Source organism: Megalopta genalis, chromosome 4, assembly GCF_051020955.1.
Source record: "Megalopta genalis isolate 19385.01 chromosome 4, iyMegGena1_principal, whole genome shotgun sequence".
NCBI lineage: Eukaryota > Metazoa > Arthropoda > Insecta > Hymenoptera > Halictidae > Megalopta > Megalopta genalis.
The window spans coordinates 44,760-116,848 of NC_135016.1; the positions used below are offsets into that span (position 1 = coordinate 44,760).

Sequence of the window (72,089 nt, forward strand, 5' to 3'; positions counted from 1 at the left end):
CTGAAATATAGCATCGATAACAATATAAAATAGCGGTCTCTAGGCATAATCTCTCCAAAAATACCACTACGCAGGTGTTTGTCTACACTCCAGTATTTCCCTAAGGACAACTTCTTGTTGCGTGTCATTGGAAATGACACAGCAAAAAGCAGTATATTTCGGATAGTGTTGTTGCTTCACCATCTTTCATATTATTGTTATTTTTTTTACCAATGGTCATTTGTTTCATTTACAATAAATTGCATGAATTCGTCTGAAGCAAAGAGTTCAAAGTAATCAATTATTTTTTCTGGAGTAAATGGATGTAACTTAGGGATGAATGTATTTGACGTCCACGAATCGCAATAATCGTTAGTGTCTCTCTCATTGCTCTCTACTTCTGAGTCTGAGGTATTACATATATACCTTCTTTTCTTGTGCAGAGTGAAATTATCTTCGTTATCACTCTCGGAATCATTTTCGGAATCAGTTAATCCATTCAAAAATAGAATTCTTTTTCAACTCCGTCCTGACATTTTAAGAAGGGTGCAAATAAAAATTAAAAAACAAATTTTACGCAAACCTACAACTAAAACTTTTTAGATAAACGTTTATAACCTCAGAATTTACCTCAACTGTAAAAGTAGACAATAATCTTTTCAACCAATATGTTGTCCGACTTATATCGGTTCAAGAGAGATTTTATATTATAATCCTTGTTTTCTATTATAGTTTTGTGCCTTACAAATACTTCGCCATCCAATAGAAAAAATTGAAGACACTTATTTCGTATGCCGAATATGTTTTTAGCAGGATTTAGTTAAGTACGAGTCATTAGATTCAAAATATACTCTACCGATACGGTAGATTCTGTTTTACCAACGGAGTCAGCGTAGGTGGTCACGCGGCATTGACTATAGTCAGCACCCGTACACACAGCACGTCTCGCGGACACCGATTATAGTCTGCATCCGTACACACAGCACTTCCGTCTATAGTCGGTGTCCGTAGCGAAAGGGTTAAAAGAACCTTGTGGAGTGGGGGAAACCGAATCCTCCTCCCGACAGTGAGCAACATTTATTGAAGGAGACACATTATATACAAAATATAGTTAAACTACTACTATACAACTTAAACTATAATATTACATGAAATGTACTCAGTCCAAGCATTAGCTTCAACATTATAGTGGTACTCTGGACGCAAACGTGACTTCTTCTCGCGAAAAAGTCCTCATGGTAGGACTAGATTCCCTGGAATGGCCCTGTTACGTCCCGCGGTGCGTTTCCCGAAAATGAAACTATTCTCGCGGCTACCGCGGATCTAAACGTTATACGCAACTTTAGCGATCGGTACTTGGTACGACGGAGCTCTGATGCTGGAATATCGTCGACGTTGTGAACCACCGATTCCACGTGGATGGAGATCAAGGCGGACCAAGCGTTTTCCTTGCCTTTGCTGGGAACAGCACGTTGAAGGTATGCCTCGATGATGGCCTAGCTGGACTCGTGGTGCAGGTTGCGCGGAACGTACGGGCGCTGACCCACTTCGCGGTTCAGTTTCTTTAATTGATCACTGCGACTGGACCATTTCGGCATACGGAAGCTACTCCCTCAAACGTGACGTTAATGCAATTGAACAAGTAATTCAATGTAGTCGACCATCTGCATGAGCGGTGCATCCGGGTTGAGCGTTCAACACACCCTTGCAGAAAGTGTTCGTTATTACGAGAATGCGCCTTCGTGCCAAGCATTCGGGGTGAGCTTCCAAAACACACGAATGCGCATTCGGTTAGAAAGAGAAAAGGGTAGATTCACGAAGAATCCGATATATTTTCACTTCCAATGCAGGGAAGAATTTAGGGCGCGAGGATAGATGGGCGGCTGCACAAGAAAAGTAGCCCTGGTCCAGTCAATCGGCTTGGAACGACCACACGCTTCGGCAAGTGGGTTCTGCTGGGCGAGGACGCGGGCTGGGTTAGGGAACCGACCCAGCCAGCAGACTATATCCGGTGCGTAGCCCTAACTCAGCCAATGGCGGGTTCCAAATTGTGCGGGTCGGTGGTGAACGGGGAGCGCACTGGATGAAAGACCAAGACGTAATATGGGTCTTAATACAAAAAGCAAAAATCAAACTGTTAAGCGTTCAAAGCCGACGGGTCCAGCTCCTACTCGGAGTGAAGCCGTCGCCACAGACGCGGGGACTGCAACCGCAGCTGTCAGTCCCCCCGCGTGTGCGAGAAAGACAAGGTCCGGGAAGGTGATAAAAATCGCCAGTCCTCGTGTGACCTTGCAAAGATGTGTGACACCCACGCGAGCGGTCTCGGTGAAAACCGAGCCCACGGTAGAAGGTACGCCGGACACCGGTAACGTGGTGGAGATACGTTTTACAGGAACGGGGGTGTTGCCTTACCGGCCGGGCTGCGAGGATGGCAACCACTCTAAAAAATCCCTAGCCCCAAGCAGTGTTGCGCGGTGATGAGGGTGTAGCTGGAGTAAGCGCCAGCTATGGTTGGTGGGTGCACCAATCGTTAGCGGACAACCGCGGGGTACCTGGCGACCCCCCGGGTGTATTAGCCTTCCCCGAGTATGGCGGCTCTGCCCGGGGTGACCTTCTTTTCCAACCTTACTCGTGGGACTACTATGGATATGTCACAAATAAAACAAACCGGGGAGGGGGGTAACGAGGTGAGGGAGGAGGCGCGCCTACCAACCGTGCGCCTCGAAAAGTGCATGGTGCCGGTGTTGCGGAGTGTATCCGCATCACGCGGTCTAAAAAGGTCTGCAGCGGGCCTCGGCGACTGTGGCGGGGGGGGGGGGGAGGAATCCGATTACTCGGTTTCCTCAAACCACTCGTCGCAGAGCGTCCCGGGCACCAGCTCTGGCAGAAAGAGGGGTCGACCGCCAACAACTGGCAAGTACGTTGGCCTCTTTGAGTTCAAGTGGATGATTACAGAGGCCAAAAACAAACTGGCCAGGACCTCCCGTCCGGAGGACGACGAGGAGGGGGAACTGGCGGCGGTGTTTGATTCGGCGGACACGAAGCCGAGAACATATAAGTCGAGTGTCCCGCTCCCCGACGAGGCCGAGGTAGCGGAGACATTCCGTAACCGCCCGACGCGGGACGTGGAGGCCGCGGTACTGAAGAGTCTGGCCGAGGTAGCCAGAATCTCGGAGGTCTCAAAGGGGTTAAGGGGCAGTCAGGCCCGTGCCCTGAGGAAGGCAACAATTAACGGCAGGTTGGGGGTCTCGGAGTTGGCCGTTAGGTCATCCTCCGAGGCCACCCGCCTGCTAGAGGCGGAGAATGCCCTCCTACAGTTAGTGTTGCCGTCTAAACTGTGGTCTCTGAGAGACGGGCCGTACCTAAGTCCTTGGTGGACCATACCGGCCGCTCTTGCAACTTATGCCTGATGTTCGGGCTCTACCCTCGTTCACTATCGTATCAGGGGAAGACAGCGTGCTACTCCCACTGCCACCTCGAGTCCAACCCAATCCAGGCACTCTTACGGAGTAGTGTTAAAGTCTTTTATCTCCGCAAGAGGGGCTTCAGCCTGGCCCGAGGGGACGAACCCCGAGGGGTTCGCCCAGCATGCCGTACATCGACGGAGCTGGACGAGTCCACGCTCCGTATGCAGTTTCGTTCTATGTTCGTTTCTTAGTCTTACTCACGGATCGTGCGAATTTCCGGAACTCCTTAAACAGCTGCTCTGACACCAGGCTGGCTTTGTCGATTGGCCACTGAAATCCTTCTCGAATCGCCGCCTGGCGTAGGTGTTCCCTGTCCTCTACGTAACGCTGACAGTCGTAGAGGACGTGGTTTGGAGTTTCCTCCTCCCCACATTCGCACAACTCGTCGTCGACCAGGGCGAACGTCTTGAGCTTCGCACGGAAGTCTCCGTGTCCGCTCAAGAACTGCGCTACATCATGGTCGACTCTGATCCAGCTCGCTGAGAGTCGGTCTGATACCTCGCCGAAGTATTGGAAGGTTTCCCTACCCTTCGTCGAGGACGACCATCTCTGCTGCCACATCTCTAAAGTCGCCTCCCTCAGCCTTCTGCGAACTTGGGCTTCGGTGACGACTTCGTCAGCCAATTCGGCCTGACTCACTTGATAGGTTCCATGTTGGAACCCGAGTTTCTTCCTGGCTTTGTACACGCAGCTGAACTCCGCTATCGCCAAGTCCACAGGTATCTCCCCGGCGATCACGGGGATCGCATCAGTGGAGACTGTCCTGTAGGCTTTAACGCAGCCAAGCAGAACATACCTCTGCGCCCTGGTGAGCACTTTACTCGTCCCAGAGGTAAGGCGGTCTGCCCAGCCCGCGGCAGCATACGTGACGATTGGGACAAACAAGCCGCGGTACAAAGTACGCATCGTCCGATATCCCAATCCCCAGTTCGACTTAGCAATCCTTGCTAGCGCATTAAACGTTCGCAAGGACTTAGCATTCAAATACTCGACGTGGGAATGGATACCCAGTCCAGAGTCAAAATGCACGCCAAGGTAACGCACAAAGTCCTTGACGGCAATATTCCGACCTCCTACTTTTATCACAGGTGGCCTCTCTCTGTCGAGAGAGCCTTTCAAGAATATCATCTCGGTCTTGGTTGCAGACAGCGACAATTTCTGCTGGTCGCACCAGCGAGAAATGGTGTCCACAACCAATTGGCCATTGCTTTCTAGACCCTTCCTGCTGTTCGCAAAGATCAAGACAAGAAGGTCGTCTGCATAGGCGATGGGCTCGCAAGCGAGCCCGGCGTTCGATAAGAGCTGTAGAACCTCGTCGAAGACTAAGTTCCAACAGCTCGGACCAAGAATTGATCCCTGTGGGCAGCCCTTAGTGACTTTCTTCCGCACTGCACCGCGATCAGACACCATAGTCACCACGCGGCCGTCGAAGTAGTCGACCACCAATCTAAATAGGTTTTTTGGGCAGCCTCGCTTCCTCAACGCGTTGAGTATGCTTGGCCACCAGACATTATCAAAGGCCGCAGCAATGTCGAAGAGCAGACCCACGACGTACTTTTCCTCTCGACCGGACGCAAGCTCCCTCATCTTTACCACGGCATCAGTCGTGGATCGATGCGGCCTGAATCCGTATTGCCGATCGGAGGCGTAGTCGGGGTGCAAAAACGAACTAGCTAATCGCGTAGCGATTAGCTTCTCCAAGACTTTGCCTACGACCGAAAGCAAGCATATTGGTCTGTAGGACTTTATCTCCGTTTCAGGTTTCTCGGGTCCTTTAAGGATGGTAATGATGGACCCGACTTTCCATTCCACGGGAAAGACTCCGTGTGCCAGGCATCCGTTGTAGAGTCGGAGGAGCTCGCGTGAGATCGTATTAAACGAACGTTTTAGAATCTCCGGCTCGATCCGATCTAGGCCTGGACACTTGCCGCTCTTCAGTCGGTTGACCGCCGATCTGAGCTCCGAGAGGGTGAAGGGACTGGCGTCCTCACTCTCCGGCTCGATGGCAGCTTCCCTCCTGACTCGCGCATGATCCGGGGAGTCATACGCGGGGCTATCGTCCGGAATTAACCCCTCCAGCAGCGCGGAAGCGGTGGAGTCCCAGTCTGTAGTGTAACCCTGGGCAGTGTTAAGATTTATATTTGAGATGACCGTGCTGGCTGTCATCTTCTGCCTCGTGATCTTATAAATGAGGCCCCAGGGTTCCTTGTTTCCCTGCTCGGTCACGAATGCACGCCAGCTGTGCGACCGAGCAGCTTTGATGGCGGCTTTGTAAGCCTTTCTCTGTTTGAGATACTCGGTCCTCTTGGCCGCTCTCTGCTCCTCTGAACATGCTGCGTTCTGCGAGGCTCGTCTAAGTTTATAGACTCGCCTCTTTTGCCTCGTCAGGTCGGCCGTCCACCATGGGACGGATTTTGAATGCCACTGCTTGGTTGGCATCGAGGAGTCGCACGCTTGGACGATCATTCTTTCGATCTCCTGTGCTAGATGTTCGACTTCCCCCTTATTGTTCAATGGATTGGGGGATATACTCCTCTTACTTTCCTGCAGCGCCTTGTCGAACTCGGGCCATTTTGCGCTTCGGAGTCGGAACCTTGGTAATAATCCGTTCCGGTTGGTGCTGCTGTTGCTACTAATTTCGGCAGCACCGTCCTCGGCGCAAAAACTCAAAGAAAACTCTATGACTCGGTGGTCGCTGGTCGTCAGGTCCTCGCGGACCTTCCAACCTCGCACCTTGTCGCAAATATCAGGTGTCGATAGTGTGACGTCGATGTATTACTGTCCACTAGGGCTGGAAAACGTCGGAGCGTTTCCAGCCTCGTTCAAGACAACCAAGCCATGGCTCACGATAAACTCTTCGAGTTTACGGCCTCTCACGTCCGTCTCCGCGCTGCCCCACTGGGCTGATTTTGTGTTAACGTCGGCAGAGATAATGACTCGGTTATGCTTAAGTGCGGAAAGAGCTCTCTCCAACCGCGCCAGACCTGATTCAACGTCATCGGACCATTGAAAGTACTGGCTGATCAGGAAGAAGCTCCCAAACGAACCCGAGATGCTGACACAGGACAAATGCGTGTCGCACAAGTTAGAGACTTTGACCACGGTTAGATCCGGGTTTCTGACCGCTATTGCAGCCATCACCGGATCGCCTGCCGTGATCAGCCTCGTTCTCAAGCCTAGCCCGGGCACAGTACCCCGCCAGCTATATGGCTCTTGTGCAAGCAACACATCTACCCCTCGCCTATGCATCTCAGTCCGGACTTCGTCGGTCACGTTTCGGGCCCGCTGCATGTTATGCTGCATGACCCGTATGACTCTCGAGCGTCGCCGGTCGTTTGTACTATCCATTCGAGATTCAAATTATTCATGTCTTATACGAGACATCTCCAAAACCAGCGCTTCCTGATAGGAGGCGCAGGCCGGGTCTCGCGACTTATGCTCAGATGGTCGCCCTCTGTCTTTACAGTTGGAGCAAACCGGAGGCTTGCTCTTCCTGTTACAGAGCGCATACCCGTGCCCTTTTTCGGCACAATGTCCGCAGACATCCTCTTTGAATTTGCAGCGCTTCGCCGTGTGCCCGAAACGCTGGCACTTATAGCATCGGGTGACCTGTATGAAGTCCCGCACACGACAGGAACTCCACCCGAGGTACACCCGGTCCCCTCTCTGCGCCAGCCGCCGACGAATCTGCGGACTGACGGCCACTACCCAGTTGGCTGTCTCCGGGGTCTTGCCAGCCATGCGACTGACCCGAACACCCGAAGGCACATCCTTCTGGGACGCCTCAGAGAGGTTTTGCCTCCAAAGACTGGAGGCAATTTCCTCCTTGCCCATCCCTTTCGGAATATCATAAATCAGGACCTCGGGGTCCCGTTTGCTAGGCAAGGAGACGGACAGTCCCGCACTCGCCAGCTTCTTATTCCCTACGAAGGCTTTTAGGTCTTCCTTGCGATCGGTTTCGACGACGATGCCACCGGAGTGGATGCGTCGAACCGATCTGACCCGGATCGTCTCCTTCGCAGGTTTTACGATCGACAGAACAGCTCTCTTAGTAGCAATGCCCTCCTACAGTTAGTGTCGTCGTTGTGAGTCTTAAGATGGGCTATGCCTGGGTCCTATGTGGACTATACTAGCCGCTCTCTCGACGCGTGCCGATGGTCTGGCTCTACCCTCGTTCGTTATCGTGACAGGGGAAGACAACGTGCGACTCCCGCTGCCACCTCGAGTCCAACCCAATCCAGGCACTCTTGACGGAGTAGTGTTAAAGTCAATTTATCTCCGCAAGAGGGGCTTCAGCCTGGCCCGAGGGGGCGAACCCCGAGGGGTCCGCCCAGCATGCCGTTCGAATGGCGGAGTGGACAAGTCCACGTCTGCCCGTCACTCAAGTCGGACACGGGACGACTCCAAAGCTAGTGCCGCCTGATAGGAAGCGCAAGCTGGGTCCCGCGACTTGTGTGCACTAGCCCACCCTCTGTCCTTGCAATTAGAGCAGACCGGAGGTTCACTCTTCTTGCTACAGAGCGTGAAGGTATGCCCCTTTTGGGAGCAGTGACCGCACACATCCTCCTTGAATTTACAACGCTTCGAGGTATGCCCGAAGCGTTGACAACGGTAGCACCGAAGCACCTGGACGAAATCCCGTACACGACAGGAGTTCCATCCAAGGTAAACTCGGCTACCCCTCTGCTTCAGCCGCTGAAGATTCTGCGGACTGACGGCAACGACCCAGTTGGCTGTCTCCGGGGTCTTGCCAGCCATCCCCCCCGTGTCCGCTACCTTGTCGTGGTGGGGGGGCTTCGTGCCCCAATGATCCTAAAGGCTGTGCCGGCGGGGATTTTATTCCCTGGCAGGTTCTACCTAGCCGGAGTGGCTTGAGGTGAGGGGCCAACTAAAGTCGGACACATACCGTAAACCTGTGGTCATGTTTTACAGGAACGGGGGTCTTGCCTTAACCGGCCGGACCGCGAGGATGACAACCTCTCTAAAAAATCCCTAGCCCCAAGCAGTGTTGCGCGGTGAAGAGGGCGTAGCTGGAGTTAGCGCCAGCTATGGTTGGTGGGTGCACCAATCGTTAGCGGACAACCCCGGGGTACCTGGCGACCCCCCGGGCGTATTAGCCTTCCCCGGGTATGGCGGCTCTACCCGGGGTGACCGCCTTTCCGACCACACTCGTGGGATGAACTATGGATTCTTCTTTTACAAAAACAACCGGGGAGGGGGGCAACGAGCGAGAGGGAGAGGCGTGCGAGCCAATCGTGCGCCTAGAACGATATGTAGAGCCGGTGTCGCGGAGGCATTCTGCCACACGCGGCGCAAAGAGGCCTGCGGAGGGCCTTGGCGACTGCGACGGGGGGGAGGAGTCGGACTTCTCCGTCTCCTCCCACCACTCGTCGCAGAGCGTCCCGGGCACCTTCACGAGGAAACGGGGCCGGCCACCGACGACCGGGCAATACGTTGGCCTCCAAGAGGCCAAACGTAGACAGGCTGAGGCTGAGAGAAGCCTCATAGCGGGCATTTTCGACCCGGTTGCCCCGGGGCCGAGGCCTGAGAGGACAAGCGACCCGCTTCCGGATGAAGTGGAGGTCGCTGCTGATTTCCGAGGCCGCCCGACGCGGGACGTTGCGGCGGCAGTTATGGAGTGCCTGGGCGATGTGGCCAGAATCTCCAATGCTGCGACGGGCCTGAAGGCCAGTGCGGTGCGGTCCCTCCGGACGGCGGCCCTGAGCAGCCGGGTGGGCGTTGCGGAGCTGGCAGTTCGGTCGGCTCCCAGCGCCACCCGGCTGTTGGAAGCCGAGAATGCTCAACTAAGAGAGCAGTTGGCGGAGTTGCGGGCGGAAGTCGCCCGACTCCGTCAAGCGGTGGAGGCGGGGCCGGCTGTTGCCGGGATGGCTCCGCCGCTGCCCCCTGATGGGGGCAAGGGGTTGCTGCCGGTTATCGGCGCTCGGGGGCCCCAGTCCCCTGGGCGAGGAGGGTCCTCGCCCCCACCCGCGGCTGTGCCAGCCGACTTGCTGGCACAGATCGGCTCCCTTATCGATGCCAAATTGGCATCGTTCAGAAGGGAGCTGGTCCCGCGGGTGCGAGGCCCGCGATCGGCGGCACCCGTGCCGCCCGCCCCACCCCTGCCGATGGACAGGAGGGGGGGGAAAGAAAAAGGGTGGCAGTGGGGGAGGGACTGTGGTCGCTAAGGCGACACAAATGCAGCCCGCCCCCACTGTTGCGCTGCCCTCCATCACACCTCCAACTGAGGTATGGTCAAAGGTAGTTGGCCGGAAGGCCAAAAAAGAAGGCAGATAAACCTGCGGCAGCTGCCAAGGCTGCTTTGACCCAGAAGGCGGCGAAGCGGGTGGCACCGGCTGCTCCCAAAAGGGCTCCCCTGCCGCCACGTCCGCCCCGCACGGCTGCCGTTACTCTAACGGTACCGGCCGGCGGGGCGATGAGTTACGCCGAGGCGATGGCCACTGCCAGGTCCAAAATAGACCTGGCAGAACTTGGCATCGCCTCGCTGAAGCCCAGGAGAGCGGTGACGGGGGCAATAATTTTAGAGGTCCCCTGAGCTGATGGAGCAGCCAAGGCCACTGCCCTGGCCTCTAAGATGGCTGACGCGCTGGCAGGGACCGGCGTGAAGGTCGCGCGCCCAATCAAAAAGGCCGACCTTAGGGTGCGCGGCCTGGTCGACTCGACCACGCCGGTGGAGGTCGCCGCAGCTGTCGCCCGTGTGGGAGGGTGCGACCGGGGGGATGTGAGGACTGGCGAAATCCGGTCTTCCCCCTCTGGTTTGGGCACCCTCTGGGTCCAGTACCCTGCTGCGGCCGCGCGCAAAGTTGCGGTCGCTGGCAAGCTGACAGTGGGCTGGACCCAGGCGACGGTGGAGGCCCTCAGCGCCCGCCCCTTGCAGTGCTACCGCTGCTTTGGCTTAGGCCACACAAGGCAGCGGTACACTGCGGCCGAGGATCGGTCCGGCTGCTGTTTTGGGTGCGGCAGTCAGGACCACAAGGTGGCTGGCTGCACTGAACAGCCAAAGTGCCCGCTTTGCGCGGGTGCTGGCAAGCCGGCCGGCCACCGCCTCGGCAGCCGGGCGTGCCCTGCCAGCGCGAGACGCGGCAGAGGAGGCAGGGGGAAGAGAACCACGACGGCCAAGGCGGCAGCCGCCGTGGCAGCTCCTAATAATAAAAAGGATTTGGCACCTAAGGATGCCACCATCGCGCCCGCGGGGGCGGTTGGGGCTGATAAAACCCCAGACGCCACCGCTCCCGCGGCGGCGATGGAGATAGAGGCACCGGAGTAATGGGGCCTACTGGCCCTATTATTCAGGCCAACCTGAACCACTCGGTTAGGGCACAAGACCTCTTTGTGCAATTCCTGGCCGAGCGGGGTGCCGGGATGGCCGTAGCGGCGGAGCCGTACCGGGTTCCCGACCATCCACATTGGATGGGGGACTTGGACGGCTCCGCCGTTATAATATGGGCAGGCCGGCCGGGGTCCCCGGCGTGCTCCGTTATCGAGCGCGGCCGGGGATACCTGGCCGTTGACTGGGGCGGCACCGTGGTTGTGGCGATCTACGCACCTCCGAGGTGGTCCCTCGAGGAGTTTGAACAGTACCTGGACGTGGTGGGGAGATGCGTCTCTCGCTGCCAGCCACGTCCGGTGCTGGTCCTGGGGGACTTCAACGCCAAGTCTTCAGCTTGGCGTTCCCCCAGGACGGACCCGAGGGGCCGGGAGGTGCTTGATTGGGCGGCGGGACTCGGGCTCTGTCTCCTAAACACGGGCTCGGTCCATACGTGCGTGCGGTATAACGGGGGGTCCATCGTTGACCTGTCATGGGCAACGCCCCCGGCCGTGCGCCGTATTACGGGGTGGAGGGTGGCGGAGGAGGTCGAGACGCTGTCCGACCACAGGTACATTGTTCTCGGCCTCTCCGCCGCCCCATCGACGCCCCGACGTCGCCCCGCTGATGAGGGATCGCCTCAGCCGCGGTGGGCGCTGAAGCGCCTCGACCAGGACGCTCTGATGGCGGCAGCCCACGTCGTGGCCTGGCCGGCGACTCCGGCCGGGCCAGTCGACGGGACAAGGGAGGCCCATTGGTTCCGGGGCGCAATGACGTCGATTTGCGACGTCGCCATGCCCCGGGCCAGGGTCTTCCCGAGGAAGGCGGTGTACTGGTGGTCGCGCGCGATAGCGGATTTACGCACAGAGTGCGTCCGCGCGCGACGCCAGTACGCCCGCGCCCGTCGACGTCGACGTTCCGACGTGGAGCTGGCTATCCAGCTGTATGGGCGATACAGGGAGAAGGTGGTCGCCCTGCAGCTGGCAATCAGGCAGGCGAACAGCCAGGCCTGGCGCGACTTTCTCGGGTCTCTGAACCGAGATCCGTGGGGGCGCCCATACAAAATGGCGATGGGACGTTTGCGTTCCTGGGCGCCCCCTCTGACGGAAAGCCTGGATCCGGGGATGCTCGGACGGGTCGTGGTCGCGTTATTCCCCGTCAGCGGGGAGGCGTCCCGGCCCGTCCCTCAGCTAGAGGGACATGAGTGGTCCCCGGATCTGGAGGTCGCGCCGGAGGAAATGGCCGGGGTAGTCAAATGGCTTCGGGGCAAGAATACTGCCCCGGGGCCGGACGGTATCCCCGGCCGGGTCTGGTTGCTTGCCATGAGCGTCCTGGGCGGGAGGCTCAGAAGCCTCTTCTCCGGGCTCCTGAGGTCCGGGGTGTTCCCGGACCTCTGGAGGAGAAGTCGGATGGTCCTCTTAAGGAAGGATGGGAGGCCTGCGGATTCTCCCTCCGCGTACCGGCCCATTTGCCTCCTGGACGAGGTGGGCAAGATCTTTGAAAAGATCATTGCTGCCCGCCTCACCAGGCACCTGTCCCGCGTCGGCCCCGATCTGGCGGACTGCCAGTTCGGCTTCCGGGAGGGGCGATCGACGGTCGACGCAATCGACCGTCTAAAGTCCCTCTCGGACAATGCCGTGGCACGGGGCGGGGTGTGCTTGGCGGTGTCGATCGACATCGTCAACGCGTTTAACACCCTGCCCTGGTCCGCCATTAGGGAGGCCCTGGTTGAACACCAGGTGCCTCCCTATCTGAGGCGGGTGATCGGGGCCTACCTGCGGGACAGGTGGGTGGAATACCCGGGCCGGTACGGGACGATACGGAGGGAAGTGGACTGCGGGGTCCCACAGGGGTCCGTGTTAGGACCACTCCTGTGGGACCTGGGATATAACGCAGTCCTGGAGAAGGCCTCCCTGCCCGACGGTGCCACCCTTGTCTGCTATGCGGACGACACGTTGGTGGTCACCGTCGGGGACACCTTCGAGAGGACCAACCGACGAGCGGAGGTTGCGGTGGCAGCCGTCGTCGCGAAGATCCACGATCTGGGGCTGAAGATGGCCCCGGAGAAGGCCGAGGCCGTCTGGTTTGGACGGCCTCGGTCGCGGCCACCGGCCGGATCGTGGATCTGGGTTGGAGGAGCCTGCGTCGAGGTGAAGTCCGAGATCAAATATCTCGGACTGATCCTCGACAGCCACTGGAGATTCGGGGCGCATTTCGGCCGCCTCGTCCCCCGGGTTGAGAGGGCGGCGGCCTCGCTCGGCCGCCTGTTGCCCAATCTCGGGGGACCGGATAACATGGTGCGTCGCCTATACCTAGGCGTGGTGCGGTCCATGGCCTTGTACGGCGCCCCGATCTGGGCGCCGTCCGCGAGGGCAAGCCGGCGCATCACTTTGTTGTTGCGCCGGCTTCAGAGGCAAATGGCCCTTCGCCTCATACGGGGTTACCGCACCACGTCTACCGTGGCGGCGCTTGCTCTGGCGGGAGAAATTCCCTTCGAGCTGCAGGCGGCGATGCGCGCCTATGTTTATAGGCGCATATGCGTCGCTGGCCGGGCTCGGGGGGACCCGCCGGAGCAGGAGGCGGTCCAGTGCTTCGAGCTCAAGGCTCGGGGACTTGCGCTCGCCAGATGGCATGCGGAGCTTTGTTCCCATGCCGGCGAGCGCGTCCCTGAGGCTCTCCTGCCGCACTTCACCTCGTGGCGGGAGAGGCGGTTTGGCAGGCTCACCTACCGTGCGACGCAGGTGTTCACCGGGCATGGCTGCTTCGGTGTGTACCTGTGTCGCATCGGTCGGGAAGCGACGACGGTGTGCCACCACTGTGGCGCGGAGGAGGACTCGGCGCAGCATACACTGGAGGTATGCCCCGCCTTTTCAGTGCTGCGACGAGTCCTAAGACGGGAACATGGTCGCGACCTCGCTCTCTCCAGCTTAGTTGGGGCCATGCTGGAGAGCCCAAGAAAATGGGCGGCGGCCATCACCTTCTGCGAAGAGGTGATGCTGCAGAAGGAGGCTGCCGAGCGGGGTCGCCGTGAGCGTGGGGTGCGGCGTGTGCGCCCACGCCTAGAGCCCCCCCCCCGAGCAGATGAGAATAGGTGGGCGGCGGGTGTACCAGATTACTGGTTTAATTGCCCGCCGCCCGCCCCCCCCCCAACTGAAGCTGTCCTCCCCATATTGGGAGGACGAGGCGGTGTGGGGTGCGGTCCCCCGCACCGCCGAAGCAAGATGATTCATGGGGGGAGTACAAATCTCCCCCCCGGGACGCGGCCGGCCACCGCCATTCCATCCTGGTGGCCGGCCAGGCGAGGGGGAGCCGCGGTTGTGTTCTGTACGAGTTCCCGTGGCTCCCCCGCTACTCGCCAGCGCCCTAGGCCGCCGTGGGGGGTTTTAGCGGGTCAAAACCCGCACTACCCCCGTCCCGGCCCCCTCCCCCCCGGGCGGGGCGGGGGTGTCTGGCCAGCAGATTTCTCGGACTTTACTCGGATCGCCTCCTTCGCTGGTTTAATGAGGGACAGAACAGTAACCTTCGTAACTTCGCTGCTCTGTCCTTTTTCCTTCGGCGGGAAGATTTTTACCACATGCTGCGATTGTGGCCGTCTCCCCGCTTCCGGAGAAGCTCCTTTGCAGTCGACTTTGTTCACATGGGCGTAAGTCGACTGCGCGGCGTTGCAGGCCGTCTTCGGGAGAGTTCCCTTGGACGGCCCAGGTCGCATCGCACTCATTACGGCAGGACGCGCTTTTAGGTCCGCCCTGACCGCGGCGAGTTGCCCTTCGACGAAGCTATTCCGTTGAATAAGCTCCTGAACCAACTCGTTGAGTGCCTCAACCTCGGCGAGTATCTTTGACCCGGACTCCTTATTGACTTTCGACTCAGGACGAAAGCAAAAGGTCCGTATTTCGGACACTCGCCTAAAGGCTTCGTCTCTTACGAGATCGAGAGGCCGTACCTTTTGCCCGGAGAACGTCCCCTTCGGTCTCCTGGCCCGGTTTACTGCGGCCTTGCCGGTGGGTGCGCCCGGCTTGGCTCGCTTCGACTTTTTGGTGACGGTTTGCCAACCGTCACCTTTAGGGTCCTCGACACGCTCGGGTGCCGACTGCACCTTCACGAGTGACGTGTCTCCGACTCGTTCGATTACTACCACGTTACCGGTGTCCGGCGTACCTTCTACCGTGGGCTCGGTTTTCACCGAGACCGCTCGCGTGGGAGTCACACATCTTTGCAAGATCACACGAGGACTGGCGATATTAATCACCTTCCCGGATCTTGTCTTTCTCACAGACGCGGGGGGACTGACAGCTGCATTTGCAGTTCCCGCGTCTGCGGCGACGGCTTCACTCCGAGTAGGAGCTGGACCCGTCGTCTTTGAACGCTTGGTTGTTTTTGTTTGTTTTTCATTTTCGTTAAGACCCATAATATGTCTTGGTCTTTCATCCAGTGCGCTCCCCGTCCACCACCGACCCGCACAATTTGGAACCCGCCAAAGGCTGAGTTAGGGCTACGCACCGGATCTAGTCTGCTGGCTGGGTCGGTTTCCTTACCCAGCCCGCGTCCTCGCCCAGCAGAACGCACTTGCCGAAGCGTGTGGTCGTTCCAAGCCGATTGACTGGACCAGGGCTGCTTTTCTCGTCCTGCCGCCCATCTAGCCGAAGCAGAGGCCAAAGGTACGTGTTGGGGACGTCTCACCCGCAGGAGAGGGCCCCCTCAGATCCCAGGATCCTCTTTTCCGACGACAAGGGTCGCCACGCACGGCAAACACGTGGGAGACAGCAGTCGGAGAGGCTGCCTCTTCCTCTCCACCACACTTCGTTCAGTTCGCTGCGTATTTAAGAACACGAGCTATCCAGCGGTACCTTTTTCGTGGAGGCTCAAGTGTGGCTAGGGCACGTTTGCCCCTTGCGGCCTGGGTTGCCCAGGGGATTGATTGCATCCCATGTATTCCTGAGCCCAGCGGAGTGTTGTCTAGTGGCGTGTTCCGCCCACGAAAAACGGTCTGAAAAACCGTTTAACGTAAACTGGGGAACTGATGCCACGAGTGACAACAGTTCCCCAGTCGGAAGTCATACAGCACATACAGTGCTGTACAAAGAACACGCCACAGCCCGTATGCTAAATCAGGGCCTCGCCATTATGCGAAGTACTACATGTACGACGCACTGACGGTCTCTAATGCCTTCATCGCCGATACACCCATCGACTCGGCCGATCAACCCTCCTACGCGAGGGCTAGTTCGGGGGTTATCTCCCGCCCTGGGTGGCCACAGACCGCCACCGCCATGCCCTCCTACAGGGACAAATGAAGGAGCTACGGGCGGAAGTAGCCCGGCTACTTCAGGCGGTGGAGGGGAGGCCGGCTACTGTCGCGTTGCCCCCGCCGCTGTTCCTCAGGGAGGATGTGGTGCCGCCATCGGTCGCTGGTAACCAAGCGCCTCAATGCTTGGGACGAGGAAAATCCTTGCCCCCACTTGCGACGGTGCCAGCGGATCTGCTGGCACAGTTTGGGGCTCTAATCGATGCCAAATTGGCATCGTTTAGAAAAGAGATTGTGACGTGGGTGCAGGGCACGCGACCGGCGGCATCCATACCATCTGTCCCCCCTCCGCCTAAGGACGGGGAGGGGCGGCAGAAAAGAAAGAAAAAAAAGAAGGGGAAATCTGGGGTCGCTGGGGCAGCCCAGCCGGTGCCCTCTACCCGAGCCACCCCAAGCGCTTTGCCGCTTTCCGCCACGCCTACAAACCAGGAGGCGTGGTCGAGGGTGGTTGGCCGAAAGGCCAAAAAGGCAACTGCTGCGGTTGAATCTGCAGCGGCCGTCAGGGCCTCAATGACCGGGAAGAGGGCGGGGTGGGTGGCCCCGGCGCCCCCGAAAAAGGCTCTCCTGCCTCCGCGTCATCCCCGTACAGCCTCGGTGACCATCACGGTCCCGGCTGGCGGGGCTATGACTTATGCGCAGGCGATGGCCACCGCGAGGTCGAAGGTCGACCTTGCGGAGGTTGGCATCGCCTCGCTAAGGCCGCGGAGGGCGGTGACTGGTGCAATCATCCTGGAAGTTCCAGGCGCTGATGGTGCTGCTAAGGCCACTGCCCTCACCACGAAAGTGGCCGACGCACTAGCGGGAACCGGCGTGAAAGTCGCGCGCCCTGTCAAAAAGACCGATTTGAGGGTGCGCGGCCTGGTCGATTCGACCACGCCGGCGGAGGTTGCTGCGGCCGTCGCCCGTGTTGGAGGGTGCTCTGAGGGGGATGTGAGGACCAGCGAAATCCGGTATTCCCCCTCAGGACTGGGCACCATCTGGGTCCAGTGCCCTGCTGCGGCCGCTCGTAAAGTTGCGGTCGCAGGGGGGTTGACTGTGGGCTGGACCCTGGCGACGGTTGAGGCCCTCAGCGCCCGGCCCCTGCAGTGCTACCGCTGCCTTGGTGTTGGTCACACCAGGGAGCGGTGCACTGCCGCCGAGGACAGGACCGGCTGCTGCTATGGATGCGGCAGCCGGGACCATAAGGTGGCTAGCTGTTCAGCTGCTCCCAATTGCACGATTTGTGCGAACGCGGGCAGGCCGGCTGGCCACCGCCTCGGCAGCCGGGCGTGTCCCGCCGGTGCGAAGAGAGGCAGGGGAGGCGGCAAAAAGCCGCATAATAAATATAGTAAGACCAAGGAGAAGAAAGTCACGGTGGCCAAGGCGGCGACCACCGTAGCTAACAAAGAGAATATGGCATCACTTGATGCCACCGTCGCGCCCGCGGGGGCGGATGGAGCAAATACAGCTCCAGACGCCACCGCTCCCGCGGCCGCGATGGACATCGAAGTGGGCGTATAATGGGGCCTAGTGGCCTCATAATACAGGCCAACCTGAACCACTCGGCCAGAGCACAAGACCTACTTGTGCAATACCTGGTCGAGCGGGGTACCGGGTTGGCCGTATTGACGGAGCCATACAGGGTCCCCGACCATCCTCATTGGATGGTGGACACGAGTGGCTCCGCCGCCATATACTGGGTAGGTAGACCGGGATCCCCGGCATGCTCGGTCATCGAGCGCGGCTGGGGATTCCTGACTGTTGATTGGGGCGGCACCGCGGTTGTGGCAATCTATGCGCCCCCTAGACGGTCCCTTGAAGAGTTCGAACGGAGCCTGGACGGGGTAGGAAGATGCGTCTCCCGCTGCCTGCCCCGTCAGATGCTGGTCCTGGGGGACTTCAATGCCAAGGCTACGGCCTGGGGGTCCCCCGGGACGGACACGAGGGGCCGGGAGGTGCTAGAGTGGGCGGCGGGACTTGAGCTTCGTCTCCTAAACACGGGCTCGGTCCATACATGCGTGCGGCATAACGGGGGCTCTATTGTTGACCTCACGTGGGCAACAGCCCCGGCCGCGCGCCGTATTACGGGGTGGAGGGTGGCGGAGGAGGTCGAGACATTGTCTGACCACAGATATATTGTTCTCGGCCTCTCCGCTGCCGCATCGACACCCCGACGTCGCCCCGCCAATGAGGGTTCGCCTCAGCCGCGGTGGGCGCTGAAGCGTTTCGACCAGGACACTCTGATGGCTGCAGTCCACATCGTGGCCTGGCCAGGTACACCGGCTGGATCCGTCGACGGGACAGGGGAGGCTCGTTGGTTCCGGGGCGCCATGACGTCGATTTGCGACGTCGCCATGCCCCGGGCCAAGGTCTTCCCGAGGAAGGCGGTGTACTGGTGGTCGCGCGCCATAGCGGATTTACGCACTGAGTGCGTTCGCGCGCGCGACGCCAGTACGCCCGCGCCCGTCGACGACGAAGAGGAGACGACGTGCTGGCTGCGCAGCTATATGGGCGATACAGGGAGAAGGTGATCGCCCTGCAGCTGATCATCAGGCGGACAAAAGAGCAGGCCTAGCGCGACTTCCTCGGCTCTCTGAGTCGAGATCCGTGGGGGCGCCCATACAAGATGGCAATGGGACGATTACGTCCTTGGGCGCCCCCCGTGACGGAGAGCCTGGATCCGGGGATGCTCAGACGGGTCGTGGGCGCCTTATTCCCTACTAGTGGGGAGGCGTCCCGGCCAGAGGAAATGGCCGGGGTCGTCAAATGGCTCCTGGGCAAGAATACTGCCCCGGGGCCGGACGGTATCCCCGGTCGGGTCTGGCTGCTCGCCATGGGCGTCCTGGGCGAGTGGCTCAAGGAGCTTTTTAACAGGCTCCTGAGGTCGGGGATTTTCCCCGATCTCTGGAAGGTAGGTCGGATGGTCCGCTTAAGGAAGCCTACGGATTCTCCCTCCGCGTACAGGCCCATTTGTCTCCTGGATGAGGTGGGCAAGATCTTCGAAAAGATTATTGTTGCTCGCCTCTCCAGGCACCTGTCCCGGGACGGCCCCGATCTGGCGGACTGCCATTTCGGCTTCTGGGAGGGACGATCGACGGTCGATGCAATCGACCGTCTCAAGTCCCTCTCGGAGGATGCCGTGGCAAGGGGATGGGTGTGCATGGCGGTATCGATTGATATCGTCAATGCATTCAACACCCTGCCCTGGTCCGCCATTAGGGAGGCCCTGGTAGAACACCAGGTGCCTCCCTATTTAAGGCGGGTGATTGGGGCCTACCTGCGGGGCAGGTGGGTAGAATACCCGGGCCGGCACGGGATGATTTGGAGGGAGGTGGACCGCGGGGTCCCGCAGGGGTCCGTCTTAGGACCTCTCCTGTGGGGCCTGGGATACAACGCGGTCCTGGAGAAGGCCTCCCTGCCCGACGGTGCCACCATCGTCTGCTACGCGGACGACACGTTGGTGGTCGCCGTCGGGGACACCTTCGAGAGGACCATCCGACGAGCGGAGGATGCGGTGGCTGCCGTCGTCGCGAGGATCCACGATCTGGGGCTGACAATAGCCCCGGAGACGGCCGTCCGTGAAACCAGACGGCCTCTGTCCCGGCCACCGGCCAGATCGTGGATCCGAGTGGGAGAAGCCTGCGTCGAGGTGAAGTCCAAGATGAAGTATCTTGGACTGATCCTCGACAGCCACTGGAGCTTCGATGCGCACCTTGACCGCCTTGTCCCCCGAGTGGATGGTGTGGCGGTCTCGTTAGGCCGCCTATTACCCAACCTCGGGGGGCCAGGGGATTGGGTGCGCCGTCTGTACTTGGGCGTGGTGCGGTCCATGGCTTTGTATGGCGCTCCAATTTGGGCGCCAGCTGTGATGGCCAGCCGGCGCAGGGTTTTATTACTGCGCCGGATGCAAAGGCGGATGGCCATCCGTCATATTACAGGTTACCGCACCACGTCTACCGTGGCGGCGCTTGCTCTGGCGGGAGAAATTCCCTTCGAGCTTCAGGCGGCGATGCGCGCCTATATTTATAGGCTTATACGCGTCGCTGCCGGGGCTCGGGGGGACCAGCCGGAGCGAGAGACGGTCGAGGCGTACGAGCTCCGGGCCCGGCGACTAGCGCTTGTCAAATGGCGTGCGGAACTCTGTTCTCACGCCGGCGAGCGGGTCGCCGGGGCCCTCCTGTCACACTTTACCTCGTGGCGGGAGAGGCGGCATGGCAAGCTCACCTACCGGGCGACGCAGGTATTCACTGGGCATGGCAGCTTCGGTGTTTATCTGTGTCGCATCGGTAGGGAAGCGACGACGGTGTGCCACCACTGTGACGCAGAGGAGGACTCGGCGCAGCATACGCTGGAGGAATGCCCCACCTTTTCAGCGCTGCGCCGGGTCCTAAAACGGGAAGTCGGTCATGACCTCGCTCTCTCCAGCTTAGTTGGGGCCATGCTGGTGAGCCCTAGAAAATGGGCGGCAGCAATTTCCTTCTGCGAAGGAGGCTACCGGGCGGGGTCGTGATCGGGACCGACTAGCACGGTCGCCGTGGGGGTTTTAGCGGGTCAAATCCCGCACTACCCCCGCTCCACTCCCCCGGGCGGGGCGGGTGTGTCTGGTCAGCAGATTTACCCCTCGTAAAAAAAAAGAGATGGGACGCGAGAGCTCTCCGGAGATGACTGGTCTCGTAGGAGGCTGGAACAAGAGAGAGCGGACAGACCGCACTCCGGGGCCTTGTTGGTCAACTGAGCTCCGGGAGAGTGGTGAGGAGGCAGTAGAGTGGGGCGCTCGCTGGGCGGAAGAGTAGAAATGTCGCGGAGATGCGGGTGACGCAAGTACTGGCAGCGCGTAGCGCGGTGCTTTCTGATTGGGATGATGGGTGGAGATATGAAGGGCGCATACAGTGTCGGTAAGTGGGACATCATGAGACGAATCTAATGGTTAGCGCATGATGGTAAGGTCGGTGAGTATTAGCAATCGGTGATACAGAGTTATGTATTTACTAGTATGTGGTGTAGGCATATGTTCTGCGGGTAGGGGAATGGAGTATAGCATAGGAGAATGATGTATAGCTTATGATCTAAGTAGGAACGGAATATGTCTTATAATCTATTCGCAACACGTCGACGGACGTGACAGTCCCGCGAGGCTGTGGTGCCGCGTGCTGGAACAACCAGATTCCTTCCATAAGGAGAAATGTCGGTTTTAACAGCTCCGTCGACACGGTGCGTGAAACTCCATTGACATCGATAGTGTTCACGCGCTCTGAAATGCGCTTAACCACTTTATGCGGTCCGGAATACGGTGGTTCCAACGCTCTTCTAGTCATGTGACGTAGAACACGTGTGCACATGAATTTAGATCTTCGCAAACAAATGCAAATTTGAATTGATTGCGTACGACGGGCGCACAGTGGTACGAAAGCTGGAAATCATGGTCAAGATCCAAAAAATCGAAGTTGTCGTTGGGGAGATTTTGACTTGCGGATTGATTAGTTTAATGATGCGTCCGTGTGTTGGGAAAAACGAAATGACCCATACTTTTATACCTGAATGGCAATTACACTTCAAATTTCGAGTTTTTCGGACAGTCATTACTCGTGAGCGAGAGCGACAGTACGAAGTGAATAGTTTAAAGTGTGTATGCTTTTGTGGAACTGTTTTTTTTTCAGTTGTGTAAAATGGATATTGTTCTTGGTTGTAAGTACAACATTTTGTATCGCTAACATCTCACGAATTGTTAACTATTACATTAGTAAATAGATACATTGTAAATTCAAACTATAAGAGCAAATGGAATGCATTTACTGTAAAGTTATAGTCGATACTTTTGCGACCTATGAGGGCCTGCTTTCAAATTTACAGGAGCCATAGTTCATAGTTTCATCTAGCTGCACTTAAAAAATTGGCTGCATCACATTGCACTTTTTTCAGTTATTTTTGTGAGTCAACGTACGGGAAACTGTGTCGTGAGAGTATCTAAGACAGAATAACTTTCTAAAAATCGTGTCAAATTGCTTACATTGTTTTGAAATGTTAGACAAAACACTTTATTAGGCAATGTCGAAAATTATTTTTAAAAAAAATGAAATTTGTTACATTGAAAAAAATGTTTCAATTTTTGGTTTTCTATTTTTAGGATCTCGTGACAGTCAATACTGTCTAATTAGGAAAGAAGTGTTACTTATTATTAAAGAAAACTCAAATAATGACAATAATTCAATAATAGAATATTTGAAGCAAAAAATATTGCAGTAAGAAGGATTTGTGGTCGACATGAACGATGATGTGACACAAGCCATGAAAAAATTATGTTCTGCCTTGAGATGCAAATGGAAGAACGTACACCGGGTAGAACAAAGATTTTTCTCAAAATTTGAGAAATGGCTGGCAGAATCGGTAGTTTTTTGAGTGCCCTCCGCTTGGGTTAGCAATAAAGTCAAAAATTTAAGCGGTCGTCCTCCTTCCAACTTCGACGATTCGAGTGACCGAACGAAAAGACGGAGAACGGAAACAATTCGTTCAAACAGTAATTCCCAAATGTTGGTCCCAAAAATGAGCCTCCGAGCAGAAGGAAATTTGAGTGCGTCAAAAATCGATAAGGTGATAAGTAAAATCGTTGAAATTGAAAAAGAAAACACTCTTTCCGGTGATGCTGCATTAGCGATGATTATTCAGAATAAGCTCTCTAAGAGTCAATATTTAGGAATGCGAGCAGTAAGCCGGGAAAATAATTGTTCGCTATATATATAGCGCATATGACAAAATTTTAGAATCAAAAAATAAATGTTACCCCGAAAAGTCTGACATTTTGGTAAACGAATTTTGCACGGGAGTGAAGCTACAGGCCATACTTGATCACACTGTGCAACGAATATTGCTTGTGCAAAGCAGCGTTGTTTCTACATTAACTCCGCAACAATTACGGAATATATCTAAGTGCAGTTCATCATACATTGTACGAGGTCAATACCCTATCCTCCAGCACACATTTCTGTGTATGAAGTGGATTTTGTAACTAAATGGGCGAGTTTCTTATTTTGATAATATTCTTCATATTTCTCTAACAAACATACCCCTTACATCCTTTAACGCGATTATTATTTATTAAATTATCTTTGCGAATAGTTCGTTGAATTGTGTTCGGACACGGAATTATTTAAATTAAAATATCATTCACGTACTTTGTTAACCTTCACTGTGCACCTTGCTTAAAAATTTCATATGTTACACACGAGGTGTCATGTACACCAGAAAATTAAAGCGGCTGTTACGGTTAAATTACTTATTATTACCGATTCGAAAAATTAGTAACTATTGTTCAGACATTCTGAAATAAGGATGAATATTGTTTTTCTTTAAATTATCACTGTAACGTAGTAAAATAAAATTCGGAAGTTCACGCTCCGTGACTTGTTCATTGATTCGAACGCAGCACGGAGCCCCCCATCTTCTATCGCACTCCGCGGCCGAAGCACGTTCCGCTCGATTGATCGACCACGTTGTAATTCGCGCCCTCGCCTCTCATTGGTCAGTGTTTTTCGTTAATAACTCGTAAACAAAGTCGCAGATTACATTTTCGCAAAGGAAAGAGTTGCTTAAAATGACCTCAGCTACCCCTCATTTTCGACATATGATTATTTCATCTTCAATTCTTCCAATTGCAATGATAAATATATTAGGAGATTCCGCAAGGATTTTTCACGAAAATCTAGCAAAGTTAGAACAATGGAGGACGTTTCCAATCCGCTATTAATAAATTCTGACCCACACATCTCGACCGTCAAAAAGCTACCCAAAAAGAAAATGATGAATTTATATAAAGAGGCCATAAACTTATTAATCTTAAGAAAAAACGAGAGAACTGTATACAGGACCTTTGGCTTCGTAGCCAATCGACCTTCCCGCATAGCCACGGAACCTTCCTCATTTCCCAATCCTTTAACAACCCATCCGCCATTTTGTTTTTGGAATTTTTATGATTCGTAATCAGCGACCATGAAAACCCTTATATACAAATTTTCAAATAAATCCGTTACTATCTCTTATTTTGACCATGATGTCGAGCTTTTATACCACTGTGGGGCATAGGGCGGACAAAGCGCATGTATTTCTTGAATTGCAAGCGCTGTAGCACAACCCGAAGGTGGTTCATGTGCTTCTCTTCAGAGGTCGATGCAATCAAAATATCATTGATATATGTAAATACAAAATCCAGATCTCCAAGAACCCTGTTAAGGAAGCGCTGAACTAAGGAAGCTGAGACTGGCTGGCATTCTTAAGGCCGAGTATCATGAAAAGAAATTCGAATAGCCTAAACGACGTTATCACAGCCGTCTTCTCAACATTTTCCGGAGCCATCGGTATTTGGTTGTACGCTGTGTGTAAAGCTAACGAAAGAAAAATACGTTTCCCCGTGAAGATTTGTCGAAAAATCATGAACATGCGGCGTAGGATACCTGTCAGGAATTGTTTACTTATTTAGTCCTCTGTAATCGCCGCAAATGCGCCAGGTACTGTTCTTCTTCAGGGCCATGTGAATGGGAGTTGCCCAAGGACTTGAGGAAGGACGGTATATGCCTGCTTCGACTATTGCTTTGAATTCGCTTTTCACCGCGCGGAGCTTCTCGGATTCAAGCGACGAACCCTATTAGAAAACGGGGGACCGGGTCCAATACCGTGGGAGTATTGTTCGCATCGGCCTGCATGACGCCACATGATAAAACCAAACACACTAAATGGCCGCGAAGACTAACGCCGCTACAAAATGGCCGTTACGAAAATGGCTGATGCAATACGCGTTAGGGTGCAAAACCGGCCACGCGGACAATACCCCTGGGCAGAACTCCCGGCAGCGTGCTTACGAATACGAATGGAGAAGAAGGCGCCGGTGACGTTGGTTTCACGCAAACAGCCTCCTCGATGAAACAGCGAGAGCTCCGAGCAACAGGAACGACGTCCACGAAGACAACGGTGCACGCCATGTGCACTACCAGGGACGGCTGCCGGCCAATTCCTCGGCGAGAGAAGCTGCGTCGCGCTAAGAATACCAAGAGGGAAATGGCCACAGCTTCGGAAGACTCGATAAACGTCCACAACCAGGCTTCCAAGAGTCCTCAAGCGTTATATCTAAAATCCGCCTCAAGTCGCCACGCCGTCTGGTTGCGGACTTTCTTTCCACGCCTGTTCCTTCAGGCGTCCCTGGTTGCGTCTGATAGGGGTTGTCTCCTTTTTGGTACGGTTGCCGGTCCGGTTGTTGCCGGCTTGGTTGGTACCGGTTTTTCTTAATGCCGACTGCGTCGGCACCGATCTTGTGGACGTTCTTCGCTTCGGCAGTCTCGGCCGTGTTTTGTCACAGTCCACCTGAATCTAGGAGACGATCCTTCTTTCCCGGTCGGAGTTTAATTTGTATGTTCGCATCGGCTCTCGTTGCGGTGTTTTTGCGACCACGGAGTCGGTGGGGTATAATGACCTAGTCTTGGGCGCGTTGGTTTGCGGACGCCGTCGGCGCCCGCCACAAATGCTGACCTGACATCATTGCGGAGATGCGACGCAATCGAGTTTCCAGTCCGGTGCTCGGTATTGTGTCGCTCGCCGGCCGTAATCTTCCTGGAGGTCAGCTCTCTCTTTGTTGACAAAAAATCACTTCACCCAAAGAAAGTTACTGCTTGGTGTGGATTTTGGTCGAAAAGCGTAATTGGTCTATTCTTTTACGAAAACGAGAATGAAGATACAGTTACAGTGAATGGTACACATTATTATGAAATGATTGTTTATTATTGATGACTGAAATTAGATGGATTCGACATAAGCAATGTTTATTTTCAACATGGTGGAGCCACGCCACACACAATGTGTGAAAACATCACTTTATTGCGATCGGAATTCAATGATCAATTAATTTCAAGACATGGTGACGTGAATTTGCCACCTCGTTCGTGTGACTTGTCCCTATTGGACTTTCTTCTTATTCTTTCTTTTTAAGCGAAGTTTATGCCAACAGTTCAGCAACAATTCATGACCAAAACATAACAGTAGAAATTAAATTGGCGAATTAAACGAGCAAATATGCCAAAATGTCATCGTAAATTTTAATATTTGAACTGATGTTTATAAATGTAATTGTGGTAGTATTTGACAGATACTAAATGTATAAACCAATTTAACAAATCGTAACGTAAAATACATTTTGTACAATAAAAGAACTTACGTGACAGAATTTACGTAAACTACATGAAATTTCTCAAATGTAAATTACAGTATTTAAAGCTTACGACACGAAAGGAAGGATCATGTTAGTAAACAAAATAATAGCGCATTTACAAAATCCACATATAAATTTATTTTAGAAACACAGTTTACATTAAAATTAGTAATTAGTATAACTGCCTTTATTCGCAATGACTTCAATTATTCAGTTTGGTAATGATTTGAATAGTTTTTTTTATTGTCTCTTGGAATAAATTGTCCCATTGTTTCACGATGAATTCTTTTAATTCGCGAATATTAATATATTGTCTTGCATTCTTGTATACGGCACGTGATAATTCACCCCAACAATTCTCGATTATGTTTAAGTCTGGAGAGCGGGTAGGCCGTGGCAAAACTGCAATATTTTAATTCGTAAAATATGCTTTTACAATTTTAACTTGATACACGGCAGCATTGTCATGCTCAAAGATAAGATTTTCTTTTATGATCCTATCTGCATGTTTGTGTATTTGTTCAGATATTAAATCTATATACATTTTACTGTTCATTTTGTCATTAATGAACTTTATATCAGTTTTGCCTCTGTAACCAATTCCGACCCAAATCATTATTCCACCACCGCACATTTGTCGTCGTTGTCTCACAATTTCTTCTTTTCGAATGTCATAGTAATAATATGCAAACCCGTCATGACCATCTAGATTGAATCTTTTTCTGTCCGTAAATAAAATTCTTCTCCATTTTCTTCAGAACTCTTTTTCTTCCTATAATTTTCCGGGTCTTTTAACAAATTATGTATAACTTCCCTGCTGAAATTTGAGAAACATTCAAATTACCACCCTTGTATTCAATTATTTCTTTAGAGAAATAATATAGTGAGATTAGTCTTACTGTATCACTTAATTTATTTCCCCGACCCATATTGTCGCTTGATTGTGTATTCTGTAGCACTGATTAATACCTGATCAAAAGCTCACAAGCTCCTGACTAATGGCAACAGAATGTTCAAGTGTGCCATTATGTCGCCCCTTGTGTTTACACGTTATTTCGGCGAACTACGAATATCAGTGAGAACGATCGTATTTACTAATATGTTCCTTCCTTTCGTATCTTGAGCTTTAAATACTATAATTTACATTTGAGAAATTTCACGTAGTTTTCGAGAAATTAAATAAAGCAGGATTGTAAATCTTGAGAAAATTATAAAATTAACACATATTGTTGGTGAAAATAAAAAAGTTAGTTAATATTTAGTACAATAACCATTGAAGTCAATAACTGCTTGCATTCTTTTAGGCATATATTTCAAAATATTATTTGATGTAACAGCAGTAATGTTTTGCCATTTTTAAGGGCGTACTGTACGTACATTAATGACCAACTTGTAAGTTTCGATTAATGAATCTCTACTGCAGTCCTTCTGGAGTCAACAACTGACAGGCGTCGTATTTTCCTGTCCTGTTTAATTGAGGTTCTTTTTCGGTCGGCGGGACTTGGATTTATTGTCCTCGTTCTTGAAATCGTTTCTGAATGCAGTACACAGTTTATTTTGCGATGTTAAAATGTCGAGAAACATCAGATATGGATTCACCGTTTTGTAAAGCATTTATAACTTGTTCCTTTAGACATTTCGATAAGCTTTGTCCTCGTACCATCATCTTAAGAATAAAACAAAAAAAGGACATTGATAAATATATTAATATTAAGAAATAAAATACATGAATAAATGAAACCTCCGAATACTTTTGTCCTAGCTAATTTGAATAAAACCTACCTTATGTGCAGTATAGAGCAAATATCTACGTGTCACTCTTACGCGAGTTAGCATTCGACTAATAGTAAACAAACCATGCAGTGGCTTCCTCCTAACACTGACTAATCTGCTACTTCATCTTTTCGCACGTTTTTGTACTGGTACTATTGTATTCGATCTCCTTTTTCCTTTTTCTCGAGTAAATACTATTGGATGATCTTCATCGAACTCAGGATCTAATAAAAATCTTCGGATCTATTACCGCTAATGCGTCTAATACTAATTCCTCTTTTATTTTTATATAATTTTGTATCCATACTGTATCATATACAAATAGTAACAAAATGATTATTGATATACGAACCTAGAGCTATCATATACGCTTTTTTTATTTAGTAAACACCGACAAAAGCACAAATCTATCTGCAGACAACTTGCAAGGTATTTATTTTGACATTTCAGGTTGATCGTGCTGTCAACCATCATCAATTATTGGTTATTTCAGAGGCAATATATAATTAAGACGTATACATCATCTTGTAAAAAAAACTAAAACTATTTGGTAAAATGTGGATATATTAGCTTGTGACTTGAAAGTTACATGGGCCCATAGAGGGTTAAGGCAGTTTTGATATTTCTATTTTGTCCGGTACACGAATCTGAATATATTATTATTTTCTCAAAGTTTTTAGCATAAGTCCCTATGTACTTCATTAGGCATAATGAAATTTCTTGAGACTCGCGAGATCCTTTAGTTTTTGGTCAAACAAACATATGGCCTATATTTTCATTGAAATCGTGGCAACCGATATTATAAACATATAAATTTCGCTTATAATAAGCTACGGATGTGGTCAGTTTAGGGAAGGCTAAAGCTTTTTCTAAGTCGAAAGAAAATACGAAAATTTGTTCTGACGCTGCCGCTCGATCAGCAGCCATATGACTACGAGCTCGTTCTGCCTCTTCTAAATGAATTTTCTTTTCAATTCCTGCCATTTGAATTCACTCATCGTCTGAAGATAAAATTTTTATTTGCAAAGAATCACAAATTTGGCATGTATCCTTAGATGATGGTTTAAAATGTAAATTAAATTTTGTAGAGAACACCTTATGATAATATTTTTCTTTCACTGGTACTACATTTTCCTTTTCACATTATGTTTTCACATTATTTAAGTCAGGATTTAAATATTGTCGACTTGGATTATAAGGTCTGTTGTAATGGCTAGTGTTGGCTGGAAATGACTCTATATGTTTTATAACATTTGTGTCATCTATTATATTGCTTGCAACACAGTCTTTGTGCTGATCTACCAAAGATGTAACTTGTTCTTTGGAACTACATTTGGATATCCGACCGTCACTGACCTGATAAATGCCACTAAAATATTTTTTGCAAATGGGAATATCATGTCTGTCTTTTCGAAAATAATATATGAAAGAATGTGATCTTGGTTCTTTAGTGTTATTCGAGGGGCGCCTCCTTTTTATTCCTTCAACTTTAATACAACCTCTTAAGAAAATATTTTGGTCAAGTTGACTATGTAAAATATGAAATGCTTTCACAACAGCCTCTCATCTGGAAGAATTTTTTGGTCGCACTTCTGCCGGAATTTGCATATTATATCGACAAATATTTTGCAGGTATTAAATTTCCTCCTCTATTCCTGTATGCCAAATCTTCTGTTCTTTTAAGCTTTGGTATATTTCAGGCCCAATTATCAAGATTACGACTTCTTTTCTTTCTAATCAATGTGTTTATTGCAATATTTTTACTGTTGCAATCAGACGAATCCGAAGATAACCATAAACGTTCTCTTGAGCCAGACTTTTTGTTGGTAAATCGTATTGAAGAACTATCAGATAATTCACTATTTTGCACATCCACATTATTATTAGTTTTACTTATCTTGTTTAAAAGGGTGTAATTTTATTTTTTTTAAACCACTGATAAATCAAGTAATTGTTTATAATAATTTAAACCAAAAAAACGATCTAGAAGTGATGTAGAAAAGGCTGAAAAAATATGTAATCCTGTAAAACTGGTAAAGTACTTTGGTGGCAGCTGAAAATGACTGTGTTGTGGAGAAAGGAAGGAAGAGCGTTTCGTCTGGGACACACTAGAAGACTCATCAGTAAGGCTATACTAGCGGGCACTTTGCCCGCCTTGATATAATATTTTTTTTTTATATTTAACGTGGAGGAAATCTGCTCGCCAGCACCCTCAGCCCGCCCGGGTGGCGAACATGGGATAGTGTGGGTTTCGACCCACTAAAACCACCACCGCGACTTTCGGATGCTGCGCCGACATTTGGCGATTCAAGGGGAGAGCTATAGGAACTCTCAAAGAGCACTACCACGACTCCCTCTCGCCTGGCCGACCATCTATCCTTTGATGGTCGGCCGCGTTTCGGAGGAGAATTAACTAACTCCCCCCACTAAACCAATAATGCCACGGTGTGGGGAGGCTGCGTCCCTCCACCGCTCCGACTCTGCGGCCGCTAGCGGTATCCAGAACCTCCGACCTTGGCACCGCGGTTGTCCGGGGAGGGGGGTATTTAACTTGTCACCTCCCCTTTCACGTCAAGGGGAAAAAGATTCCCCTCCTATCACAGCAGGCGACAGGAAGTTTGCTTAACACTATGCCGTCCGCACGTCTAATCTAGATTTTTTCATGTCGCGCCGGTAGAACTGACACATCATTTCGCTTACCGCCGGCAGTTTTTCGAGGTCCTTGTTTTCTAATCTTATCGTTAGTTCCCATGTCTCAATTCTGTCCCTCTATTTTCTCGAAATTGTGAGGATATACATATGTAAATAAGTTCAAGATTTTTTTGTATTACATGTTTATCTATTTATTTATATTTTATTGGATACTTAGTATTTATCTTTTAAATGAAACGATGCAAAGCAATCTCCGAGGTGAAGCGCAACTCCACAAGATTTACACATGAAATTAGTTCTCCTATTTTTTTTGTTTTTATAACACACATGACACTTTCTGCGTTTTCGGTTGTTGGTTTCTGAAATACGTATCAGCTGGTGTTCCTTTATGTGGTCGGAAAGTCTGTTGATCGATTCACGACTGGAAGCACGCGATGTACTGGAGACCTCCAAGTTCTCTTCACCAACAGGTGAATGTTCTTTTATCCACGATTCGCATATTTTTAATAAAAAATCATGAAAGTGGAGTTTCTTGGAATCTGTATTATAATGTTGTTGCAGTACGAACGCGTTGTATAAAGCGCAATTAAAGAGGTATAACACTACTATTTTGGACCATTTTATGGTTTTCCGGTATAATAAATCAGAAATTGAACAGTTCGATATACTCCCTTCATATATTTATTGTAATCCAAAATGGATGCGGGTTTTATAATCGTACTATTAGTTTCTCTGCATTTTTTGCTGTGTCAACTAAACATGCATTGTGTATGGTAGAAATTGTTCTTATTATTTTCGTCTTCGATGCCTTCCATACTTGCACGAGTACTTCTCCTCTTCGCGTTAGTGTTTGGTTTCAAATACATTTAGTTTGCAATTTTTCAATTTTGCCGGTAATCCTCTATTCTGACGCAGCGTTCCACAGACGCGAATTTTCTTCGTAAGCATATATACCTTCTTCGTAAGCAATAGATTTATCACTGTATCCTTTATATTTTAAAACGCAAAATATATCCTGTAACGGAATCGCACAGCATCTGGACAAGTATACCGTACTTCGTAATTTTTGATGGGTTAGAAGCTTTAAAACTTAATCGGCCACGCCACGGTATCATTCCTTCATCGATTGTAATATTCTGACCAAGATTGAAGTTTTCTTGAAGCTTTTGTGTGAAATAATTATACCTTGTACTTTGAACAGTCGGTCGGCATTATCAGGTATGTTACTATTATCCGAGAAATGTAAAAACGATAATATCTGACGAAATCTATTGCGGGACATCGTTTTACCAAATATTGGTGTTTCCAATAGTGGATTTGTCGACCAATAATCGTCAATCCTTGGTTTTTTAACGATTCCCATGAGAATAATCAGTCCAAACCATTTTTTTAGTTCGACTGCCGTAGCATTGAAACATTTTGCACCTCTTTTATCGGGCTTCCGCCTGGTGGAATTTTGATCATAGTACCTGTTCGTTTCGGTACTAATAAATTCAAACATGTCGTTCACTATAAATAGTTCCACGACATTCTCGATATTGTTTGCATCTCTGAGAAGTACGTTAGGACCGGAAGATCCTTCGAAAACATTATTGTTTCTTAATGAATCAAAATCTGACCACTCTCTACTGTTATCTTCGTCTAATTCTCCTGTATCACTTGGTAACGGTAGTGTTCGCCGAATTCTCCGTCTATACATGGTGTTCCACAATTATTTTAACAGCCGAAAATGAGGGGTAGCTGAGGTCATTTGAAGTAACTTTTTCCTTTGCGAAAATGCAATCCGCGGCATTGTTTACGAGTTATTAACGATGATCACTGACCAATGAGAGGTGAAGGCGAGAATTATAACAAGGTCGATCGATCGAGTGAAACAGTGATAATTTTAGGAAAAACGCTAATTATCCTTATTTAAGAATGTTCGAAGAATATTTACTAATTTTTCGAATCCGTAATAATAAGTAATTTAATCGTAACGGTCGTTTTAATTTTCTGGTGTGCATGACACCTCGTGTGTAACATATGAAATTTTTAAGCATGGTGTACAGTGAAGGTTAACAAAGTACGTAAATGATATTTTAATTTAAATAATTAATAATCGTGTTAAAGGACGTAAGGGATATATTTGTTAGAGAAATATGAAGAATATTATCAATAAGAAACTCACCCATTTAGTTGTGAATCCACTTTATGCACGGAAATGTGTGCAGGAGGATAGTGCATTGACCTCGTACAATGTATGATGAACTGCACAGCTCATCTGTATCCGACAGCGACGAAAAAAAAGGATGTCTCCGGACAGGCAATTTCAACGTTTACTTTCACTGCATTATCACTAAACACTGATCACTTATCAATAATATTTACGGACGTACTTACCTGGGTTAATATGTATGCCACTAAAAAGAGTCGATTGCTTTATGCGACGCGATCGAAGTTCTTATCATCAAGAACACAGTAACATTACAATACTAATGTACCTGGAATTACTAGAGGGTCCTCGTAGCCAGTGTGGTGCAATAACCCCCCCCCCCGTGTCCGCTACCTTGTCGCGGTGGGGGGGCTTCGTGCCCTAATGATCCTCAAGGCTATGCCAGCGGGGAATTTATTCCCTGGCAGGTTCTACCTAGCTGGAGTGGCTTGAGGTGAGGGGCCTACTAAAGTCGGACACATACCGTAAACCTGTGGTCATGTTTTGCAGGAACGGGGGTCTTGCCTTAGCCGGCCGGGACGCGAGGATGACAACCTCTCTAAAAAATCCCTAGCCCCAAGCAGTGTTGCGCGGTGAAGAGGGCGTAGCTGGAATAAGCGCCAGCTATGGTTGGTGGGTGCACCAATCGTTAGCGGACAACCCCGGGGAACCTGGCGACCCCCCGGGCGTATTAGCCTTCCCCGGGTATGGCGGCTCTACCCGGGGTGACCTCATTTCAGACCACACTCGTGGGATCAGTTATGGATTCATTTACAAAAACAAAAACAACCGGGGATGGGGGTAACGAGCGTGAGGTGGAGGCGTGCGAACCCAACGTGCGCCTCGAGAGATATGTGGAGCCGGTGTCGCGAAGACACAGAGCAATGAAGAGGTCGGCAGAGGGCCTTGGCGACTGCGATGGGGGGGGGGAGGAGTTAGACTTTTCTGTCTCCTCCCATCACTCAGCGCAGGGCGTCCCGGGCACCTCTTCAACAAGGAAGAGAGGCCGGCCACCGTCGACTGGCGTGTACGTTGGTCTCCACGAGGCCAAGCGTAAGCAGGCTGAGGCCGAAAAAAGCCTCATCGCGGCCATCTTCGACCCAGTTGCCCCGGGGCCGAGGCCCGCGAGCTCGAGCGACCCACTTCCCGATGAGGTGGAAGTCGCTGCGGATTTCCGCGGCCGCCCGACGCGGGACGTAGCGGCGGCAGTGATGGAGTGCCTGAGCGACGTGGCCAGGATCTCCATCTCTGCAATTGGTCTAAAGGCCAGTACGGTCAGGTCCCTGCGGACGGCGGCCCTGAACAGCCGGGTGGGTGTGGCGGAGCTGGCAATTAGGTCGGCTCACAACGCTACCCGGCTGTTGGAGGCGGAAACCGTCCAATTGAAGGTCCAGATGGCGGAGTTGCGAGCTGAGGTTGCCCGACTCCGTCAAGCGGTGGAGGCGAGGCCGGCTGTTGCCGGGATGCCTCCGCCGCTGTCCCCCGGGAGGGACACGGGGCAGCTTCCCCCCGCCCGCGGCTGCGCCAGCAGACTTGCTGGCGCAGATCGGCTCCCTGATTGATGCCAAACTGGCATCATTCAGGAGGGAGCTGGTTCCGCGGGTGCGGGGCCCGCAGTCGGTGGCACCCGTGCCATCTGCCCCCCCCTCTACCGACGAACAGGAAGGGGGGAAAAAGGGTGGCGATAAGGGGGGGGCTGTGGCCGCTAAGGCGGCCCAGAGTCAGCCCGCTCAGCCGCGGGCCGCCCCTGCGGTTGCGCTGCCATCCACCACACCTCCAACTGAGGTGTGGTCCCAAGTAGTTGGCCGGAAGGGCAAAAAGACGGCTGCCGCAGGTAAATCTGCGGCAGCTGCCAAGGCCGCTCCGAACGGGAGGGCGGCCAAACGGGTGGCTCCGGCTGCCCCCAGGAGGGCTCCTCTGCCGCCGCGTCCACCCCGCACGGCTGCCGTTACAATAACGGTACCGGTCGGCGGGGCGATGAGTTATGCCGAGGCGATGACCACTGCCAGGTCCAAAATAGACCTGGAAGAAATTGGCATCGCCTCATTAAAGCCCAGGAGGGCGGTGACGGGGGGGGGGATTATTTTGGAGGTCCCCGGAGCAGATGCAGCTGCCAAGGCCACTGTCCTTGCCGCAAAGATGGCGGACGCGCTGGCGGGAACCGGTGTGAAGGTCGCGCGCCCAATAAAGAAGGCCGACCTTAGGGTGCGCGGCCTGGTCGACTCGACCACGCCGGCGGAGGTTGCCACAGCTGTCGCCCGTGTGGGAGGATGCGACCACGGGGGTGTGAGGACCGGCGATATTCGGCCTTCCCCCTCTGGTTTGGGCACACTCTGGGTCCAGTGCCCTGCTGCGGCCGCACGCAAAGTTGCGGTCGCGGGCAAAATCACGGTGGGCTGGACTCAGGCGGCGGTGGAGGCCCTCAGCGCCCGGCCCTTGCAGTGCTATCGCTGCCTTGGCCTGGGCCCCACTAGGCAGCGGTGTACTGCGGCCGAGGATCGCTCCGACTGCTGCTTTGGGTGCAGCAGTCGGGACCACAAAGTGACCGGCTGTATGGCAAAGCCAAATTGCCCGCTTTGTGCGGGCGTAGGCAAGCCAGCCGGTCACCGCCTTGGTAGCCGGGCGTGCCCTGCCAGCGCGAGACGCGGCAGAGGGAGCAGGGAAAGAAAGACCACGGTGGCTAAGGTGCCGGCCACCGTGGCCAACAAACCGAAGGAGGCACCAAAAGGTGCCATCGTCGCGCCCGCGGTGGCGGATGGGGCCAAAGAAACCCCAGACGCCACCGCTCCCGCGGCGGCGATGGATGTTGAGGCCTGCCTATAATGGGGCCCAAGGGCCCTATAATACAGGCCAAACTGAACCGCTCGGCCAGGGCACAGGATCTTCTTGTACAATTCATGGCCGAGCAGGGTGCCGGGTTGGCCGTAGCGGCGGAGCCGTACAGGATTCCCGACCATCCACATTGGATGGGGGACCTGAGCGGCTCCGCCGTTATAATATGGACAGGCCGGCCGGGGTTCCCGGCGTGCTCCGTTATCGAGCGCGGCCGGGAATACCTGGCCGTTGACTGGGGCGGCACCGCGGTTGTGGCGATCTACGCACCTCCGAGATGGTTCCTCGAGGAATTCGGACGTGGTGGGGAGATGCGTCTCCCGCTGCCAGCCACGTCCGGTGCTGGTCCTGGGGGATTTCAACGCCAAGTCTACAGCTTGGGGTTCCGATTGATTGGGCGGCGGGACACGAGCTCCGTCTTTTAAACTCGGGCTCGGTCCATACGTGCGTGCGGCACAATGGGGGGGTCCATCGTTGACCTTTCATGGGCAATGCCCCCGGCCGCGCGCTGTATTACGGGGTGGAGGGTGGCGGAGGAGGTCGAGACGCTGTCCGACCACAGGAACATTGTTCTCGGCCTCTCCACCGCCCCATCGACGCCCCGACGTCGTCCCGCTGATGAGGGATCGCCTCAGCCGCGGTGGGCGCTGAAGCGCCTCGACCAGGCCGCTCTGACGGCGGCAGCCCACGTTGTGGCCTGGCCGGCAACACCGGCCGGGCCAGTCGACGGGACAAGGGAGGCCCATTGGTTCCGGGGTGCAATGACGTCGATTTGCGACGTCGCCATGCCCCGGGCCAGGGTCTTCCCGAGGAAGGCTGTGTACTGGTGGTCGCGCGCGATAGCGGAATTGCGCACAGAGTGCGACCGCGCGCGACGCCAGTGCGCCGACGTGGAGCTGGCTATCCAGCTGTATGGGCGATACAGGGAGAAGGTGGTCACCCTGCAGCTGGCCATCAGGCAGGCGAAGAGCCAGGCCTGGCGCGACCTTCTCGGTACCTTAAACCGAGACCCATGGGGGCGCCCATACAAAATGGCGATGGGACGATTACGTCCCTGGGCGCCCCCTGTGACGGAGAGCCTGGATCCGGGGCTGCTCGGACGGGTCGTGGACGCGCTATGTCCCGTCAGCGGGGAGGCGTCCAGGCCCGTCCCTCAGCTAGAGGGACATGAGTGGTCCCCGGATCTGGAGGTCGCGCCGGAGGAAATGGCCGCGGTAGTCAAATGGCTCCGGAGCAAGAATACTACCCCGGAGCCGGACGGTATCCCCGGCCGGATTTGGTTGCTTGCCATGAGCGTCCTGGGCGAGAGGCTAAGAAGCCTCTACTCCGGGCTCCTGAGGTCCGGGGTGTTCCCGGACCTCTAGAGGAGAAGTCGGATGGTCCTCTTAAGGAAGGATGGGAGGCCTGCGGATTCTCCCTCCGCGTACCGGCACATTTGTCTCCTGGACGAGGGCAAGATCTTTGAGAAGATCATTGCCGCCCGCCTCGCTGTCACCTGTCCCGCGATGGCCACGATCTGGCGGACTGCCAGTTCGGCTTCCGGGAGGGCCGGTCGACGATCGACGCAATCGATCGTCTTAAGTCCCTCTCGGACAATGCCGTGGCACGGGGCGGGGTGTGCTTGGCGGTGTCCATTGACATCGTCAATGCCTTCAACACCCTGCCCTGGTCCGCCATTAAGGAGGCCCTGGTTGAGCATCAGGTGCCTCCCTATCTGAGGCGGGTGATCGGGGCCTACCTGCGGGACAGGTGGGTAGAATACCCGGGCCGGTACGGGATGATTCGGAGGGAGGTGGACTGCGGGGTCCCACAGGGGTCCGTGCTAGGACCACTCCTGTGGGACCTGGGGTATAACGCGGTCCTGGAGAAGGCCTCCCTACCCGACGGTGCCACCCTTTTCTGCTATGCAGACGACACGATGGTGGTCACCGTCGGGGACACCTTCGAGAGGACCATCCGACGAGCGGAGGTTGCAGTGGCAGCCGTCGTCGCGAGGATCCACGATCTGGGGCTGAAGATGGCCCCGGAGAAGGCCGAGGCCGTCTGGTTTGGACGGCCTCGGTCGCGGCCACCGGCCGGATCGTGGATCCGGGTTGGAGAAGCCTGCGTCGAGGTGAAGTCTGAGATCAAGTATCTCGGACTGATCCTCGACAGCCACTGGTTGTTCGGAGCGCATTTCGGCCGCCTCGTCCCCCGATTTGAGAGGGCGGCGGCTGCGCTAGGCCGCCTGTTGCCCAATCTCGGGGTGCCGGGCGATATGGTGCGTCGCCTATACCTGGGCGTGGTGCGGTCCATGACCTTATACGGCGCCCCGATTTGGGCGCCGTCCGTGAGGGCAAACCGGCGCAACACACTGTTGTTGCGGCGGCTTCAGAGGCAGATGGCCCTTCGCCTCATAAGAGGCTACCGCACCACGTCTACCGTGGCTGCGCTTGCTCTGGCGGGAGAAATTCCCTTCGAGCTGCAGGCGGCGATGCGCGCCTATATTTATAGGCGCATATGCATCGCTGGCCGGGCTCACGGGGAACCGCCGGAGCGGGAGGCGGTCCAGTGCTTCGAGCTCCAGGCCCGGAGACTTGCGCTCGCCAGATGGCATGCGGAGCTTCGCTCCCATGCCGTCGATCGCGTCCCTGGGGCTCTCCTGCCGCACTTCACCTCGTGGCGGGAGAGGCGGTTTGGCAGGCTCTCCTACCGTGCGACGCAGGTATTCACCAGGCATGGCTGCTTCGGTGTCTACCTGTGTCGCATCGGTCGGGAAGCGACGACGGTGTTCCAACACTGTGGCGCGGAGGAGGACTCGGCGCAGCATACACTGGAGATATGCCCCGCCTTTTCAGTGTTGCGCCGAGACCTAAGAAGAGAAGTTGGTCGCGACCTCGCTCTCTCCAGCTTAGTTGGGGCCATGCTGGAGAGCCCGAGAAAATGGGCGGCAGCCGTTGCCTTCTGCGAACAGGTAATGTTGCAGAAGGAGGCTGTCGAGCGGGGTCGTCGTGAGCGGGGGGTGCGGCGTGTGCGCCCACGCCTAGAGCCCCCCCCCCCCCCCGAGCAGCTGAGAATAGGCGGGCGGCGGGTGTACCAGATTATGCTGGTTTAATTGCCCGCCGCCCGCCAACCGAAGATGTCCTCCCTATTCCGGGAGTGGGGCGACGAACATCGTCGCCCTCGACGGCCGCCGTGCCCAGGGCGGGGGCCTGGGCACCCTCATTGAAAAGCGGCCGTCGTGATGAGGCGGTGCGGGGAGCGGTCCCCCGCACCGCCGAACCAAGATTATTCATGGGGGAGGATAAATCTCCCCCCGGGACGCGGCCGGTCATCGCCATTCCATCCTGGTGGCCGGCCAGGCGAGAGGGAGCCGTGGTTGTGTTCTTTGAGAGTTCCCGTGGCTCCCCCAGTAATCGCCAGCGCCCTAGGCCGCCGTGGGGGTTTTAGCGGGTCAAACCTCGCACTACCCCCGTCCCGGCCCCCCCCCCGGGCGGGGCGGGGGTGTCTGGCCAGCAGATTTCCCCCACGATAAAAAAAAAAATGGGTAGAAATGATGTTAAGAAAAGAAGGATTTATAATCGTCGCAGAGAATTGTTTATAAGAAATATATTACTTGATAGATGGTTTGATCTTGAATTTTGATGAAATAAGTAGAAAATAATGAATGTATTGATAGTTTTGAAATATTTTGATTGTTTTTGTTTATATAATTTTATTACAAAATATTTGGCATAAATTTAAAAAAATTAAATATCAGAGAATGTGCTGTTTTATGAATATACTATATTAATTTATATAATAGAAAAAAATTTGATTTATTTGTTACAAAGAATTATAAGAGATTATTTTAGTAGTAAAAAGGGAGGAAAAATATCATCTTTTTGTCTCAATACTACGTTAACTCTTGTACTCAAGTGCAATTATAATCAATAATAATAAATAATTATTTATTATTAATGAAGTACTCTTTATTTAAACAATATTTAGCAGTTGAGTAGTTTAATGAGGATTTATATATGAAATATAAATAAACCATGATTATATATGATTTATAAGCTTTAAAAACCACTGTATAATTAATTATACTGCGCTTTTAAAGACTTTTATTTACAATTTTAAACAAAATAGCATTTAATATTGTATGAATTATTTAAAACATAAAAAAATGAGTAGCATCTAACATGAATATGTTTTATATCGTTAAAATCAATATCCAACTCGACATTTACATTCTCTTTTAATTAATGGAAACAAAAGTTCATAGAAGTAATCTTAAAGCAAAAACAATCCAAGAAAAATAAATTAAGTGCTTCATTTTTTAATATTTATAGTGTGATATAATATAGAAGCAATTTTTAAAAAATTATTTGGATTAGAATTATATCTACAATTCGGAAAAAAAGCATCGTCTTACATGTATACTTTTTCATGTAAAAAAAATTTATTGTTAAAATTTTGAATACTTTAGTCGATATATTTCAAAACAGATTGTTTAACAGTTTAATGCCATGATAAAACATAAAAACAGACAGGTTAAGATACGTTTTTTTCAGTATAGATAAAAATGATTTACAAATTTAGTACTCTGATTAAAGGCTCAAAGATCTTTAAATAGATGCAGATTTATTATAATTGGCTTTTTCAACATTAACATCTTGTACAGGATCTTACTTTCAATTGTATGCGTCTTGTGACAGTTTATAATCTTTCTAATGAGAAACTTTATAAGAATTCTTTATTTTTTTGCTTTCCTCAATTTGGCCATCATTCAGAGCCTCAATTTTATACCGCTGTATTTTAAAATAAAATTGTTTTTATTTTCAAGTTAAATAACTCAATACAATATCATCTTCTTTTTTAAAAAATAAAAATTCCATTGAGATACTATGTTGATTTTATAAATAGAGACTGTGTAATTCGTGTGTAATTTATTTTATCAAGCAATTTTTAAAAAATCCAAAGAGGTATAGGAGCTTGTATATTGAGTATTATATGCAGAGTCCATCTTCGTAATAAAGACACGTTTAGTGCCATATTTTAATCAACATTCCTCCTTATAATACAATTTTTAATTGACCTATGAGTGTTTAATATTTTTTAAAAATGGAACATTTTTTTTGAGTAAAATTTTTAGAATTCGAAATTGATTACATAAACTATATTTATAGGGATAGTTATATAAATATTTTTTGGTTTTACAGTCTCAATACATCATATCGCATGGGTTAATTTATAGTATTATCTTATCAACCTTTTATGATATCGATTTAACTCATTAAACTTTAAACTCTATGTTGACGTATATTTTAGACTTAGATATAACAAACTATCTTCATTATAATTGTAGCGACCAGTCGGCGCACATAAAAAAGATTTATTTCTCGTGCAAACGACTAGCGTATTTATAACTCTCCTTCGAAAAGGCTATTTTTGAGTGAGCTGTTTTCTGTCCAGATGGCAATAAGTCAGTAGAGTTTTTTACCTAATTCTCGATAGTCAACGAGACCGTCATAAATAACCGGAAATTCCGAAGGGCACGCAAAACGGACCCGAACGCCGGACGTCCGAGCGCAACAGCCCTGAGGAAAACCCCGGCCGTTATATCACAAAAAACGCACCCACTCCGATCACCACGCGGTCCCAAAACACGACGCGTTCAGGGCGTAAGGGACAAGGCGGTGAGAAGGAAATGGACAACGCTGATTGAGAAAACCCATTCGCGGGTCAACCAATCAGGAGGTGTCCAGAGCCCTTGCCTGGGGCAAACATACTAGTATAAAAAGAGCGGTAGTTAGACGCTTGCCCTGATATATCTCGGACGGAAAAAAACTTGTAAGCTTGTGGTACACGCAACGCCGTTACTCTTACTACGACGATACGCTGCCCGAAGTGACTCTGCGCGATTTGTCTAATGAAGTTAGTAGTTACACCGCACGCAACAATTATTTATCCGAACACCCCCAATGACCAAACGTCGGACCATTTTGTCACGTCCCACGCGAGGAAGAACACGATATGTCGACCCGCGATAAAAGGACTAGACTCTTCATCAAATTTGATCCACGCGTTGCCTGCGTCCGCATCTGATCGGGAACTCGCGTACAATTTGAATAGGCGTGCAATATATGAAAGTTAAAGGTAATTTGGGAGGGCTTGGGCTTTTCTTGTTGCTTCAGTGGTGTTCCTTGTTCGATGCACTCCTGGCTGTCCCTGCCGGTGTTGACGTCCTTCTGGAGGTGGAGGCAGAGGCGTGTGGCTGAGTTCCAACCCGCGGCTATCAGGCGGAAGCTCCAACCGAACGCGGCGTACAGCTCGACGCCATTCAGTACCATTTTGATCGTTAAATTTATTGTGCGAAACAGGATGTATACTCCGAGAATGCCCGTGGATATTGATCCGAATTGCAGGAAACCGCTCCACAAGCGTTTACTGGTGGAAAGTGCGATTTTCTCGAGCGTTTGCTCGTCTAAGAGATTACTAATTTGGACTGTATCGCGAATGAATGAGCGGCCTGAGGCTCCTTGAGCCAAGGAATCGATAATTGAGGACCTTTCTATTGGGAACATGATGTGTTCTTTTAACTGATTTAAATCCTCCTGGGAATATATTCTCTCGTTCGCGAGGTTTGAAGGGCTCACGTACTTCCATGTGACTTGTGTAATGGGTTTTAGTGGTGGAATGCTGCGGACTTCTGTGGGTCGTGGGTTTATTTGGTACCATGACCCTTGCAGCTTGAAGAGTGCAGGGATGAGTTCACTACAGTCTCTTTGGGTACTGGTTTTAATTAAGACGTGCGTGCGTGGAGATAAGAAGTAAGATTGATTATTGTATGTTACGGGGAGGTCGTTAAAGCAATCCTCCGTCTTGCGGATGCACTTCACGATGTGAATGGCTTCTCCGGCCTGGGTGGCGATATAGCCGGCCTCTTGCGTGATCGCGTAAGCCACATCGGCTGGCGCAACTCGCGCGAGCGTTAGTGCGTTCCGAAGAACCTGTTGGTCGAGCCTGCAGCGTTGTGTAACGATATTTCGATAGAGTGATACTATCTGTGACTTTAGGTGTTTCTCTACGTACACGAACTTTGCGTTAACGTAGGTAAAAATGTCTAAGTTGCTGGTGGGAGTGGGAGATTTTGATTTGAATTTTCCTTCCTTATTTGTATCCAAAATGAACAATTTCGGGTGTTCCGTACGGATAAGTGTATACCCGCAAATATTTGTTTTGGCCGTGCTAGTGAGTGCAAACGCTATGTCTTGCGTGGCAACGGTGTACATGACGGGGGAGGAACCTGGGTTAAAGGTTCGGGTGGCTTTTCCTTCGTAAAGTACATCGTATTGATTTACTCCGCACTGATCCGAGGGAAGGCTTCGCCAGTACGTGTGGCCGTCCTCTGTACCTAAACAAAACTCTTTGTTTAAAGGACACCTTTGGCCAGATGGAAGGAGGATTTCCTGAGTGTTAATTTTGACAGGTGCACTAAAGGTTTTCAGTGTGATCTTAGCTATTGCTTGCACTACCACCTGAGACCAGGTGCCGAAAGGGTCGCTATACGTGGAACCCTGGCACGAACCATCAGGCCCCACGGTGCCAGCGAGGGTCAGGCTGCGGGTTGAGGTGGAATTTGGATGAAGGCCGGAAATTTGAATCGTAGGTGGAATTGACATAATTCCGGTGGTGAGAAGAACTTCGCACGCATCGCGGGATATATATTCCAAATATTGTTGGCGACCGTTCTGAACTATTGATACGTGTGAACTCATGCCGCAGTAAAACACTGTTCGATCAATCTCGATCCGGCACTGAGCGACGGGCGCCGCGTCAAAGTCCGCTAGCTGCAGAAGCTGGATATGTGCCTCCTCGTTGGACGGGTTGACGCTCTCCATAGCACAGGCTGGTGGGTCGACGGTGGAAAATGTGGTTACATTGGCACAGCTGCCCCCGCAATCGTAGCCGATAATGGCGGACGCAACACGTATAACCGCGACTAACGCGAAAGCTTGCGCAGCGTACATTTCTCTGGGGTTGTCTGAGCTTGACTGATCTCTAGCCTCGGCTACGGATATAAATCTCTTTGGCGGGGAGGGTCGATTGGAGGGGATTGCGGATGTGAGCGCGATATGAGCTGACGGTGGTGCGTGTTTTAATTTGTTGATATGGACGGTTTTTAACCTACCCTTTATCTTAAGTTGAACTTTGGTTTCTGATAACACCCCGACCACCTCGTATGGACCATGGTATTCGGAGTCGAATTTCCCTTTCCGGGGCTTCTTGAGAATGGATACTCGATCCCCGGTGGCGAATGTCTGCGCGTTTATCTTACGGTCGTAATACTTCTTAGAACGCGCCTTCGCTCCGTCGAGATTCTGGCGCGCCTGATAAATTGTACCCGATAACTTTTCCTGGAGGTTCTGCAGATAGTCGGAATATGATTCGTCGGAAGTCGTGAAACGCGAATCGGCCGAGGGGAGCCTGGCTAATTTACCGAAAACCAGCTCGTGGGGTGTAAATAACGTGCCCTCGTGAACGCTCGTGTTATAGCTGAGCATGGCGCAAGCGAGCCACTCATCCCAATTATTTTTGCTGATGAATTGCTTTAGATACTCGGTTAACACGTGATGCGATCTCTCCAAGGAGCCGTTACTCTGCGGTCGGAACGCATTCGTGTGAAATTTTGATATTTTAAATCTTTTGGCAATTGCTTTCATTAGCTTACTCATGAAGTTAGAGCCTTGGTCGGTGAGAATGGCCTTAGGGGCCCCGAAACGGTAAATAAGATGTTCTATAAGAGCATTGGCTGTATCGATTGCTGTGGCGTTTTTTAGTGGGACGGCGATGGAATATTTTGTTAAGAGGTCCTGTCCCGTAAGGATATATGTATGACCGGAGGGTGTGGTAGGAAGAGGACCGACGATGTCGAGGGACACTTTATCGAAAGCCTGTCCAGGTGTGTCTGTCAGCGTCATTGGCTGTCTAGTTTTTACGCGTATTAGTTTCTTAGTTTGGCATTCCAGACAATTCCTTACGTATTCTTCGACTTCGCGTTTCAAGGTAGGCCAAAAATATTTTTCCCTAATTCGGCGATATGTTTTGGTGACTCCTTTGTGTCCGGCAAAAGCCGACCTGTGATTTTCTATTATTAAGTCCTGTCGCGAAGCGTTGTCTGGTGTTATAATTTCGTTTGAACAAATGAAGATTTAAGTTTGCGTTTGACTGAATAATTCTAGAATGGTCCTTTGTATCGCGCTCCACTGAACGTGGTCAAGATCTGTCTTGGAAATGCTGAATGTGTCGAGTTGGAGTTCTGTCGTTATGTCGAGTAATGAACGTAGACATTCTATTAGATCGTCGCTGGTTGTCGCGTGGTTAAGAGTTGGTTTGAGAGGGAGTAGAATTAGTCGTTTCTGACCCAGATATGAAATTCGTCCGCGTCCTATTGTTCCGTCGTTTATTGTCGGTAGTTTGTCGGCCGCTTTTAATTCTGCGGTTCCTATGTCGAGTGGCTGTCCGTCGAGCGTAACGAAACCAACTAAATTGTCGTTTCGCATCGTTAGTCGATCTCGAGTATGTATAAGTGTCCGACGTCGCGATGAAAAGGGTGTGTTCGGATTTTCGACGATCTCCTCTTCGTCGGACGAGGTAGTTTCGGGAGGATGGGTGGTTTCCAAAGGTAACCGTGCGTCTTCGTCGGAGAAGGATATGTGTTGGTTGGGCGAAAGTGGCGATGGTATCGAAGGGGGGAGGGAGGAGGTGGATGGTTGCGTACTGTGATTTTTGATTTGGTTGGTGTCTGTTCCGTCAGTCAGGGGTTTTCGGCGTACGGCGTCGAATAGAGTGGAATCCGATGAATCGGAAGAGAGGGGATGGAGCGGGACGGGGTTGCGTGAAAGAGCGTCTGCGTTCGAATTCGATTTTCCCGTCTTGTAGATGATTTGATACTCGTACTCCGCGAGCTTGAGTCGCCACCGCAGGAGTCTGGAGGTAGGGTCTTTTACTGAATTGACCCAGACGAGAGGACGGTGGTCTGTAATTAGTTTGAAACGCCGGCCGTAGATGTAAGGACGGAAATGCTGAACACAGTAGACAATAGCCAAACACTCTTTCTCAATTGTTGAATAATTAAGCTCTGCTCCTTGAAGCAGACGCGACGCGTACGCGATCGGTTTGTCTTTACCGGGCTCACCCTGGCTCAAAACGCCCCCAATCGCGAATCCGGAAGCGTCCGTTGTGACATTGAATTCCCGGTCGAAATCCGGGTATTGTAGAAGGGGTTCGGTTGTCAAAATCTCCTTTAGGGTCGTGAATGCGAGATCTTGTGACGCGCCCAATTCGAATCTAGAGTCTCTTTTTAGCAGTGAGGTTAGCGGTTTGGAGATTTTTGAAAACTTGTCTATGAATCGTCGGTAATAGCCCGCGAGACCGAGGAATTCGCGGACGTTCTTCGCGGTTTTAGAACGTGGAAAATCCGCTACCGCCCGGGTTTTGTCCGGAGATGGTTTTACACCATCCTTGGTTATTACGTGGCCAAGGTAGGCCACTTCTTTGTGTAGGAATCCGCATTTTTCGGGTTGTAATTTTAGATTCGCGGCCCGTAATCGCTCAGCTAGTTTCCGGAATTTCGCCCGGTGTTCAGAGAGGCTTCTAGAATATATTACGATATCGTCAAGATAAACGAAGAGCTCGGAGCCCTGCAGACCCGAGAGGATCGAGTCCATTAACCGTTGGAAGGTGGCCGGTGCATTTCGGAGCCCAAACGGCATTCGATTGAACTGATAGTGTCCGTAAGGCGTCGAGAACGCGGTTTTTGCTGCATCGGCTGGGTTCATGGCGATTTGGTGAAACAGGCAGGATCGCCAAATTATGTCACGGGACGCGACACGTAAAAATAAGCTAACGCGGAACTCTAAGCTTTCACTGACTGCTTATTACTATACTGAAGAGTACACGATCGCGTGATATTCTGATAATTAGTCCTTGCGCCGAACTTTAAGTAAAGTATGCATACGCTACGGAAAGGTTTCGGGAGAATGAAGTTGGCACGATATCTGCTTATCTCGGCGCGGATGTTGGTCTGGCGTCGCGTTGAGTTTCGCCTCGGTTATCGGTTATCGGAGAACCGAACCTCGCAGATGTTATGTTTCTCATATCTTACTTTATCGAGCTCTAATTCTTTGAAGACGCTTATCGCTTCGTCATACACACGGTGAAGAGGTTTATCTCCAAGGGGCCTGAGCTGCGACCGGATTGTGGGAACGGACCCTCGGATGAGGCAGTCCCTTGTGAAATCGTCTATTTTGAGTATATCGGTGCGGCTTCTATTGCAATCGATTATTGCATCGCGCAAGTCTTTGACACGGCTAATGTAGTCTAATATATGTTCGTTCGGACGCATGATGATATTCAATTCTCCACGATAGTGGTCGACAGTGTGGCATGATCCGAAAATGTTTTTTAATCTGTCGCAAACTCCCGAAACTGTTCCTATAGGCCAATCTTCTATTGCAATATATGCGCGTCCGCGTAATTTGCTGACTACTAGCTTCGCGAGAGTACCTTCTGCGTGTGGAGGAATCAAGGTTCGGGCCCGGAGGCACGTGCGAGTGAATTGAAGGATCGGCGGTTGAGATCCGTCGAACGTGGGTATGGATTCGGCCGCGGCTTTCAAGGTTAAGCCGGAATTTTCTGATTCGAGCATATTGCCGGTATTCTGATTTGTTATTTCTGCGGTGCCCGAAGAAAGGGGGTTTGGTACAATCGAGAGCACAGTTCCTGCCGGCTGTCGGTAACATATCGGCGATAATGCGGCTGTCAGTAACATATCGGCGATAATGCGGCTGTCAGTAACATATCGGCGATAATGCGGCTGTCGGTAACATGTATAGTGTAGTTGAGTTAAGCAAGTGTGTATGGATTTAAGTGTGTAAATGGGTTATAAATATGGTGTTTCCTTATTCTACGCGATTATAGTACTTAGCCTACGCAATACGTCGGGAGTCGACCGACGTAACAATTTACTGTAATCGAATGCATGGGGGATAAGAACGATAAAAGAAGAACAAAGAAAGGCACAAATATCGTACATACAGATAAGCTCAAACACGCTCCACGTCAATGTGTAAACACAGTGACTCGTACACCCCCACCAACCCTTATCGCGAGAAATGACAAACAAACTCCCGTGTATAAAACCGCCGGAGAGCTTCGCAGCAACCACCAGTCGACGACCAACACAGCCACAATGAAGACCGCGACAGTATTCGCAATATTTTCTCTTTTCCAATCAACTAACGCGCTAATAGGGTACGATTGCAATAGCCCTACGTTAAACACGACCACAATTTCGACTATAGATACACCAAAATGTGAATACGCTCATTCAAAGCTGACTACTCCAACTAGTTGAATTCAAAGACGTCCCAGCATTCCAGTGTAAGATAGAAATCGATAGAACACGATTATTATTTGTTAAATTAGCTTTGCGAATCATTTTTTGAACTGTGTTCGGACACGGAATTATTTAAATAAAATATCATTAACGAGGTGTCATTCACACTAGAAAATTAAAACGGCCGTCACGGTTAAATTACTTATTATTTCGGGTCCGAAAAATTAGTAAATATTCTTCAGACGTTCTAAAGTAAAGGTGAACAGCGTTTTTCTTAAAAATATCACTGTTACGTAGTAAAAAAAAAATCCAGAAAGTTCTCGCTTCGTGATTTGTTCAATACTTCGAACGCGGCTCGAGTCCGTCCCGACCATCTGTCAAAGCCTCGTGCTGCGTACTCTCTCGCGGACTCTCACTCTCGCACCGTCACCTCTCATTGGCCACTGTTGTTCGTTAATAACTCGTAAACACAGCCGCGGATTGAATTTTTGCAAAGGAAAAGGTTACTTGAAATGACCTAAGCTACCCCTCATTTTCGGCTGTTAAAGTAATTGTGGAACACCCTGTATATATTTTTCGGGAAACAGCGTCGCGGGACGTAACAATTTGGTTGCAGCGGTAGGATCGCTAAACCGCTCATGATGCCCGCGAATCCTCCGGCGGTTACTACGCGCTCGCAAACATTCGACCTCAAATCCAAACAGTTAATACAAGACGAATTAATCTCGATCCAGAAGAGCCTTCCTAATAAGGAATCCCGCCTTTTAGAACAAGCCAATAGCTTAGAGAGGGAAAAGGAAAATTTTCCGTCTCAGGTATCCCGGGCTCAATCGGAAATAGATTTAGACCGCGAAGCTATCCACAACGAGAACGCCCAACTACGCGAACAGCTCGAAATTCTAAAGATCGAAGCAACGCGTGTACCAAACCCCCTTTCTTCGGGCACCGCAGAAATAACAAATCAGAATACCGGCAATATGCTCGAATCAGAAAATTCCGGCTTAACCTTGAAAGCCGCGGCCGAATCCATACCCACGTTCGACGGATCTCAACCGCCGATCCTTCAATTCACTCGCACGTGCCTCCGGGCCCGAACCTTGATTCCTCCACACGCAGAAGGTACTCTCGCGAAGCTAGTAGTCAGCAAATTACGCGGACGCGCATATATTGCAATAGAAGATTGGCCTATAGGAACAGTTTCGGGAGTTTGCGACAGATTAAAAAACATTTTCGGATCATGCCACACTGTCGACCACTATCGTGGAGAATTGAATATCATCATGCGTCCGAACGAACATATATTAGACTACATTAGCCGTGTCAAAGACTTGCGCGATGCAATAATCGATTGCAATAGAAGCCGCACCGATATACTCAAAATAGACGATTTCACAAGGGACTGCCTCATCCGAGGGTCCGTTCCCACAATCCGGTCGCAGCTCAGGCCCCTTGGAGATAAACCTCTTCACCGTGTGTATGACGAAGCGATAAGCGTCTTCAAAGAATTAGAGCTCGATAAAGTAAGATATGAGAAACATAACATCTGCGAGGTTCGGTTCTCCGATAACCGATAACCGAGGCGAAACTCAACGCGACGCCAGACCAACATCCGCGCCGAGATAAGCAGATATCGTGCCAACTTCATTCTCCCGAAACCTTTCCGTAGCGTATGCATACTTTACTTAAAGTTCGGCGCAAGGACTAATTATCAGAATATCACGCGATCGTGTACTCTTCAGTATAGTAATAAGCAGTCAGTGAAAGCTTAGAGTTCCGCGTTAGCTTATTTTTACGTGTCGCGTCCCGTGACATAATTTGGCGATCCTGCCTGTTTCACCAAATCGCCATGAACCCAGCCGATGCAGCAAAAACCGCGTTCTCGACGCCTTACGGACACTATCAGTTCAATCGAATGCCGTTTGGGCTCCGAAATGCACCGGCCACCTTCCAACGGTTAATGGACTCGATCCTCTCGGGTCTGCAGGGCTCCGAGCTCTTCGTTTATCTTGACGATATCGTAATATATTCTAGAAGCCTCTCTGAACACCGGGCGAAATTCCGGAAACTAGCTGAGCGATTACGGGCCGCGAATCTAAAATTACAACCCGAAAAATGCGGATTCCTACACAAAGAAGTGGCCTACCTTGGCCACGTAATAACCAAGGATGGTGTAAAACCATCTCCGGACAAAACCCGGGCGGTAGCGGATTTTCCACGTTCTAAAACCGCGAAGAACGTCCGCGAATTCCTCGGTCTCGCGGGCTATTACCGACGATTCATAGACAAGTTTTCAAAAATCTCCAAACCGCTAACCTCACTGCTAAAAAGAGACTCTAGATTCGAATTGGGCGCGTCACAAGATCTCGCATTCACGACCCTAAAGGAGATTTTGACAACCGAACCCCTTCTACAATACCCGGATTTCGACCGGGAATTCAATGTCACAACGGACGCTTCCGGATTCGCGATTGGGGGCGTTTTGAGCCAGGGTGAGCCCGGTAAAGACAAACCGATCGCGTACGCGTCGCGTCTGCTTCAAGGAGCAGAGCTTAATTATTCAACAATTGAGAAAGAGTGTTTGGCTATTGTCTACTGTGTTCAGCATTTCCGTCCTTACATCTACGGCCGGCGTTTCAAACTAATTACAGACCACCGTCCTCTCGTCTGGGTCAATTCAGTAAAAGACCCTACCTCCAGACTCCTGCGGTGGCGACTCAAGCTCGCGGAGTACGAGTATCAAATCATCTACAAGACGGGAAAATCGAATTCGAACGCAGACGCTCTTTCACGCAACCCCGTCCCGCTCCATCCCCTCTCTTCCGATTCATCGGATTCCACTCTATTCGACGCCGTACGCCGAAAACCCCTGACTGACGGAACAGACACCAACCAAATCAAAAATCACAGTACGCAACCATCCACCTCCTCCCTCCCCCCTTCGATACCATCGCCACTTTCGCCCAACCAACACATATCCTTCTCCGACGAAGACGCACGGTTACCTTTGGAAACCACCCATCCTCCCGAAACTACCTCGTCCGACGAAGAGGAGATCGTCGAAAATCCGAACACACCCTTTTCATCGCGACGTCGGACACTTATACATACTCGAGATCGACTAACGATGCGAAACGACAATTTAGTTGGTTTCGTTACGCTCGACGGACAGCCACTCGACATAGGAACCGCAGAATTAAAAGCGGCCGACAAACTACCGACAATAAACGACGGAACAATAGGACGCGGACGAATTTCATATCTGGGTCAGAAACGACTAATTCTACTCCCTCTCAAACCAACTCTTAACCACGCGACAACCAGCGACGATCTAATAGAATGTCTACGTTCATTACTCGACATAACGACAGAACTCCAACTCGACACATTCAGCATTTCCAAGACAGATCTTGACCACGTTCAGTGGAGCGCGATACAAAGGACCATTCTAGAATTATTCAGTCAAACGCAAACTTAAATCTTCATTTGTTCAAACGAAATTATAACACCAGACAACGCTTCGCGACAGGACTTAATAATAGAAAATCACAGGTCGGCTTTTGCCGGACACAAAGGAGTCACCAAAACATATCGCCGAATTAGGGAAAAATATTTTTGGCCTACCTTGAAACGCGAAGTCGAAGAATACGTAAGGAATTGTCTGGAATGCCAAACTAAGAAACTAATACGCGTAAAAACTAGACAGCCAATGACGCTGACAGACACACCTGGACAGGCTTTCGATAAAGTGTCCCTCGACATCGTCGGTCCTCTTCCTACCACACCCTCCGGTCATACATATATCCTTACGGGACAGGACCTCTTAACAAAATATTCCATCGCCGTCCCACTAAAAAACGCCACAGCAATCGATACAGCCAATGCTCTTATAGAACATCTTATTTACCGTTTCGGGGCCCCTAAGGCCATTCTCACCGACCAAGGCTCTAACTTCATGAGTAAGCTAATGAAAGCAATTGCCAAAAGATTTAAAATATCAAAATTTCACACGAATGCGTTCCGACCGCAGAGTAACGGCTCCTTGGAGAGATCGCATCACGTGTTAACCGAGTATCTAAAGCAATTCATCAGCAAAAATAATTGGGATGAGTGGCTCGCTTGCGCCATGCTCAGCTATAACACGAGCGTTCACGAGGGCACGTTATTTACACCCCACGAGCTGGTTTTCGGTAAATTAGCCAGGCTCCCCTCGGCCGATTCGCGTTTCACGACTTCCGACGAATCATATTCCGACTATCTGCAGAACCTCCAGGAAAAGTTATCGGGTACAATTTATCAGGCGCGCCAGAATCTCGACGGAGCGAAGGCGCGTTCTAAGAAGTATTACGACCGTAAGATAAACGCGCAGACATTCGCCACCGGGGATCGAGTATCCATTCTCAAGAAGCCCCGGAAAGGGAAATTCGACTCCGAATACCATGGTCCATACGAGGTGGTCGGGGTGTTATCAGAAACCAAAGTTCAACTTAAGATAAAGGGTAGGTTAAAAACCGTCCATATCAACAAATTAAAACACGCACCACCGTCAGCTCATATCGCGCTCACATCCGCAATCCCCTCCAATCGACCCTCCCCGCCAAAGAGATTTATATCCGTAGCCGAGGCTAGAGATCAGTCAAGCTCAGACAACCCCAGAGAAATGTACGCTGCGCAAGCTTTCGCGTTAGTCGCGGTTATACGTGTTGCGTCCGCCATTATCGGCTACGATTGCGGGGGCAGCTGTGCCAATGTAACCACATTTTCCACCGTCGACCCACCAGCCTGTGCTATGGAGAGCGTCAACCCGTCCAACGAGGAGGCACATATCCAGCTTCTGCAGCTAGCGGACTTTGACGCGGCGCCCGTCGCTCAGTGCCGGATCGAGATTGATCGAACAGTGTTTTACTGCGGCATGAGTTCACACGTATCAATAGTTCAGAACGGTCGCCAACAATATTTGGAATATATATCCCGCGATGCGTGCGAAGTTCTTCTCACCACCGGAATTATGTCAATTCCACCTACGATTCAAATTTCCGGCCTTCATCCAAATTCCACCTCAACCCGCAGCCTGACCCTCGCTGGCACCGTGGGGCCTGATGGTTCGTGCCAGGGTTCCACGTATAGCGACCCTTTCGGCACCTGGTCTCAGGTGGTAGTGCAAGCAATAGCTAAGATCACACTGAAAACCTTTAGTGCACCTGTCAAAATTAACACTCAGGAAATCCTCCTTCCATCTGGCCAAAGGTGTCCTTTAAACAAAGAGTTTTGTTTAGGTACAGAGGACGGCCACACGTACTGGCGAAGCCTTCCCTCGGATCAGTGCGGAGTAAATCAATACGATGTACTTTACGAAGGAAAAGCCACCCGAACCTTTAACCCAGGTTCCTCCCCCGTCATGTACACCGTTGCCACGCAAGACATAGCGTTTGCACTCACTAGCACGGCCAAAACAAATATTTGCGGGTATACACTTATCCGTACGGAACACCCGAAATTGTTCATTTTGGATACAAATAAGGAAGGAAAATTCAAATCAAAATCTCCCACTCCCACCAGCAACTTAGACATTTTTACCTACGTTAACGCAAAGTTCGTGTACGTAGAGAAACACCTAAAGTCACAGATAGTATCACTCTATCGAAATATCGTTACACAACGCTGCAGGCTCGACCAACAGGTTCTTCGGAACGCACTAACGCTCGCGCGAGTTGCGCCAGCCGATGTGGCTTACGCGATCACGCAAGAGGCCGGCTATATCGCCACCCAGGCCGGAGAAGCCATTCACATCGTGAAGTGCATCCGCAAGACGGAGGATTGCTTTAACGACCTCCCCGTAACATACAATAATCAATCTTACTTCTTATCTCCACGCACGCACGTCTTAATTAAAACCAGTACCCAAAGAGACTGTAGTGAACTCATCCCTGCACTCTTCAAGCTGCAAGGGTCATGGTACCAAATAAACCCACGACCCACAGAAGTCCGCAGCATTCCACCACTAAAACCCATTACACAAGTCACATGGAAGTACGTGAGCCCTTCAAACCTCGCGAACGAGAGAATATATTCCCAGGAGGATTTAAATCAGTTAAAAGAACACATCATGTTCCCAATAGAAAGGTCCTCAATTATCGATTCCTTGGCTCAAGGAGCCTCAGGCCGCTCATTCATTCGCGATACAGTCCAAATTAGTAATCTCTTAGACGAGCAAACGCTCGAGAAAATCGCACTTTCCACCAGTAAACGCTTGTGGAGCGGTTTCCTGCAATTCGGATCAATATCCACGGGCATTCTCGGAGTATACATCCTGTTTCGCACAATAAATTTAACGATCAAAATGGTACTGAATGGCGTCGAGCTGTACGCCGCGTTCGGTTGGAGCTTCCGCCTGATAGCCGCGGGTTGGAACTCAGCCACACGCCTCTGCCTCCACCTCCAGAAGGACGTCAACACCGGCAGGGACAGCCAGGAGTGCATCGAACAAGGAACACCACTGAAGCAACAAGAAAAGCCCAAGCCCTCCCAAATTACCTTTAACTTTCATATATTGCACGCCTATTCAAATTGTACGCGAGTTCCCGATCAGATGCGGACGCAGGCAACGCGTGGATCAAATTTGATGAAGAGTCTAGTCCTTTTATCGCGGGTCGACATATCGTGTTCTTCCTCGCGTGGGACGTGACAAAATGGTCCGACGTTTGGTCATTGGGGGTGTTCGGATAAATAATTGTTGCGTGCGGTGTAACTACTAACTTCATTAGACAAATCGCGCAGAGTCACTTCGGGCAGCGTATCGTCGTAGTAAGAGTAACGGCGTTGCGTGTACCACAAGCTTACAAGTTTTTTTCCGTCCGAGATATATCAGGGCAAGCGTCTAACTACCGCTCTTTTTATACTAGTATGTTTGCCCCAGGCAAGGGCTCTGGACACCTCCTGATTGGTTGACCCGCGAATGGGTTTTCCCAATCAGCGTTGTCCATTTCCTTCTCACCGCCTTGTCCCTTACGCCCTGAACGCGTCGTGTTTTGGGACCGCGTGGTGATCGGAGTGGGTGCGTTTTTTGTGATATAACGGCCGGGGTTTTCCTCAGGGCTGTTGCGCTCGGACGTCCGGCGTTCGGGTCCGTTTTGCGTGCCCTTCGGAATTTCCGGTTATTTATGACGGTCTCGTTGACTATCGAGAATTAGGTAAAAAACTCTACTGACTTATTGCCATCTGGACAGAAAACAGCTCACTCAAAAATAGCCTTTTCGAAGGAGAGTTATAAATACGCTAGTCGTTTGCACGAGAAATAAATCTTTTTTATGTGCGCCGACTGGTCGCTACAATTATAATGAAGATAGTTTGTTATATCTAAGTCTAAAATATACGTCAACATAGAGTTTAAAGTTTAATGAGTTAAATCGATATCATAAAAGGTTGATAAGATAATACTATAAATTAACCCATGCGATATGATGTATTGAGACTGTAAAACCAAAAAATATTTATATAACTATCCCTATAAATATAGTTTATGTAATCAATTTCGAATTCTAAAAATTTTACTCAAAAAAAATGTTCCATTTTTAAAAAATATTAAACACTCATAGGTCAATTAAAAATTGTATTATAAGGAGGAATGTTGATTAAAATATGGCACTAAACGTGTCTTTATTACGAAGATGGACTCTGCATATAATACTCAATATACAAGCTCCTATACCTCTTTGGATTTTTTAAAAATTGCTTGATAAAATAAATTACACACGAATTACACAGTCTCTATTTATAAAATCAACATAGTATCTCAATGGAATTTTTATTTTTTAAAAAAGAAGATGATATTGTATTGAGTTATTTAACTTGAAAATAAAAACAATTTTATTTTAAAATACAGCGGTATAAAATTGAGGCTCTGAATGATGGCCAAATTGAGGAAAGCAAAAAAATAAAGAATTCTTATAAAGTTTCTCATTAGAAAGATTATAAACTGTCACAAGACGCATACAATTGAAAGTAAGATCCTGTACAAGATGTTAATGTTGAAAAAGCCAATTATAATAAATCTGCATCTATTTAAAGATCTTTGAGCCTTTAATCAGAGTACTAAATTTGTAAATCATTTTTATCTATACTGAAAAAAACGTATCTTAACCTGTCTGTTTTTATGTTTTATCATGGCATTAAACTGTTAAACAATCTGTTTTGAAATATATCGACTAAAGTATTCAAAATTTTAACAATAAATTTTTTTTACATGAAAAAGTATACATGTAAGACGATGCTTTTTTTCCGAATTGTAGATATAATTCTAATCCAAATAATTTTTTAAAAATTGCTTCTATATTATATCACACTATAAATATTAAAAAATGAAGCACTTAATTTATTTTTCTTGGATTGTTTTTGCTTTAAGATTACTTCTATGAACTTTTGTTTCCATTAATTAAAAGAGAATGTAAATGTCGAGTTGGATATTGATTTTAACGATATAAAACATATTCATGTTAGATGCTACTCATTTTTTTATGTTTTAAATAATTCATACAATATTAAATGCTATTTTGTTTAAAATTGTAAATAAAAGTCTTTAAAAGCGCAGTATAATTAATTATACAGTGGTTTTTAAAGCTTATAAATCATATATAATCATGGTTTATTTATATTTCATATATAAATCCTCATTAAACTACTCAACTGCTAAATATTGTTTAAATAAAGAGTACTTCATTAATAATAAATAATTATTTATTATTATTGATTATAATTGCACTTGAGTACAAGAGTTAACGTAGTATTGAGACAAAAAGATGATATTTTTCCTCCCTTTTTACTACTAAAATAATCTCTTATAATTCTTTGTAACAAATAAATCAAATTTTTTTCTATTATATAAATTAATATAGTATATTCATAAAACAGCACATTCTCTGATATTTAATTTTTTTAAATTTATGCCAAATATTTTGTAATAAAATTATATAAACAAAAACAATCAAAATATTTCAAAACTATCAATACATTCATTATTTTCTACTTATTTCATCAAAATTCAAGATCAAACCATCTATCAAGTAATATATTTCTTATAAACAATTCTCTGCGACGATTATAAATCCTTCTTTTCTTAACATCATTTCTACCCATTTTTTTTTTTATCGTGGGGGAAATCTGCTGGCCAGACACCCCCGCCCCGCCCGGGGGGGGGGCCGGGACGGGGGTAGTGCGAGGTTTGACCCGCTAAAACCCCCACGGCGGCCTAGGGCGCTGGCGATTACTGGGGGAGCCACGGGAACTCTCAAAGAACACAACCACGGCTCCCTCTCGCCTGGCCGGCCACCAGGATGGAATGGCGATGACCGGCCGCGTCCCGGGGGGAGATTTATCCTCCCCCATGAATAATCTTGGTTCGGCGGTGCGGGGGACCGCTCCCCGCACCGCCTCATCACGACGGCCGCTTTTCAATGAGGGTGCCCAGGCCCCCGCCCTGGGCACGGCGGCCGTCGAGGGCGACGATGTTCGTCGCCCCACTCCCGGAATAGGGAGGACATCTTCGGTTGGCGGGCGGCGGGCAATTAAACCAGCATAATCTGGTACACCCGCCGCCCGCCTATTCTCAGCTGCTCGGGGGGGGGGGGGGGGCTCTAGGCGTGGGCGCACACGCCGCACCCCCCGCTCACGACGACCCCGCTCGACAGCCTCCTTCTGCAACATTACCTGTTCGCAGAAGGCAACGGCTGCCGCCCATTTTCTCGGGCTCTCCAGCATGGCCCCAACTAAGCTGGAGAGAGCGAGGTCGCGACCAACTTCTCTTCTTAGGTCTCGGCGCAACACTGAAAAGGCGGGGCATATCTCCAGTGTATGCTGCGCCGAGTCCTCCTCCGCGCCACAGTGTTGGAACACCGTCGTCGCTTCCCGACCGATGCGACACAGGTAGACACCGAAGCAGCCATGCCTGGTGAATACCTGCGTCGCACGGTAGGAGAGCCTGCCAAACCGCCTCTCCCGCCACGAGGTGAAGTGCGGCAGGAGAGCCCCAGGGACGCGATCGACGGCATGGGAGCGAAGCTCCGCATGCCATCTGGCGAGCGCAAGTCCCCGGGCCTGGAGCTCGAAGCACTGGACCGCCTCCCGCTCCGGCGGTTCCCCGTGAGCCCGGCCAGCGATGCATATGCGCCTATAAATATAGGCGCGCATCGCCGCCTGCAGCTCGAAGGGAATTTCTCCCGCCAGAGCAAGCGCAGCCACGGTAGACGTGGTGCGGTAGCCTCTTATGAGGCGAAGGGCCATCTGCCTCTGAAGCCGCCGCAACAACAGTGTGTTGCGCCGGTTTGCCCTCACGGACGGCGCCCAAATCGGGACGCCGTATAAGGTCATGGACCGCACCACGCCCAGGTATAGGCGACGCACCATATCGCCCGGCACCCCGAGATTGGGCAACAGGCGGCCTAGCGTAGCCGCCGCCCTCTCAAATCGGGGGACGAGGCGGCCAAAATGCGCTCCGAACAACCAGTGGCTGTCGAGGATCAGTCCGAGATACTAGATCTCAGACTTCACCTCGACGCAGGCTTCTCCAACCCGGATCCACGATCCGGCCGGTGGCCGCGACCGAGGCCGTCCAAACCAGACGGCCTCGGCCTTCTCCGGGGCCATCTTCAGCCCCAGATCGTGGATCCTCGCGACGACGGCTGCCACTGCAACCTCCGCTCGTCGGATGGTCCTCTCGAAGGTGTCCCCGACGGTGACCACCAACGTGTCGTCTGCATAGCAGAAAAGGGTGGCACCGTCGGGTAGGGAGACCTTCTCCAGGACCGCGTTATACCCCAGGTCCCACAGGAGTGGTCCTAGCACGGACCCCTGTGGGACCCCGCAGTCCACCTCCCTCCGAATCATCCCGTACCGGCCCGGGTATTCTACCCACCTGTCCCGCAGGTAGGCCCCGATCACCCGCCTCAGATAGGGAGGCACCTGATGCTCAACCAGGGCCTCCTTAATGGCGGACCAGGGCAGGGTGTTGAAGGCATTGACGATGTCAATGGACACCGCCAAGCACACCCCGCCCCGTGCCACGGCATTGTCCGAGAGGGACTTAAGACGATCGATTGCGTCGATCGTCGTCCGGCCCTCCCGGAAGCCGAACTGGCAGTCCGCCAGATCGGGGCCATCGCGGGACAGGTGACAGCGAGGCGGGCGGCAATGATCTTCTCAAAGATCTTGCCCTCGTCCAGGAGACAAATGTGCCGGTACGCGGAGGGAGAATCCGCAGGCCTCCCACCCTTCCTTAAGAGGACCATCCGACTTCTCCTCTAGAGGTCCGGGAACACCCCGGACCTCAGGAGCCCGGAGTAGAGGCTTCTTAGCCTCTCGCCCAGGACGCTCATGGCAAGCAACCAAATCCGGCCGGGGATACCGTCCGGCTCCGGGGCAGTATTCTTGCTCCGGAGCCATTTGACTACCCCGGCCATTTCCTCCGGCGCGACCTCCAGATCCGGGGACCACTCATGTCCCTCTAGCTGAGGGACGGGCCGGGACGCCTCCCCGCTGACGGGACATAGCGCGTCCACGACCCGTCCGAGCAGCCCCGGATCCAGGCTCTCCGTCACAGGGGGCGCCCAGGGACGTAATCGTCCCATCGCCATTTTGTATGGGTGCCCCCATGGGTCTCGGTTTAAGGTACCGAGAAGGTCGCGCCAGGCCTGGCTCTTCGCCTGCCTGATGGCCAGCTGCAGGGCGACCACCTTCTCCCTGTATCGCCCATACAGCTGGATAGCCAGCTCCACGTCGGCGCACTGGCGTCGCGCGCGGTCGCACTCTGTGCGCAATTCCGCTATCGCGCGCGACCACCAGTACACAGCCTTCCTCGGGAAGACCCTGGCCCGGGGCATGGCGACGTCGCAAATCGACGTCATTGCGCCCCGGAACCAATGGGCCTCCCTTGTCCCGTCGACTGGCGCGGCCGGTGTTGCCGGCCAGGCCACGACGTGGGCTGCCGCCGTCAGAGCGGCCTGGTCGAGGCGCTTCAGCTCCCACCGCGGCTGAGGCGATCCCTCATCAGCGGGGCGACGTCATCAGAGAGGCCGAGAACAATGTACCTGTCGTCGGACAGCGTCTCGACCTCTTCCGTCACCCTCCACCCCGTAATACGGCGCGCGGCCGGGGGCGTTTCCCATGACAGGTCAACGATGGACCCCCCGTTATACCGCACGCACGTATGGACCGAGCTCGTGTTTAGAAGACGGAGCTCGAGTCCCGCCGCTCAATCAAGCACCCCCCGGCCCCTCGGGTCTGTCCTGGGGGAACCCCAAGCTGAAGACTTGGAGTTGAAGTCCCCCAGGACCAGCACAGGACGTGGCTGGCAGCGGGAGACGAATCTCCCTACCACGTCCAGATACTGCTCAAATTCCTCGAGGGACCATCTCGGAGGTGCGTAGATCGCCACAACCGCGGTGCCGCCCCAGTCAACGGCCAGGTATCCCCGGCCGCGCTCGATAAAAGAGCACGCCGGGGACCCCGGCCGGCCTGCGCATATTATAACGGCGGAGCCGCTCAGGTCCCCCATCCAATGTGGATGGTCGGGAATCCTGTACGGCTCCGCCGCTACAGCCAACCCGGCACCCCGCTCGACCATGAATTGCACAAGAAGGTCCTGTGCCCTGGCCGAGCGGTTCAGGTTGGCCTGTATTATAGGGCCCTTGGGCCCTATTATGGGTAGGCCTCAAGATCCATCGCCGCCGCGGGAGCGATGGCGTCTGGGTTCTCTTTGGCCCCATCCGCCCTCGCGGGCGCGACGATGGCACCTTTTGGTGCCTCCTTCGGTTTGTTGGCCACGGTGGCCGCTGCCTTAGCCACCGTGGTCTTTCTTACCCTGCTCCCTCTGCCGCGTCTCCCGCTGGCAGGGCACGCCCGGCTACCGAGACGGTGACCGGCTGGCTTGCCTACGCCCGCACAAAGCGGGCAATTTGGCTTTGCCATACAGCCGGTCACTTTGTGGTCCCGACTGCTGCACCCAAAGCAGCAGTCGGAACGATCCTCGGCCGCAGTACACCGCTGCCTAGTGGGGCCCAGGCCAAGGCAGCGATAGCACTGCAAGGGCCGGGCGCTGAGGGCCTCCACCGTCGCCTGAGTCCAGCACACCGTGATTTTGCCCGCGACCGCAACTTTGCGTGCGACCGCAGCAGGGCATTGGATCCAGAGGGTGCCCAAACCAGAGGGGGAAGGCCGGATTTCGCCTGTCCTCACATCCCCCTGGTCGCACCCTCCCACACGGGCGACAGCTGTGGCAACCTCCGCCGGCGTGGTCGAGTTGACCAGGCCGCGCACCCAAAGGTCGGCCTTCTTTATTGGGCGCGCGACCTTCACGCCGGTTCCCGCCAGCGCGTCCGCCATCTTTGCGGCAAGGACAGTGGCCTTGGCAGCCCCATCTGCTCCGGGGACCTCCAAAATAATCCCCCCCGTCACCGCCCTCCTGGGCTTCAATGAGGCGATGCCAAATTCTGCCAGGTCTATTTTGGACCTGGCAGTGGTCATCGCCTCGGCATAACTCATCGCCCCGCCGGCCGGTACCGTTATTGTAACGGCAGCCGTGCGGGGCGGACGCGACGGCAGAGGAGCCCTCCTGGGGGCAGCCGGGGCAGTCACCCTTTTTTCCCCCGTTCCTGTTCGTCGGCAGAGGGGGGGGGGGCAGATGGCACGGGTGCCACCGACTGCGGGCCCTCCACCCGCGGAACCAGCTCCCTCCTGAATGATGCCAGTTTGGCATCAATCAGGGAGCCGATCTGCGCCAGCAAGTCTGCTAGCGCAGCCGCGGGCGGGGGGAAGGACCTTCCTCGTCCAGGGCATTTGGGCCCTCGGACATCGGCAACCGGCATCTGCCCCGTGTCCCCCCCGGGGGACAGCGGCGGAGGCATCCCGGCAACAGCCGGCCCCGCCTCCACCGCTTGACGGAGTCGGGCAACCTCAGCCCGCAACTCCGCCATCTGGTCCTTCAATTGGGCTTTTTCCGCCTCCAACAGTCGGGTAGCGTTGGGAGCTGACCTTATTGCCAGCTCCGCAACACCCACCCGGCTGTTCAGGGCCGCCGTCCGCAGGGACCTGACCGTACTGGCCTTTAGACCCATTTCAGAGATAGAGATCCTGGCCACGTCGCCCAGGCACTCTATTACTGCCGCTGCTACGTCCCGCGTCGGGCGGCCGCGGAAATCCGCAGCGACTTCCACCTCATCGGGAAGTGGGTCGCTGGAACTCACGGGCCTCGGCCCCGGGGCAACCGGGTCAAAGATGCCCGCGATGAGGCTTTTTTCGGCCTCAGCCTGCTTACGCTTGGCCACGTGGAGACGAACGTACACGCCAGTCGACGGTGGCCGGCCTCTCTTCCTTGTTGATGAGGTGCCCGGGACGCTCTGCGTCGAGTGGTGGGAGGAGACAGAGAAGTCCGACTCCTCCCCCGCATCGCAATCGCCAAGGCCCGCCGCAGGCCACTTTGTGCCGCGTGTGGCAGAATGCCCCCGCGACACCGGCTCCACATATCTCTCGAGGCGCACGATAGCCTCGCACGCCTCCCCCTCGCGCTCGTTACCCCCCTCCCCAGTTTTGTTTGTAAATGAATCCATAGCTGATCCCACGAGTGTGGTCGGAAAGGAGGTCACCCCGGGTAGAGCCGCCATACCCGGGGAAGGCTAATACGCCCGGGGGGTCGCCAGGTACCCCGGGGTTGTCCGCTAACGATTGGTGCACCCACCAACCATAGCTGGCGCTTACTCCAGCTACGCCCTCTTCACCGCGCAACACTGTTTGGGGCTAGGGATTTTTTAGAGAGGTTGTCATCCTCGCGGCCCGGCCGGCTAAGGCAAGACCCCTGTTCCTGTAAAACATGACCACAGGTTTACGGTATGTGTCCGACTTTAGTAGGCCCCTCACCTCAAGCCACTCCAGCTAGGTAGAACCTGCCAGGGAATAAATTCCCCGCTGGCACAGCCTTGAGGATCATTAGGGCACGAAGCCCCCCCCACCGCGACAAGGTAGCGGACACGGGGGGGGGATCTCTACCCGTCCCCTAAAAAAAAAAAAAAAAATAGACTACAGATACAAATTGATAGTGATAGGAGAAAATAACGTAGGAAAAACATCTCTTTTACGCAGATATAAACTAGACGAGTTTCACACAGATGTAATGAATACAATTGGTGTGGATACTGTAGTACGTAATTTAGTGGGTACGCGTTTGGAACGAGGAGTGTTAGGCTTAGGAGACCGTAGTTTTCAGACATTGTATTGAAAGAGAAACGTTGGTGAAAGCCGGGTCAGATGAAAAAAACCCTTGGCGACGGAGAGCCGGCGGATGTGATTGTCACGTTTTTGGAAAAGGCAGAGAGTGTGTCAAAGGAGTGTGTTGGGAGTGGACAGAATGTGTTCGAGAGTCGTCGAGTGAGGAGCGTTGCGAGTTGTAGAATTAAGTGAAATAGTTGTAATCCTAGTTGTAGATACAGTACACGATATTTCCTATTTCCTGTTTTCATCACGTTTAGTTCTTTCCTAATCAATACATATTCTATATTGTTTAAATATTGAACAATTTCTACAATACTATGTCCAAGAAGTTGGTTATTGATTCTAAGGTTATTATGCTAAATATGTGGGACACAGCTGGATAAGAAAGGTTCAGATCTATAACAAAAAATTATTATAGTAACATTGACGGTGTTTTGTTAGCTTTTTATCTTACTGATGAGCGCACATTTACTTGTATCGATAAATGGTACAACAGCTTACAAGAAGAATCTCCTAATACACCTCTCTTTCTTGTGGGAAACAAATCTGATCAAATACCAAATATTGATGATATACGAAATGTATATGTTGAAAAAACACATCAAATGGGAACGGAATTTCATGCCACTAGTGCAAAAGAAAATGTGGGTGTTAGTGATATTTTTGAGGATATGGCTGTAAAGTTAACTAAGAATACTCGTAAAGAGCCAGTTGAAAACGTTTCTAGTAGAGTTAGGATTAAGTCACGTAGAAAATGGTGCTGTTAATAAATTTTATTATTTCAATGAATTTTTAAATTAAATAAAAAAATTGTATCGCATTTTAATATCCAATTTGTGAAGTGGTTTACTGCTTGCATGTTAAATAAAATATTTTTAAATTTAGATCAGATTGTTTACAAGTGAAAAAAAGAGTTACCTGCATCTATTTATAATAATTGTCAAATTATATAATTTGTTATAATTTATCATAATTGAATGTTTTTTATTTTTGTTCTAGTAAACAAGCTTTTTATTACATCTAATATTTAATACGTTGTTATATAATAATTGTTAAACAATTAAATAAATACGCAAAATGCCACAATTCAATTCAAATTGCGCTATAAACGTGCGTGTTATAATGTAATTTTTATTTCTTTAATATAATAAAAAAATTTTTACATTTTTTTAGAAGATGCAAATATATTTTTTGCAAACAAAGATATAAATTATGTATTACTACACAATTTAATAATGTCAATACATGTATTCCATAATGAAACTTTTTACAAGATCTAACTTTCATACAATATGTTAAATTAATAATATGTTTTTAATATATCATTTACAGCCACTTGAGAGACACTTTATAATTTGCTTTTAATTCCATAATTGATAAATAGAGTATGATTAATAATTTACATATTTTTCTTATTTATTATAAATGTAGAAATATTTAAAGCAAATTAGCTTCATTTTTTTATCAACAAAATGAATATGTAATAAAAAAATTGCCATAGTGGAGAATTATGAATAAGTAAAAATGATGAAAATTTATAATAGATTGTCATTTAATACGATTAAATCATATTTACCTTTATTTCATTGCTATATTTAATTCTAAAATAATTATTTGATATTTGAAGCCTAAATATTTCATTCAAAAAAATTCAATATAAAAATTTTAAACAAAGGAAGCTTTTAATTTAAAGATACAAAAAACTGTTATCTGCCTAAATAAAAGCAAATTCTGTTTTAAAAAGTTTTTAAGTTTTTAAACTCCAAAAGTGATCTTAAAATTTGACGCTATCCTGTGCAAACACATTTTGGTACATACTCAAAAATATCTTTTTCATTATACTTAAACTAAAATAAATGAAAAAGGAGTAATGCCGTTATAATATTATATACCTTGGAATTTTACAACAAGAAAAAAGATACACACGTATATGTTACTTTACCTAAAAATCCTTTATTTCAGTAATATACGACCGTAATTTCATAACTTTCGCAATCTATATAGCCGTTTTTTTATAATATTGTTACGAATTACAACACTTCTCCCGCATCGCGGCATTTTATTTACAATAGAGAACACGAACTATAATACAACTGAATTAGAATATGTTAGAGATCTTTGAATTAGATGGTGTTGATCGCTCGACGGTCCGATCCCGACTCTCCGATTGTCCGTTGATAAAACACCTCTGTGGCAACCCCTCTCTTCTATTTTTCTTTAAGGAGTTGCTCACAACAGGGCAGTTTCACATTACAGCGACTTGATTTGGACAAGTCGCCGTAACATTGCCCTCCTCGCCGAATGAGCGGCCGTCCCGGCCGCGGCAAATTTCACTTGTGTTGACCAACGACAATCGAACCGTTAATCCTGCCAGCTTCAGTCATATAACCTCGAACTATCGTTCCATCGGACAACTGACAGGTAACCTCCACCGCAAGTACTTCTGTCTGAAAAGTAGGTAAACAAGGAGAGAATGTAATTAGTTACCCAGGTGGCCTTTTCCAGACAGTTTACGTCCTGACATTTGTCCTCCGTCTCAAGGGAAAACCACCAAAAAAACCTTGAGCAGAACGTCAGTACTTCTACGACGCGTACAGCTCTAATCTCTGTCGCTCACCCTTCCTCTTAATTCTTCGTTTTGAGGCTTGAGCGTTTCTTTCTTGAAGAAGTTTTGAGAACTTCTCACTTGCAGACTTCCCGGGAGTTCCCTGCTCTGATCAATCACCAAAACTCTTCCCCGGATGCACCTCCAATCACCACAGGATACTACCTGCAGTAATATGGGATCCGGTGCATCTCATTTTGTGGACCAGTCAGGAAAGGGTGTACCCTCCTGAGAACACGTCCCCACTCCCCAATGGGAGGACGTAATCTTCCAGAGGATACAACTTCCTTCCCCCATCGAACCGTTACTTCCACAAATGGAAAGAGCTCAGCGTGTCAGTACACAGATCACTCCCTCGTCTTCTGCGAAGAAACGTCCTCTTCTTGGGTGAGAGACAGTCAAAGGCTTCTGTGTACAGCGTCGTAGCGAGCCAAGCGGTTAACGTGTATGATCTTCGGTTTCGACTTCGGAGAACGAGTTACACGATAAATAATGTCGTTCAGGCGGTCCTGTACCACATAAGGACCTTCCCACGCGGACTGCAACTTGGGACATTTTCCTTTCGTCCTTCGTGGTTGGAACAGCCATACTTTCTCGCCTGTAGCAAACGTAATTGAATTAGCGTAAACATCATACCAAGATTTCATTTTGTCTCCGCTAATTCTCAGTCTCTGGCGAATAAATTCATGAATTTTAGCCAGTCTGATACGCGTTTGCTGAACAAACTCGTCCTCCTCATATCTTGATTCAGGCGGGAGTCCTCTCTGGAGATCCATTGGAAGTCGAAGCTCTCTACCAGTGAGAATCATCGATGCAGTGTTCTTCATTGTCTCGTGTCTGCTTGAACGATAGGATAGTAAAAATAATGGTATCCAATCGTCCCAATCCCGTTGATGATCCGCTACAAACATTGACAAATACTGCAGCAGAGTCCGAATCAACCTCTCCACGAGCCCATCAGATTGTGGATGCAAAGGAGTAGTGCGAGTCTTCTTAATACCAAGCAGCACCATCAACCGCTTGAAGACCGCCGACTCAAAATTTCTCCCCTGATCCGAATGAAGTTCCAACGGTACGCCATGACGACTTACAACTTCTGTAAGAAGGGCCTTCGCAACAGTCGTCGCGCGCTGGTCCGGCAACGGAACTACCTCCGGCCATTTCGTAAAATAATCCACAACGACCAGCGCATACTTGTTACCAGCCGCAGACTTCGGAAACGGTCCCACAATGTCGAGCGCTACCCTTTCAAACGGTGCCCCGACATTATAAATCTTGAGAGGTCCATGTCCCCTCTCCCTCGGACCTTTCCTTGCGACACAAGTATTACATCGACGACACCAGTCTTCCACATCCTTGCGATTATCAGGCCAGTAAAATTTTCAACATACCCTGTCCAGAGTTTTGTTCACTCCGAAATGGCCACCCGCCGGTGTATCATGACAATCTGTCATCACTGAGCTTACCATTTCTCTTGGAACCATCAGTAACCACTTGTTACTTTTTCCATCAGGGGATTCCCACTTACGAAACAGTAGATCCTCGTACACTTCCAAGGAATCCCAGATTGATACGAGATATTTAATTCTCGTATTCCTGTCCGAAATCTCCTGCCAATCGGGCCTGCTACCCTCTTTTTTTCTTGACAGGATGAAACCAATTTCTTCATCCTCCTCCTGTTTTCTCCTCCACTCTTCAAAATCAAATGTTTCGCAGAGTGTCCGCAGAACTACGTCTCCATTTTCTTCCGTCTTCTCCTCCAGGCGCTTGCATCGCGCACAATCCTGCGATTCGCAAGGCCTGCGAGAAAGACCGTCCGCGTTCTGATGGAGTCTTCCTTCCCGGTGTTTCACCTCAAAGTCATATCCCTGAATCCGCTCGATCCAACGTGCTACCTGTCCTTCCGGATTCTTGAAAGACATCAACCAACGTAAAGCAGCGTGATCGGTCCTCAGAAGGAATCTACGCCCATAAAGGTAATGATGAAAATGTTCAATAGATTTCACTATCGCTAATAGTTCCTTCCGAGTAACGCAATAATTCTTCTCAGCTTTTCCTAGCGTCTTGGAGAAGTAGGCGGTTACTCTCTCCCGACCTTGCTGAATTTGAGAAAGAACTGCTCCAATTGCAAAATTTGAGGCATCCGTGTCCAAAATGAATTCTGTATTAACCGACGGATAAGAAAGAATGGGTGACTCCATCAATTTCCTTTTTAAATCCTCGAACGAATGTTCCGCTTCTTCCGTCCACACGAAGATTTTCTCGTTCTCGGTCAAACGATGTAAGGGCTTCGCAATATCGGCGAAATTTTTAACAAACTTCCGATAATAAGTGCAAAGACCCAGGAAACTCTTCAACTCGGTCTTATTCTTCGGCACCGGCCAATTCTTTACTGCATCCAATTTTTCAGGTTCAGTTTGTACACCCATCTCGGATACTACGTGTCCAAGATATTTCACTTCTTTGCAGAAGAAATTACACTTCTTCGGGCTCATCAGCAAGCAAGCTTTCCTTTGGCGAGCAAGTACCTTCCGCAGACGTTGTACTTCCTCTTCAAAACTTCTACCGAAAATTATGATGTCGTCGAGGTATACCAAACAAATCTTCCAGTTTAAGCCTCTTAAGATGTTGTCCATTAGACGTTCAAAGGTAGCTGGTGCGTTACAAAGACCAAATGGCATGACTTTGAACTGCCATAATCCAGTACCCACACAAAAGGCAGTCTTTTCCTTATGTACAGGATCCATGGATATCTGCCAATATCCACTTTGTAAGTCGATAGTCGAGAACCAACAGGAGCCATCCAAAGCGTCCAGCGTATCTTCTATCCTTGGAAGGGGGTACGAATCTTTCTTGGTGATATTGTTCAGACGCCTGTAATCCACGCAAAATCTGATGGACCCGTCCTTCTTCTTGACCAATACCACGGATGAAGACCAGGGGCTTTGAGACTTTTCTATGACTCCTTGTCGTTCCATTTTCGACAATAATTCATCTACTTCTGAACGTCGATGAAGAGGTAATCGTCGGGGTGCCTGTTTTATGGGAAGACTGTCACCGGTATCTACCTTGTGACATACTACGTCACATTTTCCCACCTCTTCGGAATCTTTCGCAAAAACATCTGCAAATTCCGTCAATAACTCGGCAAAAGTTTTCTTTTGCTCTGCGGACAGGTTTATAGAACATCTCTGATGAAGATCCTGAAGATGATACGGTACTAATGTATTCCTGTTTTTCTTTATCTCCTTCGTAGCCGAATCTTCTCCATACTTCAGCAACGGCACTTGCATTCCTTTCAAATGAAGAACCTCGTTTGTAAAGTCCAGTTGACAGGCATGCTTTTTAAGAAATTCGATTCCCAAAATGCATTCTTCCATCATACTGACGAAGAAGAACTCTTCTTCGGTCTCGACTTCTCCAATAGAAACAGGTAGATGCTTTTTACCAAAAATCGGTAATCTCTGACCGGAGACTGAAAAAATCTTCACTCCTGTCATGCTTGCCGAACTATTCTGCCTTGTAGCATAAGTTTCCCGTAGAAGGTTAACCGATGAGCCCGTGTCCAAGATGATTTTCCTTTTCTTCGCTCCAACGATGCCTTCGACGAAGAAAATCCCTCGCTGAATAGGTTCCAAACGCAGCACGACAGGGGGAAAAACGGAAGATGAAGTCGGACTATCCCCCATTATACCGACTTCTTGAAGTTTCCCTGCGAAGTCTCCTTCCTTATTTTCTTTAAACAATCCCGTTGGAGGTGGCCCTTTTTTCCACAGCTCCAGCAATGCGGCAACTCCCGTTGATGTCCAACCACTCGTTCAGAATGCCGTTCAGCCGCACGTTCCAGCATTCCCTCGGAAGTAAAGGGACGTTTTAAATTCCATTCAATCGTTTGTGTTTTTTGAGAGCTTAATTTATTGAGAGCTTCCATCTCTAGAGCTCTGGTCACCGTAGCTCTAAGAGATGTAAAACTTTCATATCTCAACATTCTCTTCATCTCTTCATTGGCCAACGCCGTCACAAACTGAGAGGCGGCCAAACGATCCCGAACATCCATTGGACATTCAGAGAAAGCGCATTGCGCCAGCCTCTCAATCTCCGTGGCCAATGCAGAAATTGACTCCCCTTGCCGCTGTTTATAATTTTGAAAAAGAACGTAATTTAGCTTCGAAAAGTTTTTTTGACCAAACCGAAACTCGATTGCCGAAACTATTTCTTTGAAGTCGAAATACTTATCGGCGGGAAGAGAAGTCAGTACTCCTCGAGCCGGACCATCCAACGAAGCAATTAAAGCCGCAGCTTTCTTTGCTTCGTCCCAGCAATTTACATTCGCGACCATTTCAAATTGAATTCGGTACTCATCCCATGACGTGGAACCGTCATAACGTGTCGGCTTCACGGAATATCCTAATCCAGTTTCGAAGCGTGTAGATTCACGACACGCAGGCAAGGATGGCACCGACTGTGAAGCAAATACAGGAACACTCGGAGCAATAGGTACACTCGCGTTATATACACTATTAACATTATTTACAGCAGTGCCCGCACTATTTACACGCGCCTCCGAGTGTTCCACAGACGAGAATGCCGCAGAATTTAAGAGAGAATATCGCAATGAATCCGATAGCACCTGGCATTGGTTCTCGATCCTTGCTATCCTCTCTTCCATGCGAGCCTCTCGTTCGGACGCAGCAGCCTGTTCCCGTTCCTCGCGCTGAAGCCTGTCCGCTTCCAGTCGCGCCTCGAACTGCCTCTGCTGCTCCTGCAGTTGCTCGCATAATTCTTGTCGGAGGTTTGAAAACAGGATCTCCAATGCCGGCGTGACATTTTCGATCGATTCTTCGATCCCGGACGAGCCCCCAATGTTACGAATTACAACACTTCTCCCGCGTCGCGGCATTTTATTTACAATAGAGAACACGAACTATAATACAACTGAATTAGAATATGTTAGAGATCTTTGAATTAGATGGTGTTGATCGCTCGACGGTCCGATCCCGACTCTCCGATTGTCCGTTGATAAAACACCTCCGTGGCAACCCCTCTCTTCTATTTTTCTTTAAGGAGTTGCTCACAACAGGGCAGTTTCATATTACAGCGACTTGATTTGGACAAGTCGCCGTAACAATATTTTTCATATTTCTCTAATAAACAAATCCTTTACGTCCCTTAACGCGATTATTTATTATTAAATCAGCTTTGCGAATCATTCGTTGAATTCTATTCGGACACGAAATTACTCAAATTAAAATATCATTTACGAACTTTGTTAATTCTCACTGTACACCTTGCATAAAAATTTCATATGGTACACATGAGGTGTCATGCGCACCAAAAACTTAAAACGGCTGTCACGGTTAAACTACATATTATTTCGGGTCCAAAAAATTAGTAAATATTCTTCAGACGTTCTAAAGTAGAGGCGAACAGCGTTTTTCTTAAAAATATCACTTTTACGTAGTAAAAGAAAATCCGTAAAGTTCACGCTTCGTGACTTGTTCAATACTTCGAACGCGGCTCGAGTCCGTCCCGACCTCCTGTCAAAGCCTCGTGCTGCGGGCTCTCGAACTTCGCGCCGTCACCTCTCATTGGTCTGTGTTTTTCGTTAGTAACTCGTAAAGAATGACCTCAGCTACCCCATTTCCGTATTGCGAGACATTTTTAGGACACCCTGTATATTCCTTTATTCGTTTAAAGAATATATTTTAAGTAGTATAATAAAATATAAATTTTAATGTAAAATTCACTTACACAAAGTCTAAAGTGGAAAAATAATAGCGGCCGTCGACACGTACTATAATCCCTTTAGTGTGCAGGTAATTAGGCCACCATATTATGCGCATTGCAACAGCTGCACCGAGAATCGAGCATGCAGTAGCGTATAAAATTGAGTGGACGCTCTTTAAAACACAGTATCTTTTTTAAAACTTGGACTAAACGACTAGAATTTTATTTTAAATGATAGTGGTACTAATTTATTAGAAAATGACTATAATACTTTCTTTTAAATTTTGCTATTATTTGAAATGATAAAAAAAATAAAAGCTCATGTGATTTTTGTAATAATCACATTTGTGTATACCATTTCGTGTTACTTTCAATGATTTTATTAGAGAACGAATTTACGTAATAAATTTATTGCTCTGCAAACACACAATTTTATTGCTAAAATGCAAAGTG

At 50.1% G+C, this 72,089-nt stretch overlaps 1 protein-coding gene across 1 annotated transcript; it reads left to right on the plus strand.

Annotated features, from left to right (window-relative positions):
- Positions 1 to 17,574: 17,574 nt before the first annotated feature.
- Positions 17,575 to 18,629, plus strand: LOC117227934 (uncharacterized). Its single transcript, XM_076520998.1, has 2 exons — positions 17,575 to 18,017; positions 18,575 to 18,629. The coding sequence occupies exons 1-2, from the start codon at positions 17,575 to 17,577 to the stop codon at positions 18,627 to 18,629; spliced, it is 498 nt and encodes a 165-aa protein (XP_076377113.1).
- The last annotated feature ends 53,460 nt before the right edge of the window (positions 18,630 to 72,089 follow it).

What these genes read in the sequence shown, in the direction of transcription:
- LOC117227934 (XM_076520998.1), top strand. Translation starts at nt 17,575, where the DNA reads ATGGGGCCTAGTGGCCTCATAATACAGGCCAACCTGAACCACTCGGCC. An exon ending in AGGGGCCGGGAGGTGCTAGA is followed by an intron (nt 18,018 to 18,574) that starts GTGGGCGGCGGG and finishes TGGGCGATACAG; the next exon opens with GGAGAAGGTGATCGCCCTGC.